The sequence below is a fragment of the Myxocyprinus asiaticus genome, chromosome 20, assembly GCF_019703515.2.
Source record: "Myxocyprinus asiaticus isolate MX2 ecotype Aquarium Trade chromosome 20, UBuf_Myxa_2, whole genome shotgun sequence".
NCBI lineage: Eukaryota > Metazoa > Chordata > Actinopteri > Cypriniformes > Catostomidae > Myxocyprinus > Myxocyprinus asiaticus.
The window spans coordinates 45374351-45445735 of record NC_059363.1 but is presented as its reverse complement, the minus strand read 5'-3'; the positions used below and the strand labels follow the sequence as shown (position 1 = coordinate 45445735).

At 37.8% G+C, this 71385-nt stretch overlaps 2 protein-coding genes and 1 long non-coding RNA gene across 4 annotated transcripts in view; all 3 read left to right on the top strand.

Moving 5' to 3' along the window:
* The window catches only part of zc2hc1c (zinc finger, C2HC-type containing 1C), a 7407-nt gene extending 5276 nt beyond the window's left edge, over window positions 1-2131 (top strand). Inside the window, 1 exon segment of the mRNA XM_051646477.1 lies at window positions 1405-2131. Within this exon segment, the coding sequence (XP_051502437.1) occupies window positions 1405-1644 (240 nt within the window). The 3' untranslated portion in view covers window positions 1645-2131.
* A 10560-nt stretch (window positions 2132-12691) lies between these two features.
* Window positions 12692-14030, top strand: LOC127411006 (uncharacterized). The gene is made up of 2 exons (XR_007892198.1): window positions 12692-12760; window positions 13045-14030. It is a non-coding gene; the product is annotated as an uncharacterized LOC127411006 (long non-coding RNA).
* Window positions 14031-15936: 1906 nt separating this feature from the next.
* On the top strand, window positions 15937-71137 carry LOC127410954 (heterogeneous nuclear ribonucleoprotein Q-like). Of its 2 annotated transcripts, XM_051646243.1 has the most exons (12): window positions 15937-16074; window positions 42631-42789; window positions 50594-50712; window positions 51059-51166; window positions 54151-54264; window positions 55826-56002; window positions 56076-56211; window positions 60545-60750; window positions 66489-66638; window positions 66715-66836; window positions 66937-67297; window positions 69745-71137. In XM_051646243.1, the coding sequence occupies exons 2-12, from the start codon at window positions 42642-42644 to the stop codon at window positions 69781-69783; spliced, it is 1680 nt and encodes a 559-aa protein (XP_051502203.1). In that variant the 5' UTR covers window positions 15937-16074; window positions 42631-42641; the 3' UTR covers window positions 69784-71137. The 2 variants fall into 2 exon arrangements, with proteins under 2 accessions (XP_051502203.1, XP_051502204.1); XM_051646244.1 differs by lacking the exon at window positions 42631-42789 and having other exon boundaries at window positions 15949-16074.
* The last annotated feature ends 248 nt before the right edge of the window (window positions 71138-71385 follow it).

Below are 71385 nucleotides of genomic sequence, written 5' to 3'. Positions count from 1 at the left end.
AATGTAATATACTTTCACGGAAAATGTATAAGTCTCTAAAGCATGAAGAATTCAGAGTACAGTAGGCTAACTTCTAAAAATTAGCTAATACTTCAGTCTATACATTATTAATTCAGGTTTTTCACAACAAGGACAATATGTACATTTATATGTTTGATACATATTTACATTAGAAAATGATTATACATTTTGGTAAAAAAGTTTGGTCTGTTACAGTTTGACACTTTTTTGTCCATTTTGCATGTCATCATCAAGTAAAAGATATTATTTTAGTTGACTACAATTCTATGGCATTTTTGTAAAACTGACTAAAATTAATGAATATAACATGACGAAATATTGACTATTTTTAAAGGACAACTTTGTCAAAAGACAAAAACTGTGACTAAAATGAAAAAAATGAAAAAATGAACACAGCAGGTGATAAAGAAAGTGAAACTGTAGGCCTAATAACACTGTAAACTAAAAACATAAAACGAGCAATAATGGGGATAAAATATACTTTATTAAACATGAAAATAATATGTTCAAGAAGTCAATTTCAGAAGTCATACGTGTTAGTAAACATGGACAGTAACTTCCCCTGACAACGAATCGTGATCTGTAAACACACAAGTAATGTTCCATTCATAAAAGCATGACAACTCTACCAGACAACATACTGTATCCAATTCCAAACATTATAGCAGGTAAACAACTTTGCCAAACGCATAACAGATAAACATCCAACCAGACTGCAACGATGCCGTCCTGAACTGAGTTTTGACTGCAATGAACTGAACAGCGTCCTCAGCCGAAACATGTTACAGCCGTTGCACTTCTTTCCTGTGTTTACGGACATGACTCATGATGCAAAGAGGACCGACATAAGCCAGCGATTTCGTGCCAAATCTGACCCGACAGCTCAAAATGCAAATGATTTTTATAGGCTTAACGAAATGAATCGGGGTAAAGTAAGGACATTGTTTTGAACACTGATTGTTTATGTACTCAATCAATAATGAACAATTTGTTCATTTTTAACCAGAAAAAATCTTACATGGTTCAGCTTTAAGTTTGCAAGACAGAAATCCATGTTTGTACTTTTAAAAATGCATTTGCCACACCGCTTGATAATTTAAGTGAACTGCACTAAATGGTGATAAAACTGGTGATAAACTTGGGGGCCCAGTCACAGCAAATACAACTATACACTTTCTCGTTTACATTCATATAGATTTTAATCTATAATCTTGTGATTATAAAGATTTTCACATCCATGTTGTTTGTCAACTACCTATTTAAGAAAAGTTTTTGAAGGCCAATTTGTGTTTGAGATCAATGATTTTGTTTAGCTGTGGTAATGTTTACTTCATTACGATGCACTTCCACAGTCTGTTCACATCATGCTGTTTATATCCACAGAAGAAGAAGAACTGGCGTCAGAAACATGAGGACTTCATTCAGATCATGCGGCAGGGTCGAGGTGAACAGCCACAGTCTGTTTCAAAGCTGAACTCTGAATATGTGACCTGCCCTCACTGCGGCCGGAGGTTTGCCCAGGGACCGGCAGAGAGGCACATCCCAAAGTGCCAGAACATCAGGAGCAGACCGCCACCACCCAAACAACTGCACAACACCACCAGGAGAAAGATCGCATACTGATATGATGGAATATCATTCTGTAACTGTAATGTGTCTCTTTTGAAAGACAAGTGATATGCTATTAATGCTTTTGTATTGAACTTTAAAGTAGTGTAATATTTTAGTGTGAGATGTAATGCTATTCTGCACTGACTGTAACACCCTAGAATAAAAAATATGCATTTCAAATAAACATTTGCTGCAATAATGTACGTATGTTATGAGATCCTGAAGAAATGTACACCAGTAATAATCTAACATTGAGCATAAAGCCTTCAACATAAAAACATGTTATTGTATTGGCATAGCTTAATAAGGTCATCAACATAATTCTTGACATTATTTACAATGTAATAATTTTGCAATGGCTTATAATCTATAGATGAATGTTTTCTTTTTATATGATATAGTACTAGTTTTTAGAGTTCAGAGGTCTGGATTGATTTTTATTTCAGAGAAGAAAATCACAAATATGCGCACACATATTTTAGAGAAAGAATTCTCTTACCATGTGTCACCTTAATATAGCCTATTTGACAATTATTGTATACCATCAATAAAGCGGAATTCCTCATTGAAACTCCAGTAACCAGTTCATTTTTGTACATTGATTTTAGTGAATTTTTTGAGGCCATACATGTCACTTGTACAAGTGTACAAGTTAATTTAATTTGGTTGAAAATTACACAATTCAATTAAATGGAATTTAGTTTGAAATGGAAATGAGTAAATCATAAAAAACTGGCAAAATATGTTTTGATTGCAGACACAACTAAGAGGCACTTGATGCAAGTTATGAAATCACATAAATATGAATTATCTGTAATTTCAATCATGGTACTCTTATTAAAAGAAAATAAAAATGTTACACAATAACTCTTGCCCACAGTTTGGTGATTATTCAGATTTATGCCACTCAGTGCTTCAGATGCCAATAAATTGTTTTCTTTCACATGAAGAAACATCTTCGGTAAACAGTATAGTGGCAAGGTTATATACAGGTGCATCTCAATAAATTAGAATGTCGTGGAAAAGTTCATTTATTTCAGTAATTCAACTCAAATTGTGAAACTCGTGTATTAAATAAATTCAATGCACACAGACTGAAGTAGTTTAAGTCTTTGGTTCTTTTAATTGTGAAGATTTTGGCTCACATTTAACAAAAACCCACCAATTCACTATCTCAAAAAATTAGAATATGGTGACATGCCAATCAGCTAATCAACTCAAAACAACTGCAAAGGTTTCCTGAGCCTTCAAAATGGTCTCTCAGTTTGGTTCACTAGGCTACACAATCATGGGGAAGACTGCTGATCTGACAGTTGTCCAGAAGACAATCATTGACACCCTTCACAAGGAGGGTAAGCCACAAACATTCATTGCCAAAGAAGCTGGTTGTTCACAGAGTGCTGTATCCAAGCATGTTAACAGAAAGTTGAATGGAAGGAAAAAGTGTGGAAGAAAAAGATGCACAACCAACCGAGAGAACCGCAGCCTTATGATTGTCAAGCAAAATCAATTCAAGAATTTGGGTGAACTTCACAAGGAATGGACTGAGGCTGGGGTCAAGGCATCAAGAGCCACCACACACAGACATGTCAAGGAATTTGGCTACAGTTGTCGTATTCCTCTTGTTAAGCCACTCCTGAACCTTACCTGGGCTAAGGAGAAGAAGAACTGGACTGTTGCCCAGTGTTCCAAAGTCCTCTTTTCAGATGAGAGCAAGTTTTGTATTTCATTTGGAAACCAAGGTCCTAGAGTCTGGAGGAAGGGTGGAGAAGCTCATAGCCCAAGTTGCTTGAAGTCCAGTGTTAAGTTTCCACAGTCTGTGATGATTTGGGGTGCAATGTCATCTGCTGGTGTTGGTCCATTGTGTTTTTTGAAAACCAAAGTCACTGCACCCATTTACCAAGAAATTTTGGAGCACTTCATGCTTCCTTCTGCTGACCAGCTTTTTAAAGATGCTGATTTCATTTTCCAGCAGGATTTGGCACCTGACCACACTGCCAAAAGCACCAAAAGTTGGTTAAATCACCATGGTGTTGGTGTGCTTGACTGGCGAGCAAACTCACCAGACCTGAACTCCATAGAGAATCTATGGGGTATTGTCAAGAGGAAAATGAGAAACAAGAGACCAAAAAATGCAGATGAGCTGAAGGCCACTGTCAAAGAAACCTGGGCTTCCATACCACCTCAGCAGTGCCACAAACTGATCACCTCCATGCCACGCCGAATTGAGGCAGTAATTAAAACAAAAGGAGCCCCTACCAAGTATTGAGTACATATACAGTAAATGAACATACTTTCCAGAAGGCCAACAATTCACTAAAAATGTTTTTTTTATTGGTCTTATGATGTATTCTAATTTGTTGAGATAGTGAATTGGTGGGTTTTTGTTAAATGTGAGCCAAAATCATCACAATTAAAAGAACCAAAGACTTAAACTACTTCAGTCTGTGTGCACTGAATTTATTTAATACACGAGTTTCACAATTTGAGTTGAATTACTGAAATAAATGAACTTTTCCACGACATTCTAATTTATTGAGATGCACCTGTATATCTGAATAGTTAGTTACATCACAAACATGATCCGCTTGGAAATATTCAGCCTACTACTCATTGAGCTATCTCTAATTAAAACAAGTTAGATCATTTTTATACATTCTCATAGGTGATAATTTGAGCTTTACCCTGTTCATTCTTTTAATATTTCCAGAATAACATAGAGGCCAAGTTTGGAGTGGCATATTACTCTGACTATTTCTGACATATATAGATATGAAAAAAAACAAACAAAAAAACAAAAAAAACATACAAAGGTAATGGGCAATTAAAAATACTTTCTTATTCTGGTACTTTAATATTGTTTTAATGTACCTACCTTTTCCATATTTTGTCCCAAATAATAAACAAAAATGTTCACATAATGTCAAGTCTCTTCTCATTAACTTGTATTGAGTATTGGCGTTTACATGTTGTGTTTCATTGCAAAATAAAAATAAATAATAAATAAAATAAAAAATTGAGAAACCCATATTGATTGACCACTATTCTATGAATACCGGGGGGATGTGCCACCTTGAAAATTATTATATCTCTGTTACAGTAAAACAATTAATGTAATATATTGTTTTGTTTTTTAAATCATTATTATTTAATATTACAGTAATGAGAATGAGATTTATTTTCTGTAATGGAAATGACAATTGCAGGAATTAAGAGAAAATGTCTTTAATTGGCAAATAACATCACAATGCAAAAATAAGCTGAATTCTCTTTAAGCTACATACATATTTCTGATTTTCTTTGTATTTTATCTTTAGATTTTGGGGTGAAATGTGACCTGGGCAGGTTTTGATTCACCTGTATACAAACTGAACAATGCATGTCGGTATCATCATTGATTTACATGGTAACAACGATGGATCATTCGAAATGACACTTATCTAGATTTATAAGCAAATAAGAATTTGTTTTAGAGCAGCCTGTTCTGTGAATACTAACATATTTATATGGTGGCTATGTTCAGGACAGCATACTATCGTACTAATCTTACAGTGCAATTTTTACCGTATACTGTGCACATTATTCACATTTTCTGTATGCACTGAATACTGGATGACCTACTGTGGACTATGTTGAGATTGGAATACTAGCTTACTTGCTGAATAATGCTATACACTGTATTCTGACTGAGATTTTTAAAAAAGAGTAAATGCTGCATGTTACATTGTTGCCACATGGCAACAAAAATGGCTATTTTGCATTTTAAGTTCAGTTTCATGTTAAAAATGTCTTAGAGGCAGTCTGATCAAATAGTTAAGCAGGATGCGTTTGACTGCATTTATTCAATGATTCTATTTAACACAAAAACTTTCACTATTTTCAGTCTGATCGAATCCTCCCTTTTTTATATTACTCAAAAAATGAATGTAATCAAGTGAACATAACATGAGTTGTTTTAATGTTTCAAGCTTTACTTAATCTATTTGTGTTGGGACAACATTAATATTTTTGTTTGTTTGAGTGAAACTGGGCAGGGGATTTCTAACTTGATATTGCAAGAAATTGTTCAAATTAAGTATTATACATTGTGTCTTAGTGCAAGATGTATGTAAAGGGGAGACTTGTACTGTTTCATTTTTTGATGTGTTGAGATTTAGAAGTGTTATTGTTATTTAGGAGTTTTGGGGTTTTCCATCATGGTGAAGAGTGGAGCTTAAGCCTATATTGAGGACATGTACATGTTAAAAATGCTCTATATTATTTCCATTAGCATGCATTTAGCATGCTAGCATTCACTGTACTAGCTAATTAATCATGGAAATAGATGAATTTGAGTGAATTTTAAAGGCCTTATTTAGTTAGGTTTACTCAGTTCAATTAGGTTCCCACTACTTGAATTATTTAAACTGAGATTACATGGTAGTTTTAATAATAATAAAAAAAAAACAATAATAATAATAATTTTAAACACGTGGAACCACATGATTGAATTAAGTTCAGCCAAATAGTTATTTATTAATTTGACCTGTACTGTACAGTAATATTAATATAACATCCATCTCAGCAAAAGAGGGATGGTGCAACTGGCAGTGTGGAGGGAAGTAAAGGGAGCTGTTCGGAAAAGGTACCCACTAGGACACAATTCATTTTCAATGAGTCACGTGAAACTGCTGAGAAACTAAAGAGCACAGCCTATGTGAGGATCTACCCCCACGGCATACCAATGCTGGAACTTTCCCCCCTTTAAATCTTTGTAAATTGCCCTGAATCTAAAGATCAGGCAAACCCCTGTGGCCAACATGCCGCAAATTTGCCACTCAATATTTTCACGTGAAAATGAGCTTTGTGGCAAACTCTTCATTCTTGCCACATGTTTGCCATAGAAGTGTGTGCCAGTAGTGACAAATTGTCCATTGTTGCCAAAGGATTATAGCAGGTTCACCACTACCATTGAAGAGCAGCAAACATCTGGCAATAATTTCATTGGCATGTGAAACTAGTAAGTGGCAAATTTGTTTTGCCAGAACTCGAGATTTTTGTAAGGGGTATATAAATTTGGTTTCCACAGTGAGCCCACAAGTCGACCGGCCACCGGGTGCTCCCTAGGTGTGTCCCAAATCACATACACTATATGGCCAAAAGTTTGTGGACACCATATGTGCTTGATGAACATTTGATTTCAAAACCTTAGGCATCAATTTCACCCTTTGCTGTAATAACAGCTTCCACTCTTTTGGGAAGGCTTTCCACTATACTGTATGTAGTAACATGGCTGCAGGGATTTGCTCTCATTCAGACACAAGGCTATCAGTGAGGTCAGGAACTGATGTTGGTCAATGGGGCCTGACTTACAGTTGCTGTTCCAGTTCACCCCAAAAGTGAGCAGTGGGGTTCAGGTCTGGGCTTTGTGCAGGCCAGTCAATTTCTTCCATGCCAGACACAGTAAACCATTTCTTTATGGACCTCACTTTGTTCACAGGGGCATTGTCATGCTGGAACAGAAAAGGGCTATCCCCAAACAGTTGCCACAAATTTGAAAGCACACAAAGCCCAAGTCATTACCTAAAGAAACATTAAGATTTTTCTTTACTGGATTTAATGGAGTAACCAAATTCGTTAATTAGAAGGGGGTGTCCACAAACTTTTGGCCATATAGTGTACTACTTCTGCACTATTCTATGCCATATTGTAGCATAAGTAGTGTGAGTAGTAGAATACAACAAAAAGAAGTGTACTACGAGTACCTGGATGATGCACTTCTTCAATTGAAAAAAACGGAGTGTGGAATGCTGGACTCTTCTTGCACTCAGTGCTCGCGGCTTGCTGTATATAGAGAAAGAGGCGGAGTTTCCTGGCACTAAGTCAGTGCTTAATTTGGTTGCATAACCTGTTCTTAAGGCAAGACTTAACTAGTAGGTCGTAAGCTCTCCGTAAAGTAATGCGCAGTCATATTAGTCGCATAATATGACGTTTACCTGTATTTATCCAATAAACAGCCTTGAAATTTGTACACAGAAGTGTTAAAAAGCTGTGAATTTCAGTTTGATTTTGCTACGGTTGATGTTCAAACCTTGAAACATAAATGTCAGCTGTAATAAATTATATCCCATTAAAATACGATACGTAATAAAACAAGATTTCATTAATGATATAGGCTATTTAGCTTATGTAAATAATCTAAAATGAATAAGGAATAATAAATAAATACTAATACAACAGGCTGGAAAATAGACATTTATTCATTTTAATATTTTACATATGTTGAAACTTGACACTGGGCAGCATACACAGGAAAGTGCACCGTTAGATCGGTTTCATGCTGAAGAAGTAAGTTTTTTACATAATGTTTTCTCCCGTAAATGTAAACGAGTGTAAATGTCAACACCATCATATATGTCGAAAGAACTGAAGCCTGTCAACCAAAACATGAGCTCACTGATGTCATTAAATGAGTCTGCTTTTTTATTCCATCAGTTACTCCTGCTCGGAGTCTGCCGTAAATATTTAGTTTATACGTAAGGTTATGTCCTACATAAATGTAATGGTGCAACTCTCAAATATTTAGTAGTGCATAAATTGAGACTTATGGGGCTTTTCCACTGCACGGAACAGCTCGACTCGACTCAACTCTGCTTGCTTTTTGGGGGTTTTCCATTGTGGATAGTACCTGGTACCTGATACTTTTTTTAGTACCACCTCGGCCGAGGTTCCAAGCAAGCCAAGCCGATACTAAATGTGACGTCAAAACCCTGCAGATCACTTATTGGTCAGAGAGAATCGTCACTACCAGCGTCACTGGATTTGCAACACGGGACATCAACCCGCTAGTTTTAAAGTTAGCAACAGCGATAACAGTATCATTTGTTCACATGACTTTCGAATTGAAAAAAGAAATGATGTGCGCAAAACCACGCCGTGGTCAATAAACAAGGTGCAGACGTTCCTCTCGTTAGCGACGAAAGAAACGAAAAAGTCTTTCAGGAAGTGTCTCAGCTGTTGGCTACACACGGCTACCACCGGACCTACCAACAGTGTAGGGAAAAGTTAAAAAACCGCAAAAGTGACTACAGAACCATCAAGGACCACAACAGCCGGAGTGGTTCAAACAGAAGAAAGTGGAAGTGGTTCGACCAAATGGACGCTATCTATGGCAATAGACCGGCGAGCAATGGTAGGGAGAGTGCCCTGGACTCGGCGTTGTTGGAGTCCACGATGGAGGATGGTAAGTTTTGTTACGTTAACTCTATATTCTGCTTGAAAGCTTAACTTTATTTAGTTGACCAGCTACTGGAAAGCTTGCTTCTAAAACAACCAGGCCAATTTAACTGTTACACTTGTGTAAAATCACCATGCAACAACTGCTTTATGCAGCACAATGAGCTAGTAGCTAACAGCTAGCAGTCGCGTTATTGTTTATGGTCAGTAATGTTTGTGTCGCGTTTAAGATGATGTCACGGCAATAGAGGCAGTGCAACTATGACGATCAGCCTATAATCCCACCCATGTTGAGGCTGCACTAAACTGCAGTGGAAAAGCAAGCTTAGAAAAGTAAAGCGAGCAGAGTCAAGTCGAGTCGAACCATAACGTTCAGTGGAAAAGTGCCATTAGTGCCCATTTACACCACAACTAGGCTAAGTTGTAGTATACGTATAGCTGGTCCAACTGGCCCACAGGAGCTGGCTGATGTCCGTGGTGCGGTTAAGTGGCGCATGGACTCAGAGTTTAACTCAGTGATGCACAAACGTGCCGTTCATGGCATTTATACAGAATATTCGCTTAAAATTCCCTTGTTTGGGCATTAAAATGTGTTTGGAATTAGGAATTAGAATGCCCAATGATTGCGGTTATTTCAAATAACCGTGGTTAGATAACTGCGATTAGATGGCTGTGAGGGATAGACTTACAGTCTCTTCAATGGCACGAACGGTATAAAGCTGTATAAAACTCCAAGATCACATCTGATTTTACAGATGTTTTCTGGAGTTCTTTGTCTACTGAATGTTCTTGGACACATATTTTATCAATGTTTTGTCTGCAGAACGATCCAAAAACCTTTTAAACTGCAGCACAGCCCATTGAAGAGACTGTAAATCTATCCCTCACAGCCTGACGTCACACACCTGCATCTCGGCGATTTCTGCACGTGTTTCCAAGTTGGAAGGCCGAATTTAAGGGCATTCCATTGCACTTTTCCTAGTAGAAAGTTGGAAATTCCAACTTTCCAAGTTGAATGGAATAAACATTAAGCCCTAAGTATACTTCGGGCAGAAGCAAATGCTAGGTGTCTGCGTAGAGGAAGCGTGGCACAAATTTCGTCATCAGCAGAGTGCTCGAGCACTGAATACATGCGGCCCGATTTTTTAAACCGCGCACACTCTTAAGCGCTCAGTATGCGCATGCGCCTGGAATTATTTGCACAAATAACTGGGTCCACAAGGTGGCAACATTCACCGTTAAGCTGTTGCTGTCACGAAGAACCACTAGAAGAAGATTTAATCACCGCTAAACAACAGAACATGAAGGTGGAAACAACAACAGTGGATGTGCACGTCAAGAGTGCATGTGTGAGGAGGTCAGTAGATACCTGCATTTGTATAACTCGAATCTAAAGGAATTTAAAGTCATCTTCATGGGTCTAAACTCCTGAAGAGAAATAGTCCAGTATCTCATAGCAGTTGTAACGCGCATGCGCCAACCGCTTATGAATGCGTGTACAGTCAAATGAAGTATACTTTGAAGCTGAGAATTTGACTGTATGCAGACGCTAATGCTGCATTCCACTGAACTCGGAAAGTTGAAAATTCTAAACTTCCTACTTGGAAAAGTGCAAAGGAACGCCACTTAAATTTGGATTACCAACTTGGAAACTCGAGCGGATTCTCTTCAACTCTGATGTCACACAAGCATGTCGGCAGTCAGGAAGAGGTAAGTTAATGATAAACTTTCACTTTTAATAAATAATATTGATCAGTGAGTCAAAGTTCCTACATTACAGGATATTAAAGCTCGTTTAACAAATTTTTGCTAAGAAAGGTGTACAAAACAGGGTAAATTGCACTCTCTCTTGATTTTTGCACACCTGGGTAGGGTTGCACCAGCTGTGCGTAAGTTCTCATGTAAGTTAGGATGTAAAGTTCACACTAAGGGCTTAGTTATGAAGGTATTTTTAGAGCAAATCAACTGAGCTCCTGTGACAGTGGAGTTTGTAGTTGTAGAGATTAGCCACACATGTGTACCAGTAAATTTGAAGTCACAGAGAAAAATGTTTTAAGAGTTGCAAACTTGTAGATTTTTTTTTTCTCTCCCACAAATACAACAGTTACACCTTCTCAAATTCTTCATTACAGGTGCACAAATCCCATTCTACGAATGACAAATTAAGAAACTCATATACTCACATTTTTGCTACAGTTGCTGCAGTGAATATGGTGCAAAACACATTCACACACCCGCATCAAAAAACGTGAAGTCACGGACAAATTTTGCTCATCCGCAAATCAGTACGTGAATTCATCCAATGAGAGTTGAACACTTGTAGAATGTTTTCTCACAAATAATTGTTTTTGCTTGGATATTTTTCTAGCACAAACATAAGTACATAACTACAACTGCTTGAATCTGCTGCTACGAGTCTCAAACACTGTTTTTCGCTTGCAAATGACAAGTTTCGCGCACTCTCCCTTTTGCACCACATATCTGTGTAAAATATGGAGCAAAAGTGATTTGTGCATCTGTCTAGCGGCCCCAGTAATTATTACTCCCATAGGGAAGCAGTCCCGAAACTGGAAGCTGCAGTGAGTCACAGAGCGGGTTAATTAACATTTTATAAAGCCTATAGGCGATTTAAAGCATGTTTTTCATCCAACGTCACTGCAGATAGGTGTTCCATATAATATAAAATCAATATTTACATAGTCTAAGAAGAGTATGTTATCTCATCCCATGTGCCCTGCAGTGTCCCACTAAATCACTACTGAACTGCAACAGAGGCTTAATCACTTGGAAACAGGTGCTTCCAGCCCCTTAGTTTACTTGGTTAGTTTCGCTCAATTCCTGGATACCTATGGGATCAAGATTATGTTATTTATAGCTTCCAATTTCAGGACTGCTTCCATATGAGAGTAATAATTACTGGGCAAATTGCCTACTGTAGTGCAAACTCTGACATCCCTTTACTTTACTATGGTATTCCTATAAAAATTACTATCCACCAAAAACAAACAAAACAAAACAAATAAAAATTAAAAAAAATTAAAAAAAAAAAAACAGGGTACCCATGGTTTTCTGACCAAGGTCAATTCTCATAAGGGTAATCTTACATTAGGTGCATACTTATGATATGATACTCACCTGCGAAGACCCACCCTGTTCTGTCATTTTTCTAGAAGGTAAAGCAGAAGAGAATATAAGGAATAAATCATTTAATGTGAGGGTATCATTTAATATGAGACCACTGAATAGCAAACTTAACAGTGCAGGTAGTCTAGCGTTAGCTTACCTTTCGTGAAACAAGCCTAACCTAACCTAACTAAGAAACACTGATTACCAACCACATATTTAAACTATAAACAAATGTATAACGGTGAGTGATTTCAGAAAAAACATACCTTTATTGGTATAACTAGTTCTTCTGATTGGCCAAAATTGTCTGATCTCTGAACAGTGCCCGCCTCTGCCTCTACAGATGCACAAATCACTTTTGCTCCATATTTTACACAGATATGTGGTGCAAAAGGGAGAGCGCGTGAAACTTGTCATTTGCAAGCGAAAAACAGTGTTTGAGACTTGTAGCAGCAGATTCAAGCAGTTGTAGTTATGTACTTATGTTTGTGCTAAGAAAATATCCAACAAAAAAACAATTCTTTGTGAGAAAATATTCTACAAGTGTGCAACTCTCATTGGATGAATTCACATACTGATTTGCAGATGAGCAACATTTGGTTAGGGGAGACCGGGGAGTGTTGTAACACTGGGTTAGTTGTAACACTGTCAATTTGACCAATCGGAAAAGAGCTTCGGTGATGTCATCAATATCGTAGACTCCCATTTCCTTTTCGAGCCCACATGAGAAGTGGCATGTCTCTGTTAGCAACACTGTGAATTTTACAACTAAAAAACTGATTTTCAGGTAAGAAATTATTTTTTTTTTTATCAAGATTATTTTTTGCCTAGCATCCATTCTATTGTAGATGCAATGTTGCAACTTATATCACCTAAAGTAGCCGTTTCTCTAGTTTAATTTTATGCTTTGCATTCATGCTAACTTCAAACCCACATTCCTTAAACAGTTAGCTATGTAATGGCTGGTTGTTGTGGAGATTGTTGTAACAGTTCATAAAAAATGTTACAACCATCCCCTTATGATGACTCAGAATGTTTTTTGTACTTTAGTACTTTTCACCTTTTTTCTAGCATGCCTAGGCAGTGGAAGCGTAAGACAGACAGGGGTGTCCCTGCAGACATTCTGTGAAAGGTTGCAATTGAAGTCACAGGGAAAATCTGTGAGATCAGTCGCCAAGGCCCATTCCATCTGTCACGTCACACCACTTCTTAAACGATGGACCACCAGGTAGTGTTGGGTGTGGTAATGGCTCTGGATGGATGCAGGAGGAGGATTTCCTCATATTCCTGGATCACTTTGTTAAGGATACAAAGGTAAGTCCTGAGAGGAAGGTGTTACTGTTGTTGGACAATCACAGTTCTCATCTTTCAGTTAAGGCAGTCACTTACTGCAAAGAAAATGGGATACTGCTCCTTTCTTTCCCACCCCACTGTTGTCATAAACTACAGCCCCTTGATCGTCGCGTCTATGGTCCATTCAAGAAGTTGATCAACACAGCCAGTGATGCATGAGGAGAAGAAGAGGCAATCAGAAATCCTGACAGATACACCTGTGAAACAGGCACTTGAAGAGGAAGCAAAGAAGAGGGCCATTAAAAAAAAGTGTATAAAAAAAAGAATAACTCTGCCATCTGCAAAGGGGCAAAAGAACAAAACAAAGCAAACAAGCAAAAGGCCCAAGCCCAATGATCAAGAGGATTCTGAAACCTCAGATGATGAGAATTTCTGCATTGTGTGCATGGAACACTTTGCAAACTCGAGGCCAAAAGAAATGTGGGTCAAGTGTGTAAACTGTCAGTTCTGGGCCCACAAAGCCTGCACTCCAGGAGCAGCCATCTACATTTGCCACAATTGTGACAGTGATTGAACCTGTGACGCATGCACATTCAGGAATACAGTCCACACACACAAACACACACTCAAACAAACACACACAGAAATAGTTTTTCAGTTAATGTAAAGTTTTGAAAAAATAAAAAGTTTGTCACTTTAAATTGTTCAGCTTATTCAAAACAATATCTTCTTTATTCTTTAATAAAGTTCTTGTATAAATTGTATAGTGTGGATCTTATTTTAGCAAACTACTTCTCATTGCTACATCCATCCCAAGCTAGTGTTACAACTCACCCCAATTGTGGGGTAGGTTTTAACAACGGAACTCTTTGTATTGTACACTAACTCGCATAATCTGTGATTGTGTAGTAGATGTCCAAGTGAGTTATATTTGTAGAAGACAGATATGGGTAGTATGTATCAAAGTTTGAGAGATCTAGCACAAACAACCACTGAGTTACTGACGCTCAAACAAAAGGAGTTACTTTCATCCCCGGTCTCTCCCTGTGGGTGTGTGAATGTGTTCTGCACCATATTCACTGCAGCAACTGTAGCAAAAATGTGAGCGTATGAGTTTCTTAATTTGTCATTCGTAGAATAGGATTTGTGCACCTGTAATGAAGAATTTGAGAAGGTGTAACTTGTGTTTGCGGGAGAGAAAAAAAAAATCTACAAGTTTGCAACTCTTAAAACATTTTTCTCTGTGACTTCAAATTTACTGGTACATATGTGTGGCTAATCTCTACAACTACAAACTCCACTGTCACAGGAGCTCAGTTGATTTGCCCCAAAAATACCTTCATACTTAGTAACTACTAGTTAGTTTGTAACTAAGTCAGTGCTTAATTTGGTTGCACCACCTGTTCTTAAGGCAAGACTTAACTAGTAGGTCGTAAGCTCTCCGTAAAGTAAAGCGTAGTCGCAAAATATGACATTTACATGTATTGATCCAATAAGCAGCCGTGAATTTCAGTTTGATCTCATTATGGTTGATGTTCAAACCTTGTAACCCGTAACTGTCAGCTGTAATAAATTATATCCCCATTAAAATAGGATACGTAATAAAAGTAGCTACATTTGATAAATAGTAGATTTGCCCTGTGTAAATAATAATATATAGGAACTGTATCTAAAATAAATAAGGGGTGATAAATAAATACTAACACAACAGGCTGGAAAAATAGACATTTATTCATTTTAATATCCTATATATATATATATATTATGAATGTGTTGAAACTTGACACCAAGCAACGCATCCTGAAAACTGCACCGTTAGATCGGTTTCATGCTGAACAGCCTCTTAAAAGGTACGTTTTTTTGCTCTCTCTCATAAATATAAACGAATGTAAATGTCAACATCATCATATATGTTGAAAGGATTGAAGCCTGTCATGCAAAACATGAGCTCATTGATGTCAATAAATGAGTTTTTTATTCCATCAGTTACTCCTGATTGGAGTCTGCCGTATATATTTAGTTTATACGTAAGGTTATATTCTACCTAAGTTTAATGGTGCAACGCTCAAATATTTAGTAGTGCATAAATTGTGACTTAGTGCCCATTTACGCTACAACTAGGCTAAGTTGTAATTTACGCACAGCTGGTGCAACCGGCCCCAGTAGCACAAATGCTAGCCTTGCAGCATTGTTCATCAATTGGGTTGCTAGGAGACGTCTCTGGTGACAGTCAAACACCTGCTAAGCTAACGGGAGCGTTGCAGTTTTGTTTCCTTACACGTCATCTTCCAAGAATCTGGCAATGGAATGCCTTTATTATCGGAGATATCAAGTAGGAATATCCCAAATTCAACTTTGAATGGAACGCAACATAAACTTTTGCATCAATAACAGAAGAATTGGGCTATAGTGTTCCGTTTGGGACCTACTATACACTTTGAGAATCCATTCACTAAACGGCTGAGTGCACCAAATTATATTGTGTGTAATTTGGGACACAGCTCCAGTTTTCCACATATTCTTTCAATATAGTAGGCAGTATACACCGTGCAGAATGTTAGTATCCCATTGTGCACACAGCCTAACATATTTCAGACGGTGTAATGTGAGCCCTCCAATGACTGTGTGAGAAACCCCGTACAACCGGAAGCGGAAAAAAACTCCCGCGGCATGAGTTTCGCCGCCATTTTGCATCAGCCCTGTTGAAAAGAGTGTGAGCGCAGACACGGCGGGATCTGGCCACTTTATTCTCTTTCGGCTCTTTTCCTCTGGATTTATCCCAAGATAATCCGAGATATTACCTGACAGGTATGAGAACCCTCTCTTCAGATTTCATTAGCGGAGAGTCCGCTATGTTTGACGGTGAACTGATGCTTCGGTTGTTTTCAAACAAAAGTCGCGCGTGATCGGACGCCTCACACCGGCTTTACGCAAATGGACTCTGTGGCGGCACGCGGCTGCACTCGTCACACACAGACACGAGGGACATTTTCACACATTTATTTAGAATTCACTTATACTAGTATACTTTCTGTGCACCTACCCTGGTAAAGTGGTATAGTGAAGCGTTGATGTGGGGTGCTGTTTGCTGGCTAGTCAAACACGATGTTGCCCCTCCTTCCCTAAACTCAAATACACTGACACGTTATCATGCAAACAAACTTAACACGCCCAACCGTGGTGGAAGTGTGCTATAAAAGTGTAAATGTGTCATTTTACTGTAGATAACGTGTCAGGTTTTCTGAATTGGCACATTTGACGTGATGAAAACAGGCGGAGTGTCCACGTAGCTCATGTGTTGTGGCCTAGTGAATGTGCGCTGACACAGAACAAAGCGGACACGGCCCGTTTGGAGAATAGTCAAAGCCTTAAACGTGTATTTGGATGCACAATTATGTATTCGCAAAGGATTGTGTTAAGTGTGCTACATTCTCTCGTGAAAGCCGGTCTGTAATAGCAAATTCTACTACGGTATGATTCGGAAGGTATGAACGTTTCGGAGATTGTGTAATTACACTGTTTCTGGACACGAATTGCTCTCAGACTGAAGCAGTTTATATGGAGACTTCATCTTCCAGCACACATGCTCGTGAGTCGTGCAGAAGCGGAAATGATGCAGTCATAGTAACACGTGGAAGCCTCAGTAACTACGTTTCCATTCAAGGGTTTTTTTGCGACAGAAGGTGTAGTGCATCAAAAAGTTTACCGATATAGCTGATTGAAACGCAAATTAGCACTAAAATTTAACAAGTGTCGTCATAATATTTTTCCGTTTAACTTTAGCGAATAAACTCTATGTCGATACTTCAAATGTCGTGAAAAACGGGTTTGGAAAATTGGGTGTCACATGACAGAATTTACCCCAATCCTTAGCCTGTGTTAATCGAAGACAAGGTATAGGATCCGTGAAAGCCAATTTATTGTACGTGAAGCATTACACTGTTATGGATTGATCTTAATGGCATATCTGCACAGATCCGATGCTGCAAACACATCTGCATCATGACACTTCCAGGAGTGCCATCACAAATATCTCATATCATGCACCTGTCATCGACAAATGAATGGCCACTGTGTGTGATTAATTTAATCCATCCGTTTATTTATTAAAGTTGCTTTTCCACACCATTCAAAATAATAGAGGGCAGTCACAGAATTAGCCCACAATACAAAAAACAAAGATGTTTAAAAATAAATACATAATACTAGAAGGAAAGCTTCATTGTGCTTTTTTGGAACACTAACAGCCCAATTCTATAAAATTACTGATTAGTTTACTTTTGAACAAACGCCAGCAAAATTCCCTGTATTAAATTACCAAACGAATAAAGCATTAAATTAAAAAAATAAATGACCAAACCAAAAATAATAATAATATTGTTAGGTCTATATAATTGCCTTTACACAAATTTAAATTAGCCTTACCCTGTTCTGTAGACAATAAATGTCGTCTGATTGACATTCTCAGAATGTTCTAGACTTTTCAAGACTATAAACTATTTGTCCAATGATGAGTTGACTTTCAGAAAACGAGCTTTTGAACATTTTAAAACTTTTATATGTTTTAAATCTAACCCTTTTTTACCTCGGATCGCATTTGCTGAGCTTCTGCATAAAATGGAAATTGCATTATGATGCTAAAATGTATTTTAGATGATAATCAAGTTCAGTTGGTTGTTAAAAGTTGCTGGACAAATATGCGGGTAATGCAGTTGTGATGGCGATGCTTTAGATGATTGTTTAAAATAGCCTATTAAATATCAGGAATATATCATATATGTAAACCCTCATATTACACTGCATCAGTTTTTCTTTAATAGCTGTGCACAGAGCATATACACATCAATGGTCCTTAAACTAAAATCGAAAATTTCCCCACTACTTGGTGCAGGTTGCCAGCTTGAACAGGGTCATGACGATTCACTTTCGGGTCGGAACCGGTGGCAACCTGCGATAGGCACAACATCAGGACCAATATTACAGTCCTATCAGAAGGGCAACTGCTCCCTATCCTCGTCTTCTGACTGCATTTATTTGTGAAATTAAAATGACAGTAAGCTGGTTAATTTCAATGAGCTGTCTCAATACTCTCCTCATTTAGCAAAACCTCAGGGGAAAAAAATTGAGGGACATCTGGGAGGCGAAAGGTACACAATTAGCGATAAACACACATTTCTGTATGGAAACGGCTTAAGGGCAGATTTATTTTGCGATAAATCAAAACATATGCGACAGTGTTTTTCTAAGCATGCCGTCATCATGCACACCATTTTTATCGATAAAAGGCCATTTGAATGAAAACAGGCAGAAGACGGTAAATTTTTTTTATACATTTTCTTTTTTTTTTTTAGTTGACACATGGACATTTTTGCCAACATCAGTGTTTTTGGTTATTTTTTATGAATGCATAAGGCTATGTTCAGACTCCCACTGAAAATCTGCGATTTAAATCTGATTTTTTCAGATGCGTCTCGGTCCGGATGTTCTGGCTGCTCAAATCGGATTTCAAATGGTCTTTTGCGTCACTTTTAACACAACGATGACGTCAAAAATCGGTGACTACAGCACAGAACATCACAATATTTATCACAATGTCTCCTCCATCGCTGAGTTTTTCTTGTGCGACGGAGGAGTTCTGCACTGCGACTGGACAAGGCTCTTATTTGCAGAGTGAGATGTTGCACCTCCATTTTTCCCGCATCTTTTTTGAAAGCATCGTCACGTGAATATGCCTACTTCATTAACAAAGCAACCCATGCAGATAGGTTGGTTATGTCTGAACTAGTGCCCGACCGATATATCGGTCGGCCGATATTACCCTTTCACTGATATATCTGTATCGGTGTATATTTTACAGATATGCGCTGATATGAAAACTTTTTTCAGAACATATAATGCAGAAAACAATGCTTTAGAATTAGTGTCATAGCGTAGTTTGTCCAGCAGAGCGCGCTCCGACTCCATTGTTTACAGAGCTGACTCTGAACTGACGTGGTTCTGCAGACAGGGCGGAGTTAAACTGTGTGGATTTGAGCAATCTCATTAAATTGCTAACTAGTTTGTGAAATACATACTGGAAAGTTAATAAAAAATGACCCCATCATTTTATATAACTAATATAATGTTAACCCTGTCCCTGACAACCATGTCACTCATGTTTATCACATCTGTTTGCTGTTAGTCAGCTGTAGTTTGTCAGTGCAGTCAGTAATGTAGCAGATTGAAAGGTAAACATCAGTATCTTTTTGCAGCTCAGCAGACAACGGTGCGGTGGTGGATTGTGTCTGAGTGTTGATTTCATGCTATGTTGTCACCTAGTTGGTGAGACACAATGCTGGAAAGTAAATAAAGTCTGTCTTTTACTCTCCGTGACAATGAGCTTATAACTAACTAGCTAATTGCGTAGCTACTTTCATTGCTTGTCAGCGTGTAAACGTGTATTCACTAGGGATGTGCGCTACAACTAATTTGACTGTTGTTTAAACTGAAGTTTTGTAACCAACTAGTCTAAAGAGAAACCAACCTTCAGAAAACAGTAAAAAAAAAAAAAAAGTTTTTATGCGACCCATTTAAAATACTTTATGCTAAATTCCACTGAAAAGGGGCATTTATCTGCGACGTGCTCGCCTTGAATTATGATCATTGTACATTAAATATAGAACATGACACACATTCACTGAATCAACATTAGCGAATATTTATTGAAAACAATTGAATGAATATTGCAGGATCAATGGAACAACCATTAAAAGCCTGTTCTAAACAGAAATCACCAAGTAAAAGTTACTTAACAATTAAAACAGTCAGGACATTGTTGAAAATAATTAACAGGTAGATTAAGCCAAATCTATGAGAGAGAAAAAAATGCTCTGAAAAGTTGCGTGTATTTCAGGACGTGCAGTCGTGCATTAACCATTGATCTAATATGACAGCTGTTCAGTAAAGAACGTCAAACAGTAACAGTTACGATGTAAAAAAAAAAAAAAAAAAGTAACTATAGCATAGAAAAAATATGCCTGTGATGTAGCCTGTAATAAACCTAAAGTATTCTAAACATGACGTGCACACAGAATAACAGGTAGTTTAACACGTTAAGCAGTCGGCACCTCCTTGAAAATAGCCTTAATCAGTAGATTAAAAAAATGGCATACTTAGCCTAAAACAGTTATTTTCTAGGCTACTTACTCAAACGCATACATTTTTGGATGAGTAAAATTAACACGTTGATATGGTCCTGTGAAAGACGGGACTTGACTCACCTGCGGTGGCTATCCTGCGCTTGAAAAAGCCTGCTCAGTGGAAAAATAACGTACAAGCATGCACAGATTTAAAGAACACTCAAATGTGAAAACATCCATAGGGACTTTCAAACATTTGGAAAGCCGATTCCTGCGCCACCGAAGTGATTTCATAATTACTATGCTGAGTTTGCTTGTCTAGCGAGAGGACATTTTCCTGCGTGCGCTGCAAGAGAGAGGGAAGAAGCATGCGCAGCCTGAGGTGAAATTAAACTCTGTATCTGCTCCAGAAATCCTCTTCTTTTTTTATTTATTTATTTTTTTTTTGGGGGGGGGGATTTTTCCCCTTTTTCTCCCAGTTTGGAATGCCCAATTCCCAATGCACTCTAAGTCCTCGTGGTCGCATAGTGATTCGCCTCAGTCCGGGTGGCGGAGGATGAATCCCAGTTGCCTCTGCGTCTGAGACAGTCAACTCGCGCATCTTATCACGTGGCTTGTTGAGCGTGTTGCCACGGAGACATAGTGCATGTGGAGGCTTCACGCCATCCACCGCGGCAACCACGCTCAATTCACCATGCGCCCCACTGAGAACAAACAACATTATAGTGACCACGAGGAGGTTACCCCATGTGACTCTACCCTCCCTAGCAACTGGGCCAATTTGGTTGCTTAGGAGACCTGGCTGGAGTCACTCAGCACGCCCTGGGATTCGAACTAGCGAACTGCGAACTCCAGGGGTGGTAGCCAGCGTATTTTACCACTGAGCTACCCAGGCCCCAAAGCTTTTTTATATAAAATTTGTATTATTAATTCCATTTAGAATATGTAACATTAATATGACGGTAATTTAAGTGCAGCCTCTGTAAAAATATAAAGCCAAACGTAAATGTGTAAAAATTATCAGTTTAATGGGGGGAAATATTAACCGACTAGTAATTCCAGTGTCGGCTAGCAGCATCAGTACCGTTTAGTCGACTAGTCTCGCACATCCCTAGTATTCACCAAACTGTTTTGTTCACGATTCACAGTTTGGTACCCCCTTCAACCGAACAATTCCAGTCGTTGCATTTATAAAATGTAATATTTAAAAGTCTGGTTTTTCAGACATTAAAATAGGATAGGTAATAAGAGTAGATTTAATAAATAGTATATTTGCCCTGTGTAAATAATAATATATAGGAACTGTATCTAAAATAAATAAGGGGTGATAAATACTAATACAACAGGCTGGAAAAATAGACATTTATTCATTTTAATATCCTATATATATATATATATTATGAATGTGTTGAAACTTGACACCGGGCGACGCACCCTAAAAACTGCACCGTTAGATCGGTTTCATGCTGAAGAGCCTCTTAAAAGTACTTTCTCGTAATGTAAAGGAATGTAAATGTCAACATCATCATATATGTTGAAAGGATTGAAGCCTGTCAACCAAAACATGAGCTCATTGATGTCATTAAATGAGTCTACTTTTTTTATCCATCAGTTACTCCTGGTCAGAGTCTGCCGTATATATTTAGTTTATACGTAAGGTTACGTCCTACATAAATGTAATGGTGCAACGCTCAAATATTTACTGGAGCATAAATTGTGGCTTAGTGCCCATTTATGCCACAACTAGGCTAAGTTGTAACGTACGTATAGCTGGTGCAACTGGCCTCTGATGTTTATTTAGCTATTTATTTTATTTTAATTTATTTTCAGTGTTCATTTCTAGAATTTGTTGACAATGTATAATAATAACGTCAAATGTTCTTTGATAAAAGTATTTAAGAAAGCAGCCTTCTGAGTACCTTTGCATAGTCATATCAGTGCAAAATCGGTGCACAATCCACACAGAAAAGGTCTGTTTTCATTCCAGCTCAAAAATTAGCTATGTCGGTAATCTGTGAATTTTCCCTCTCTAAAATCGGTATCAGTCTCAAAAACCCATATCGGTCGGGCTCTACTCTGAACGTGCAAATCTGATTTGATCACTTGCAATTAATAGTGCGGACAGTCTGCCTGAAAAGATATGATTTGAGAAAAAATCAGATTTGCCTGCAGTCTGAACATAGCCTAAGTGTAGCTATATTGTCTATTCAGGTTAGTATTTGGGTCAATAATGTGACGTGTTTTTTTTTTTTTTTTTGTGGTCAAGATCTATTAAATTATTCAAATACATTACAAATGCAATCCACACAAAACACTTACTTGAAGACATGTCTACTATGATAAACATGTTTTTAATTATTCAATCCAAAGAAATTGTTCTGTTTATGCGTTCAAGTGTGGGCTGTTGCGGAGCATATCATTGGTTTCACCTGCTGAACGAATACACCCCTTCACTGAAGTTAGAGTCTGTCGTTTGAGTCTGAACGAGAGGAGACCTCTCGTTAATGAACCAACTAAATGTAGTGATACACTTGTTCGGTAAAAGAATACACGTGTCAGTTATCCCATTCATGAACAAGAGGATCTGCTGAACAACTAAACAAGAGGAGGCAAGTCGTCGTTCAATTCATCAATCTCGTTTAACAAGAAAAGGGTCTGGATGAATTATGAATACAATGAAGTGATGATAAACTTAGGCTGTTACTATGACATACACACTTTATTGAAACACAATTTTTTTAGGCTAGAATTGTCTTTTTTTTGTATAGCTTGATTAAAAAGTCTTGCTCAGCAGTTCACAGTATGATAGATATGCTTTGTTGTCATTTGTGGGGAAAGGCTTAGATGCTTAAACAATCTTCAGTGCTACTAAGTCTCTTAGTAGAATTGTTGACAGGCAAATTTTAATAAATGATAGTCATACTTGTTCCATTCCTGAATCGTTTACTCGTTCAAAACTTAGAATACGGTCATTTGGCGCCATCTACTGGCACAAGTGTAATTTGCAATAATGGTCGATAAACTAATATGAACAAATCTTTTTGGTGAACTTGTTCAAAAGACTCAAGTCACTGAGATGAATCAAAATCACCACAACTGGATAGAGTACCTATTACAAGTTATGAGCCAATGGATGGATCCACTGATGTAAGGTGAAGTAGGCTAAAATGTAACATTTCACACAGATTTGAAGTTTTTTTTCTCGTTATCCTACAACAGAAAAAACTTAATGAAAGTTCTGTTGAAATGACAGGACCTTTCCCCCCGCCTCTTTGTCTTGACATGCACACACCAGTGAACAGAGAGAACATGGAGGTAATGATAAAGTAGGCCTATCATAAAGCAAGTTGCTAAGAAATGTATACATACTGTACAATAAAGGTACCAATATTAAAGTCTTGTTCTGTGAATGGATTTTAATTGTAAAATTAATCCATGTAATTAAAGGAGAAGAATAATCTCTGTGACAAAAATACTGTAGGCTCACTCCGGTTAGGGCTGGGCGATATGTAAAAAATATTTTAGCGATATCTGATTACAAATTTATCATCTGATTACAATCTTAAAATCTTATTTATCCACCTCCCCAAATCCAAACATTTACCATCTCCCAACTGCTCCATTTGCATTACGTAGGAATCCGCAATGCATGCCAACCGCAAGGAAATAAAGTGCATTAAACTCACAGCACCTCCCGATATGATTTGAGATCATTTGCAGCATTCTCATAGAAGACATTATTTTGGCAGTTTTCAAACAAATGAAACAGAGTGCTTGTTTCACTTCCTGGCCACTGTTTAATATATTTGGCGACTTCCCAGATCCATGGTTTTGCCATTTTCCGATATTGTCAATCATCATCTGTTCCCAATCGGGATCTTTGTAAGACATTGTCGATATCCGATTACATCGTCATATCGCCCAGCCCTAATTCCGGCCCCACTTGAGAACACAACAGATTGCCCTGGCATAAAAAGTTTGGGGACCCCAGCTTTAGACCCTCAAGACTGTTTGTGAAATAAAAAAATGACAATTTTGTCATATCATAAAATGTCAATATTTTGATACTTTTATGAAAAGGCACATTTTGAAGTCAGTTGGAGTAACCATGAGAACTTTATATTCTTCAAAAATTCATGATATTTGAAAAATATTTTTTTTTACCTTAAAATGTGTTTGAATACTTTTTTGAAAGTTCTATTCAAGGTATATATAATGTATTCAAGGTGCAAGGAAAGTATTTTTAAACCTTTGATGGTTACACCACATTATATTTTCAAGTCAAAATTCACGGTTCGGTACATACCTCGGTTTTGGGGTCACAGTTCGGTTTGGTAAAGTTTCAGTACAGCAGGGAAAACAAAGAATATTTATTTTGAAAACTGGCTGATGGGTAATAATTCTTATTGTGAGGCTCATTTATACATGACTGTACTATCAAGGTTCCAGACTGCGACTAAAATGGTTGCAAATGTGACAAATAATTTATTGCGACAATATAAAATCTAGTCGCCACTGGCGACAGTCGGGTTGTGTGCGTTCATATGCGGTTTCATCAGATATTATCTTTAGAACGTGCACCACCAGTGTCTCAAGCCGATTTTCACCCGTTCTGTTGTGATGTTCCGTGCAATGCGGCGAGCTCAAACCCAGCGCGAGAGAATCGTGACCAAATTACTCTTTTGAACCGGGATCATCTGAAAAGAACTGTGGGTGTGAACTCAAACTCAGATTAGCAGTTTGAATCGGTCACTTTCTCAGCGAATCTTATGTCAGTGTGTTCACAACTGGGAGTGCAGACATTTCAAAATAGAGTCCCATGTGTATTTCGGGCTTCTTTATAATTAAAAGTTCTGCACCATATATATTACACAGTTGTGGCCAAAAATATTGGCACCCTTGGTAAGTAAATATGAGCAAAGAAGGCTGTGGAAAAAAAAATCTGCATTGTTTTTCCTTTTGATATTTCATTTTAAAAAAAAAAGCACAATTTAACCTTTAATTGATGTAAAACAGTTAAAACAGGGGAAATATCTCTTTTATTAAATATTTTTCTCAAATGCATTGGCCAGAATTATTGGCACCCTTTTATTCAAGACTTTTTTCAACCTCCCTTTGCCAAGATAACAGTTCTGGAGTCTTCTCTTATAATGCCTAATGAGGTTGGAGAACACCTGGCAAGGGTTCTGAGACCATTCCTCCATACAGAATCTCTCCAGATCCTTCAAATTCAGAGGTCCATGTTGGTGGACTCTCCTCTTCAGTTCACCCCACAGGTTTTCTATGGGGTTCAGGTCAGGGGACTGGGATGGTCATGGCAGAACCTTGATTTTGTGGTCAGTGAATCATTTTTGTGTTGATTTTGATGTTTGTTTTGGATCATTGTCCTGCTGGAAGATCCAACTAGGGCCCATTATAAGCTTTCTGGCAGAGGCAACGAGGTGTTTATTTTTTATCTGTTGGTATATGATAGAGTCCGTGATGCCATGTATCCGAACAAGATGTCCAGGACCTCTAGCAGAAAAACAGCCCCACAACATTAAAGATCCAGCACCACATTTAACCGGGCGGGCATTGGGTACTTCATCTCTGTGTGCGCCAAACCCATCTCTGGTGTTTGCTGGCAAAAAGCTCTTTTCTTGTTTTATCTGACCATAGAACCCGGTCCCATTTGAAGTTCCAGTAGTGTCTGGAAAACTGGAGACACTTGAATTTGTTGTTGGATGAGAGCAGAGGCTTTTATCTTGAGACACTCCCAAACAACTTGTTGTGATGTCTGATTTTTTTTTAAATAGATTTTCTGACCCCAAGACACAACTAATTACTGGTATTCTCCAGCTGTGATCCTTGGAGATTCTTTGGCCACTTGAACCATCCTCCTCACTGTGCTTGGAGACAATATAGACACGCGTCCTCTTCCGGGCTGAATCTTAAGATCTCCAGCTGATTGCCCTGATGGTGGAAATGGGCATTTTCAATGCTTTGGCTATTTTCTTAAAGCCACTTCCCATTTTGTGAAGCTCAACAACCTTTTGCTACATATCAGAACTATATTCTATAGTCTAACCCACTGTGATTGATGATTAGGGGGAATTTGGCCTGTGTGTTACCTCATCTTTATACCCCTGTGAAACAGGAATTCATGAATGAACAATTTCATGTTCCTAGTCACCCAGGTGCACTAAAATTTCTTAAATATGAATGGGAAAATACTTCAGATATATTTTACTCATAAGAATTTCTAGTGGTGCCAATAATTGTGGCCAACGTGTTTTGGAGAAAAATATTTATTTAATGAGATTTCCCCTCTTTCAATTGTTTTACTTCAAGTAAATGTTAGATGTTTGTGATTTATTGAATTTATGAATGCTGTGGCGAGACTAACTTGCACAGGCTGTTTATGCTTTGCTCCCGTAAGCTCAAGTGACACGTGGATAATGTTGCAGCAAATGAGTTATCATGTTAGATGTGCTTCATGATACATACCCGATTTCAGTGTAACAGAGCTCTGACACACAGCCTTCATCCTGTTCACTACATGCTCCCAAACAACAGATTTTAGAGACGGCGGTTAGTCTTAAATCTCTGGCTTATTTAAGCCCGACATATTTATATTTTTAGTTCCATCACAGTTGGGAAATATAGCGAGCTAGCTAGTATAAACTTACATACATTTATCTGATTCGCAGTTTCTAGTGTACTGTTCTGGTAGGTTTTGTTTGCGTGCGGTCCCATGTTGCACCGCAGTCTTTTTTCATTTTAGTTCAATGCAGTTTGTGTTGTTTTAATATTGGTTTAACGCATGCTATGTAGTCATTCATGTGACTGCGTGTACCGTACCGAAGGCCCTGTATCCGTTCGGTTCAGCGCAGACACATACTTTTGCAGCCCTATTAAATACATATGCTTTTCAAAAATTGTGATACCAATGTGGACACAGATTACATTTATGCAAACTTAACCCAAGTAGGGCTGCAACGATTATTTTGATAATCCATTAATCTGCGATTATTTCTTCGATTAATCAGATAAATGCAATTTTATTTTATTTTATTAAAATGTTATCTAAAAAACCTTTAATGATAAAGGGCATAAGGACTTTCATGATTCTATTAGGGATGTGCATGAGTAATCGAGTACTCTTGAGCCCGACTGATATGGGATTTTTGAGACCGATTTTAGAGAGGGAAAATTCACAGATTACCGATATAGCTAATTTTTGAGCTGGAATGAAAACAGACCTTTTCTGTGTGGATTGTGCACCGATTTTGCACTGATATGACTATGCAAAGGTACTCAGAAAGCGGCTTTCTTAAATATTTTTATCAAAGAATATTTGACATTATTATTATACATTGTCAACAAATTCTAGAAATGAACACGAGAAAATAAATAAAAATACAATAAATAGCTTAATAAACATCAGTACTGTATGTTTAGTATCAGTCAAATGCTGACTATTTAAATAAAGAATAAAATAAATAGCTAAATAAACATCAGAGGCCAGTTGCACCAGCTATACGTACGTTACAACTTAGCCTAGTTGTGGCATAAATGGGCACTAAGCCACAATTTATGCTCCAGTAAATATTTGAGCGTTGCACCATTACATTTATGTAGGACGTAACCTTACGTATAAACTAAATATATACGGCAGACTCATTTAATGACATCAATGAGCTCATGTTTTGGTTGACAGGCTTCAATCCTTTCAACATATATGATGTTGTTGACATTTACATTTGTTTACATTTACGAGAAAGTACTTTTAAGAGGCTCTTCAGCATGAAACCGATCTAACGGTGCAGTTTTTAGGGTGCGTCGCCCAGTGTCAAGTTTCAACACATTCATAATATATATATATATATAGGATATTAAAATGAATGTCTATTTTTCCAGCCTGTTGTAGTAGTATGTATCACCCCTCATTTATTTTAGATACAGTTCCTATATATTATTATTTACACAGGGCAAATATACTATTTGTTAAATCTACTTTATGTATCCTATTTTATTGTCTGGAAAACCAGACTTTTAATTACATTTTATAAATGCAATGACTGGAATTGTTCAGTTGAAGGGGGTACCAAACTGTGAATCCTGAACAAAACAGTCTGGTGAATACATGTTTACACACTGACAAGCAATGAAAGTAGCTACGTGATTAGCTATAAGCTCGTTGTCACAGAGAGTAAAAGACAGACTTTATTTTACTTTCCAGCATTGTGTCTCACCAACTAGGTAACAACATAGCATGAAATCAACACTCATCAGACACAATCCACCACCGCACTGTTGTCTGATGAGCTGCAAAAAGATGATCTGATGTTTACCTTTCAATCTGCTACATTACTGACTGCACTGACAAACTATAGCTGGCTAACAGCAAACAGATGTGATAAACATGAGTGACATGGTTGTCAGGGACAGGGTTAACGTTATATTAGTTATATAAAATGATGGGGTCATTTTTTATTAACTTTCCAGTATGTATTTCACAAGCTAGTTAACGAGACACTGCACAGCTCCGCCCTGTCTGCAGAACCACCGTCAGCTCACAGTCAGCTCTGTAAACAATGGAGTCAGAGCGCACTCTGCTGGACAAACTACGCTATGACACCAATTCTAAAGCATTGTTTTCTGCATTATATGTTCTGAAAAAGTTTTCATATAGGTCAAATATACGGCGATACCAATATATCGCTGAAAGGCTAATATCGGCTGACCGATATATCGGTCGGTCACTAGAGTACTCCATCTGCACCAGCTACTCGAGTGTTAACATCACAACTCGAATATGCAAAAATTAATAGGGAACATTCAATATGGAATTGAGTACACGTGTTTGTGCGGGTCTCCATTAAATAACTTCATTTTACAATTGTTCATGAAAAATTTTACTTCCTTTTTGGGCTGGGCCATATGTGTATATTTTTTTTTTTTTAACAAAAATCGACTTTAAAATATCGCAATATCCGATTATATGGACAACACCCCCCACCAAGGGTCGGTGAATATTTTTGCTTTATTGATTTTGCTTTAATAATTACATTTATTGAAACACAAAAAACGTAAGAATTTCTAAATTCAAATTGCACTTTAAACAAAACGAAAAAAGCAATTAAAATAACGAAGTGATTAATAAATCTTATATCCGCCTCCCCAAATCCAAACATTTGCTATCACACAAGCATGCGTCAATGACAACAGGTGAAAAATTACTAATAGCCTATGAATTAAGAACTAAAGACAATTATAAATGTAAATATAATTATAATGTTCATCATAATAAACAAGCCTAATAAATTCCCTTGTGTTCCCAAAAAATGCTGCCAAATGTGTATGTGTTTGTATTGCATTTTGGTAATACAGTTAATGTTGCCTAAAGAAAAGAAAATAGAACTTTAGGTTCAAGGTGAACGTGTCTTGTATTACTTTATGATTTAATCACTTTCATCTTTGTTTCTTTAATTCAAAGATACCTGTATGTATTACTGAACATGTAGAGTTCACAATGTGTAAGAGCGAACTGCTCCTGGTAATAAAGCAGACTAAACTAACAGCATCTCACGAGATGATCGGAGATCATTTGCAGCATTCTCATAGACTACATTATTCTTGCAAACAGTTTTCAGTCGAATGAAACCGAGAAAAAGGATTGATAACTCTTTACATGCGTTTGTTCCACAAGACCGGGTCCCGTTGCACGTCTCTGACAGCGAATCAGACACGAGCATTGACGGCTTTTCTTTTGTCTGTTCTTAAAAATATAAAGTTTCTTCAAGCACGTGTCTTTTTGACTATCAGCATTTCTTGTCGTGTCACTCTGAGACGTCTTACAGGTCGCCCGCCTGTTGAGGGGTAGATGAGCAAAATTACTCATGCATGAAATACATTTGGACGAGGAGCTCGCGAACTGGATTGAGCCTCGTCACATTTGGAGTGTGGCGGGTGCTATTTCAAACCCTGGGCACACACAAAAAATAACGTTCATAAAATTGCTCGTAGAAAATGCTCTTAACCGCTAAGATCAATAGTTATTGGGAAACGAGGCCCAGAACACTATGCATGTGCATGTCTAGGAGAAGTGCTTTGATTGCACTTGTGAACAGCGGAGCTCACTGCGCACACACATCAAATCAGACGTGCATCTGTGGCTTTTCTTTCGTCTGTTCTTCAAAATATAATCACGTTTCGTCAAACGTGAGTCTTTGTGTCTTATTTCTTGTAATATATCACTCCAAGAAGTCTTACAGGTTGCCTTCCACAGTGGCTGGTACATCAGCAAAATACTCCGCATGAAAAAACACATTTGGCTGGTGTTCATTTCAAACCTTGTTCACCAGGAGTAGGCTGTACGACAAATTCGGGAGAAAACAAATCAAAACAGTGTCATCGATTTCAAGCTTTGCAATCGCACCCACACTTTCTGCAGGAAAATTATCTCTAGAAAATTTTAAATGATCATGTGTTGGTGAATGGTGAGACACCTGGCGAGCCACTTGATTTTTAACAAAGACGTGAGCCATAGGTTCCCGACCCCTGTTCTAAACCAAAGCCAATATATATAACAAGGCAATACCTACATTTTGGTTCTTAATGAATTCTACTGTATTTGTATCCGGTTCTTGTTGGAGTCGGAGACTTGCTTATAGTAAAGACAAACAGTTTACTGAAATGGAAAAATGCCCTTTATTTTGAGTTCATAACATGTATACATTGTAAGACATATAAAATGGCAGTAAAATCTAAGTTATGTGCTGGAGAGAAACAACTCTAAGCACATCAAACAGCACACGCCCTCTTTCAACACACCTGCCGCAGCAAACGCTCACATTAAACTGTATGCTTATTCCTTGTGTTTTACCACTTCAACTTTTCTCTGTCATTTTTCAAAGAGTTTCATCATGAAACATATTCTTTACTGACTGTAAATTGATATCTCCGTGCAGAGGCAGTGATTGATAAAGAAATTGGTTGACAATGACTTATCTATTTTATCGATTCGTTGTTGCAGCACTAAAGTTTTAAATTCGATTTTTAAAAGATTTCTAATTTACCACCTCGGACAACCTTATTTTTCAATGACCCATTTAGTTTTTTAAAGTTAAAAATGTTTTTCTGTTCACTGGTTTATTTAAATAGTCCTGTGGTGTAGGGATGGGGACAAGTACTCGGGTACTCATACGTGGCAGTAATGATCTATCATGAAAACGATGATCGATGGTGATCACGCATGATGTGACTTTTCACTTAATTAGAAATTCAGTGACAATTACCTGAAAACTAAACACAAATGTGTCAAAGAGGGAGCTTATTTTTAATTTTGAGATTGATTACGTTGTGGTTTTGAGGGGTACATTGATTGTCAGACAACTCATAGGGGCCAAACTGATATATGACGCTGCAATGCTATCGTTACTGTAATCAAAGCAGAGTGTAACTAACTGTGTTTTGAACAGCTGTCTCTGCAAAATGTTTGTTAAACACATTTTATAATCATATAATTTAAGAACTTTGACTCATTAATGGATATCATTTAATAAAAGTGAATGTTTGTCACTGACTGTAAACCTCCCTGCCCTGGGCACCGACATGCAGGTGTGTGTTACATCACGCAAACATCTCGACGAAATGGGAGTTGAAGATTTCCGCACGATTTTCCAAGTTAGAAGTCTGACATAAAGTGTCATTCTGTTGCACTTTCGCCTGTTGAAATGTGGAAATTCAGAATGGAACACTTCATGAATCGTCACAGCAACAATACGGAGCATCGTGGCTTTCCCCACAGGAGCGAACATTTGGAGACACACACACACCAGGCGTGTGGCAGTGGACTCAAAGCGCCGAAGCAGCACATATACAGCAGGCGAGTGTTTTAAACAGCTAGACAGAGTGCAGATAAATGGAACAGAATGCAGTGTCATCAAAACTGAACTTCAAATTAACACGCATGGTTAAAAACGCGATGGTTATGATGTCTCCTGTTAAGGCAACTGCGATTTGAAAATAGATGCCTCCACCTAGAACATGGGCATGTTCGGGGGGCTATGTAGCACATCCCTTTTGAACTACAGTCACCAAACTTTGTACACATATAGATCTCATAAAGCCGGACAACTTTTGCGCTGACAGTCATAAGCTCTGCCCAAAAGGAAGTTGGCCATTTTGGATTGTTTAAAAAATGCATGCTCAGAAATTTGATGTACCCCTCCCAGGGATTTCATGTTACAGGTACCAAATGTGGGCGACATCATGCCAAGACATTGACGATGCTAAATTGCGAAGGGATTTTTGATATATCGAATGGTGTTGCCATGGCGAAGCGATAAATTAATGTCAGAAAAATGGAATAAGGAAATGTCTCATATCTTCTGCGTGCAGAAAATTAAAAACATCAAAATTGAGCCAAATGTTTGTTCTTGCAGGCTGATCATATTGATGTGACTATTGTGGGTCACAGTCTTAGCACCACCAACTGGCAGAAGGAAGTGTGTCACTTCTAACAGATTTTGAAATATCCCTTTTATGTAAACCTGAATTGCTTCAAAAAAATTTTGAATAATGTCAAGACAGTGCAGATTTAAAATTCTGAAGGGTTTCTTGATATCTTAAATACTGTTGCCATGGCAATGCATTAAATCTCATCATTCCTTTTTGTGTATATTCAAATGTTTTGAGGTATTTTGCATGTTTGAATTTAAGTTTGTTAATAAACATATTTGTAAATCTTTATATAAATAAAATATAATAAAAATATCAACTGAAATTAAAAAATACTAGAAAACCCAGGCTAAGTCTAACCCAGTGTGTTCCACTCAGAGTGGTAATTACAAGAAATGTCCAATAGAGGGCATCCAAGCTCCATTGTTGAATGATTCCCAATAGAAGACTTCTGAGTCCATAATGGGCGGGGACTGAGCTCATGAGTTTGAGCTCTCTTGCAGTCGAATCCCATAACAAAATGCAAACAATGTGTCCCCACTCAATATATACATCATCTGAGGTGCGGATGCAATCTTTAATTAAAACATAGTTTTATATGGACAGATTAGAACCTTTAACATCTTACGCAGTGGGCGGATTTATTACCACTAGACCACTCAGTCGGACTCTTTATCCGTGCTGATTTATTAGGGGTGGGGGAAAAAATCGTTTCAGCGATGCATCGCGATTCATACTCCAACGATTCTGAATCTATTCTCAAAAGAATCCGAATAGATTGAGTTAAGTTTAAATCACGGCAGAGCAGTGGCGTGTGCGCCAAAGACAGACGTAGAAACAAAGACACGAGTTAAGTGCATACACTAAAGTCAAGTGCACAAACACGACTGTTTGCAGACCAGCTGTATCAAACACATGACCATTTGTGCCCGAATGAAACTACGATCCCGAAATTATTTCACAAACCCACGCACACAGCAATGGGAGAGTTTATTCGTAAAAAGACAACAAACAACATGAAAGACGAGCTCGCACCCATTATTGCACTGATTTGCACACAACGGGAGAAAACAGAAGAAAATAATGACGAGGCAGCGGTTCGGGAGATGTTGGTGATGTTTTCATTTCTTTTATTTCCCCCCCGATGCCTTTCTCTACTCTTGCGCGTTCTCCATTTCATTGGCTTTTGCTATATTGCTGGTCATTGCCAGTCACTCGCTTGTCAGGACAGTGCACACACCTAATGATAAAGGTTTGAAATCCATCGTAGCTTTTGCAACAGGGTCGTGCGATCTTTCTGCTCGCAGAGCGAACAGATGGAACAGTGCATACGAGACGCTTGATACATTTCTGAAGCAACAACTGCGCTATTTAAACCACTTTACTATAACCTGAGGAGAGGAGAAGCTGACAACTGCACTCTCATAGAAGCAGATATATCTCTCATCCTGGACCAGCAACTTCCAGTTGTGGTTAAAAATTAAAATGAATAGCATGGCATAGATTAATTTGAAATAATAATTAAATACTATTAAATGATTTACAATGCTTAAAAAAAATAATATAATCAGTTGAAGTAATAGTATTCAGTGTGTTTTGATGGAGAACCCATATTTTTTTCTTGTGCTTTCAAGAGATTTTTTTTTATAAGGTTCTAAAGAAAGAAACTGAAAAACTGAGATACTCTTTTAAACTATAGAACCATTTATTTAATCTTGTGGATGTTCCATGTTTTGTTCACAGCTCATACTGAATGTAAAGGCCAGTTTATGTAATGTGATTTTTTTTTTTTTTTTTTTTTTTTTAAAACAGCTGTTAAATAAAAAGCTGAAAGGGAAAAATAGGCAAACAGGAAGTGTCTCATATCTTCTGCGTTCATTGTGTGATTTAGATCAGATTTGAATTGTTTTTTCTTGGGGGTTAATCACATGTACGTGGCTATTGTGGGTCACGGTCGTAGCGCCACCAACTGGCAGCAGGAAGTGTGGCACTTACAACAGACTTTGAAAAAGTTCTCTTACATTTGCCCAAATTGTTTAGACACTGCTGATGGAAAATTGTGAAGGGATGCTTGATAGCTTTAATAGTGTTGTCATGGCAATGGATTAAATTACATGAAGTTGTAGTCAAACTGGAATGGTGGCACATATCTAATACACATTGTATGTTTAGGGTCCAAGTTTACATTAATGTTGAGTTGTTGCTGTGTCTATCATGCTTTGTTTTCCGAAAGCCACCGTGTGGAAATGGACCCATGGTGCTCGCATCACTGCTTGCAGCTATATTTAGTTATTATTTTCCAGAACTCCATGTTTTAGTTTTATTTAATTTCATCATCAAAATGGTGTCAAATCAGTTTATTCTTAAAACTTTTAACAAGTGAAAATAAAACTTTTCAACATGTAATTGCATTTTTTTGCCAAACTTTTATTCAACAGCAGTCTTGCTTGGAATATATTGCTTTATTATTATTATTATTATTATTATTATAATCATTATGGCGAATATTACATTTTACTATACAGTTGTAATATATTTGTCACAATTTCATCAATTTCAGGGCTCTAGCTTATATTTTGAAAGGTGCTTTTATTATGACGTATGTTTTTTGCCGGAATCTTCACTTTCTGGTTTGCAACACTTAAGTCACGTCTGAAATCTCATCTCTTTACACTGTCCTTTGAGTCTTACAAATGACATGTAGGACACAGTTTTGGAGCGTTTGTATTTTAGATTACTGGTGTTTGTGTATGTGGTAATTTTTAAATGTTATGTTTTAAATTGTATTACTGTGAAGCTCTTTGGTCAACTCTGTTGTTTTAAAAGCTTTATAAAGTTGAGTTGAGATTAAAGTACAAATGCTCTGATTTAATCATAGAAATATATATTTTACATGTGCTGTGTGGTTCACAGTAGAGTGTGTGTGTGTGTGTGTGTGTGTGTGTGTGTATTTTATTTATATATTACACATTACTTCGATCAGCCACGATATATCCCACCCCTTGACAGGTGCCATTGTAACAAGATAATCAATGTTATTGACTTCACCTGTCAGTGGTTTTAATGTTGTGGCTGATCAGTGTATCCACCTTATTGCTGGGGGTCTTACAGGGGAAATGGATGTGGGATGAACTTCCACTGGAAGTCTTTCTGTAGCATTCGCTAATGTAGGCAGTGGTCATTTAGACCCCGTTTACAGCTGGTATTAGGATGTGATTTGGATGATCGATGACAAGTGATCAGCACTATATACAGGTGTATATTGGATGCAAAATCTTTTGTGATTGAATCACAGGAATAAGATGGATATGTATGTAACATATATATGGGTCATTGGCAAATAAGGTTGTCCGAGGTATTAACAAAAAAAAAAAAAAAAATCTTTTAAAAATCTATTTTAAAACACTTGTCAGGTTTATAGAAAAGTAGCCTAATCTTTGAGTCCAATTTGGTGTCATACATTTTTGAAAAACTTTTGTAGTATTTTCTACAAAAAATTATGACTTTAAAAATGGCCTGTTGTGTAACCAAGAGAAAAAAAATTCCTTACACCTTGAATGCATGAGAAAAATAATCTCGGTTTATTTTATCGATATGCGCCGATATGATACTTTTTGTCAGAACATATAATGCAGAAAACATTGCTTTAGAATTGGTGTCATAGCGTAGTTTGTCCAGCAGAGCGCGCTCCGACTCCATTGTTTACAGAGCTGACTCTGAACTGACGTGGTTCTGCAGACAAGGCGGAGTTAAACTGTGTGGATTTGAGCGATCTCTTCTCATTAAATTGCTAACTAGTTTGTGAAATACATAATGGAAAGTTAATAAAAAATGACCCCATCATTTTATATAACTAATATAATGTTAACCCTGTCCCTGACAACCATGTCACTCATGTTTATCACATCTGTTTGCTGTTAGTCAGCTGTAGTTTGTCAGTGCAGTCAGTAATGTAGCAGATTGAAAGGTAAACATCAGAGCATCTTTTTGCAGCTCATCAGACAACGGTGCGGTGGTGGATTGTGTCTGATGAGTGTTGATTTCATGCTATGTTGTTACCTAGTTGGTGAGACACAATGCTGGAAAGTAAAATAAAGTCTGTCTTTTACTCTGTGACAACGAGCTTATAGTTAACTAGCTAACCACGTAGCTACTTTCATTGCTTGTCAGTGTGTAAACATGTATTCACCAGACTGTTTTGTTCAGGATTCACAGTTTGGTACCCCCTTCAACTGAACAATTCCAGTAGTTGCATTTATAAAATTTAATATTTAAAAGTCTGGTTTTTCAGACATTAAAATAGGATACATAAAGTAGATTTAATAAATAGTATATTTGCCCTGTGTAAATAATATATAGGAACTGTATCTAAAATAAATGAGGGGTGATAAATACTAATACAACAGGCTGGAAAAATAGACTTATTCATTTTAATATCCTACATATATATATATATATATATACACTACTATATATATATATATATATATATATATATATACACATACAGGTGCATCTCAATAAATTAGAATGTCGTGGAAAAGTTCATTTATTTCAGTAATTCAGCTCAAATTGTGAAACTCGTGTATTAAATAAATTCAGTGCACACAGACTGAAGTAGTTTAAGTCTTTGGTTCTTTTAATTGTGATGATTTTGGCTCACATTTAACAAAAACCCACCAATTCACTATCTCAAAAAATTAGAATATGGTGACATGCCAATCAGCTAATCAACTCAAAACACCTGCAAAGGTTTCCTGAGCCTTCAAAATGGTCTCTTAGTTTGGTTCACTAGGCTACACAATCATGGGGAAGACTGCTGATCTGACAGTTGTCCAGAAGACAATCATTGACACCCTTCACAAGGAGGGTAAGCCACAAACATTCATTGCCAAAAAAGCTGGCTGTTCACAGAGTGCTGTATCCAAGCATGTTAACAGAAAGTTGAGTGGAAGGAAAAAGTGTGGAAGAAAAAGATGCACAACCAACCAAGAGAACCGCAGCCTTATGAGGATTGTCAAGCAAAATCGATTCAAGAATTTGGGTGAACTTCACAAGGAATGGACTGAGGCTGGGGTCAAGGCATCAAGAGCCACCACACACAGACGTGTCAAGGAATTTGGCTACAGTTGTCGTATTCCTCTTGTTAAGCCACTCCTGAACCACAGACAACGTCAGAGGCGTCTTACCTGGGCTAAGGAGAAGAAGAACTGGACTGTTGCCCAGTGGTCCAAAGTCCTCTTTTCAGATGAGAGCAAGTTTTGTATTTCATTTGGAAACCAAGGTCCTAGAGTCTGGAGGAAGGGTGGAGAAGCTCATAGCCCAAGTTGCTTGAAGTCCAGTGTTAAGTTTCCACAGTCTGTGATGATTTGAGGTGCAATGTCATCTGCTGGTGTTGGTCCATTGTATTTTTTGAAAACCAAAGTCACTGCACCCGTTTACCAAGAAATTTTGGAGCACTCCATGCTTCCTTCTGCTGACCAGCTTTTTAAAGATGCTGATTTCATTTTCCAGCAGGATTTGGCACCTGCCCACACTGCCAAAAGCACCAAAAGTTGGTTAAATGACCATGGTGTTGGTGTGCTTGACTGGCCAGCAAACTCACCAGACCTGAACCCCATAGAGAATCTATGGGGTATTGTCAAGAGGAAAATGAGAAACAAGAGACCAAAAAATGCAGATGAGCTGAAGGCCACTGTCAAAGAAACCTGGGCTTCCATACCACCTCAGCAGTGCCACAAACTGATCACCTCCATGCCACGCCGAATTGAGGCAGTAATTAAAGCAAAAGGAGCCCCTACCAAGTATTGAGTACATATACAGTAAATGAACATACTTTCCAGAAGGCCAACAATTCACTAAAAATGTTTTTTTTATTGGTCTTATGATGTATTCTAATTTTTTGAGATAGTGAATTGGTGGGTTTTTGTTAAATGTGAGCCAAAATCATCACAATTAAAAGAACCAAAGACTTAAACTACTTCAGTCTGTGTGCACTGAATTTATTTAATACACGAAGCCTGTCAACCAAAACATGAGCTCATTGATGTCATTAAATGAGTCTACTTTTTTTATCCATCAGTTACTCCTGGTCAGAGTCTGCCGTATATATTTAGTTTATACGTAAGGTTACGTCCTACATAAATGTAATGGTGCAACGCTCAAATATTTACTGGAGCATAAATTGTGGCTTAGTGCCCATTTATGCCACAACTAGGCTAAGTTGTAACGTACGTATAGCTGGTGCAACTGGCCTCTGATGTTTATTTAGCTATTTATTTTATTCTTTATTTAAATAGTCAGCATTTGACTGATACTGAACAGTACTGATGTTTATTTAGCTGTTTATTTTATTCTTTATTTAAATAGTCAGCATTTGACTGATACTGAACAGTACTGATGTATATTTAACTTTTTTATTTGTATTTATTCTTTATTTTCTCAGTGTTAATTTCTAGAATTTGTTGATAATGTATAATAATAATGTCAAATGTTCTTTGATAAAAGTATTTAAGAAAGTAGCTTTCTGAGTACCTTTTCATAGTCATATCGGTGCACAATCCACATAGAAAAGGTCTGTTTTCATTCCAGCTCAAAAATTAGCTACATCGGCCACCATATCGGTAATCGGTTAATTTTTTTCCTCTCTAAAATCGGTACCAGTCTCAAAAATCCCATATCGGTTGGGCTCTAATTCATAGTATTTTATAACACAATTGTGACACTTGTTTTTTAAAATGAATTTTAATATTAAATTTAGAAATTTAAGATTATTCTGGATTACTCAGGCCAACAATTTTAAAAAATTTCAGATTTAATGATTAATTGTCATTAATAATTTGATTTAAGCTTATTGATCGTTGATAATTTCAGCACAAATGTGTTCAGTAATCATGCCAGCAGGCATTATATCTGACTATACAGTCACTTGCTGCTAGAGGGCGCACTGCTGCATGTCACGTTTTGTCAGCAACACAGAATTAAAAAAAAGAGCCATGCATCCTTCACTTCCTCTATTATAAAGATAAAGCGGGCTCAATGTAATCAGTGTTTGAGCGTTTCTCTATAGATGAACATTCAATTGTAAATGAAAATTATTTCTGAATATACTGTTATAGCATGTTAAAGTACAACATGACAACAAGCACTGTTGATCTATCGGTTTCCTTGTTTCATCCCATCCTACAGTTATGTCAGTTTAAGCCGGGAGAGCATGAAAGCACATTTATCTGACACTCAGCAGAGAAACCGTATGATATGTACTGTGTTTACACCGCATGTAATGATTTTACTTAAAAAAACAAAAAAAAACAAACATTTAAGGTACGAAATCTCTCACGATCAACAACGTGACGTTTCAGTTAACTCAAATATGTATCATCTAAACTACTGGTCGACCGATATTCTGATTTTTTTTCATTACCGGCATCGGCCGATAAATGTTCCTGTTTGGACGATTTTTTTCTTGAGGGCACTGAAAATCTTCTGCTTGCATGTGAAGCATCTGAGACATGTAAACGACCAGTCACGGTTCATTTTGTTACGTGCTATCGTGTTACTACAATAATAGACCGTGTGCAACACATTTAAACGGTCTGCATATGAGAGCCATAACGGATGCATTTGAGCTCATAATGTTAAAGTGCTCGCCTGTTTCATTCTCTCTCTCTCTCCTCAACAGTTCCCTGTAACTTTTAACCATCTTGTCTAATAATAAAAAGGCAAATATCAATAATATATGCACATATTTGCAGAAGGTATATCTCGTTTAAATGGATATAATAAACCAACCTCACCCAACTTCAGCAGATCCAGCATCCTGTGGAGCGCTCATAAATATTCCTCTGTAGCATGTATTCTAACAGTCTCAACAGTTCCATGTCACTTCCTTTTCTAATGATAAAAGGCAAATATTAATAAAACTTCTGTTATATACCATCTGCATCTTTGCTATATCAGCATGTATTAGCTGATATAGCAAGTAAATGTATTATTCACTATCACTGTATGAATATTTGGTTTGATTTGATTTTTTTTTTTTTTTTTTTTTTTGAGTAAATGCAATTGCTAATGTGGACATGCCATCCATGGTTGCTGGACTGCTGTGTGTACTGTTATTTCCTTCCTAATATATTAACAATTTCTTCAGATTTCTGTTTAGTCATCAAATTTTAGTAATTTATTTGCACATGAAGAAACTTATCTACCATTTCAAATGCAATATTTTTAGTTTAGTAGGAAATTGAGTAAATATAGTGCTAAATTTATTTATTGTTTTAAATAAAAAGTTTATTATATTTGTGATATATCGGCCTATCGGCCACCCTTCTCTCTGGATATCGGCCATTAAAAAAAAACAAAAAAAAACATATCGGTCGACCACTAATCTAAACAAGTTATTATTAACAGTCAGGGATGGACCCGATACTGGTATTGGAATCGAATCCGATACTGGGCTCACGTACTAGTCAAAAGTCTCAGATACCAAAAAACAATACCATCTGACTTATGAATGTCATTGCATAAGCTTACAGTGCACAAATTAAATCCACGATATGTCCTTGTGTTATTATTAAACAGCAAAGGCTGCAATTTAATGAAATAAATGTGTAAGCTGCATGTGCACATGCAGTTAGTTGATTAAATCGCTGCCTTTAGCAGTTTAAATTCACTTGGAGTCACCAGCAATCTGCACTTCCTCAGCTGTGAATCATGATATCATGAAGCGGCATTGAGTAAATCGTCAAAATAAGAGTCCATTTTAATAGACAAAAATATGACACGTATCAATATTCTATAGTTAGGTATTTACTGTAATTATAAAATAATTGTATTAAGCAATATCTCACATCTGTGTTGCTCTGTTGTGCTGCTCTTTATTTGACAGTTTAATTTTTGTTGTATTATCTGTTAAAAAAAAAAAAATATATATATATATAATAATAAACTTGATATAATAAAATAATGCAGTGGTATGTTGGAAATTTAATTGTTCTATTTTCATTTATTGAAAGTTTTATTGAATTCATTTGTTTAGACACCCTTTAATGATAACATTGAATTAAACTGTTAAATATGGAATTTGTTAAACTAAATTGTAAAATATAAATAAATAAAATGGATTTCATAGGGCCATACATGTTAACATACAGAGCTTCTTTTCATGAAAAAGATCTTCCCCTTAATTATGCAAAATAATTCTTAGATGGCCTTTACATCTTATTTGAGTTGTAATGGCTGAAAATAAAGTTAGAAGTTCAGTTGATTTGATATTTATTTTTTTGAAAACTGTAACATAAAAAAAAAAACTGGTATTGGTGAGTACTGAATAGGAAGTATCATGCTCATTCTCCAAAAAATGGTATCGGAACATCCCTATTAACAGTAAATCATAAACAGTAATTAAACAATTCACAAATTCATACTGAACAAATCCTAAATGTATTAAAATACACTGAACTAAGAGTATTTCAAGAGGAAAATGCCAATACTCACATTTCTTAGGTGTATTTAAATATTTAACAGCACATATTCTGATGCCTCCACTGGCATTTTACGGTATTAACATTAACGGTTAATTGATTAATTGATCATTAAATTCCACAACAATCGATTATGAAAATGTCAAAACATTTACATCCCTGCTCAGGACGATTAGACCACGTACATTTTTTTTACTTAAAGCCCCAAAAAAATAAAAATAAAAATGACTTTATACTCAAATTGAAATTATGCTCATCATAGAATAGATGTTTTACCCAGTTGTGGTTGTGGATTAACTTGGCTCTTTATATCTGCACAGATCTCAAAGACATGGCCACAGAGCATATAAATGGAAATGGTACCGATGAACCGGTGGATTCTTCGACTACAATTACTCATTCAGAGCACTTCCAGACACTACTAGATGCGGGCTTACCGAGAAAAGTTGCTGTCAAGCTAGATGAAATTTACATAGCAGGTAAGACATGCATCATATACTCACTATATGATTGCATATACAGTGGCATGCGTTAATGGTTATTGATTCGAATAATTGCTTTTTCCACTACTGCCTACGATTATTTTTAAGTGACTTTTAACCAATATTATGCTGGGAATTGATACTGATTTCCTGATTCGATTCGGATTCACAAGCTCTCGATTCAATATCAACTCTATTCGATATCGATTCATAAGGTAATTTTTTCCATTACAATTAGGACTGGGCGATAGGACGATGTTATCGGATATCAACGATGTCTTGCAAAGATCTTGATGCCGATTGCGACGCTCATTGACAGATTATAATCGACAATATTGGGAAATGGCAAAACTATGGATCTGGGAAGTCAGCAAATATATTAAACCGTAGCCCAGGGTGTGAAATTAGCACATGTGACCGCCAAATGCGACGAGACTGAATCCAGATCTCAAGCTCCTCGTCCAAATGTATTTCATGCACGAGTAATTTTGCTCATCTACCCGTAACAGGAACTGTAAGATGTCTCGGAGTGACACATGACAAGAAATGCTGTTTGTCACAAAGACACGCGCTTGAAGAAACTTTATATTTTTAAGAACATACAAAAGAAAAGCAGTCAATGCTTGTGTCTGATTTGCTGTTTGTTCAGAGGCATGCAGCACAAGTCTTTCTTGTGGAACAAGCACATGTAAAGAGTTTTCACTTTTTTCATTTGTCAAACTGTTAGCAAGAATAAAGTCGTCTATGAGAATGCTGCAAATGATCTCTGATCATCTCAGGAGGTGTTGTGAGTTTAGTTTGCTTTATTTCCAAGTGGTTAGCATGCATTGTGAATGCAACTCTGCAGTAGTGCCCAACCGATATATCGGTCGGCCGATATTAGCCTTTCACCGATATAACGGTATCGCCGTATATGTTTACCGATACGAAAACGTTTTTTCAGAACATATAATGCAGAAAACATTGCTTTAGAATTGGTGTCATAGCGTAGTTTGTCCAGCAGAGCGCGCTCCGACTCCATTGTTTACAGAGCTGACTCTGAACTGACGTGGTTCTGCAGACAGGGCGGAGTTAAACTGTGTGGATTTGAGCAATCTCATTAAATTGCTAACTAGTTTGTGAAATACATACTGGAAAGTTAATAAAAAATGACCCCATCATTTTATATAACTAATATAACGTTAACTATGTCCCTGACAACCATGTCACTCATGTTTATCACATCTGTTTGCTGTTAGTCAGCTGTAGTTTGTCAGTGCAGTCAGTAATGTAGCAGATTGAAAGGTAAACATCAGAGCATCTTTTTGCCGCTCATCAGACAACGGTGCGGTGGTGGATTGTGTCTGAGTGTTGATTTCATGCTATGTTGTTACCTAGTTGATGAGAAACAATGCTGGAAAGTAAAATAAACAACGTCCGTCTTTTACTCTCCGTGACAACGAGCTTACAGCTAACTAGCTAATCACATAGCTACTTTCATTGTTGTCAGCTGAGTGGAAGCTAATGAGTAAACATGTATTCACCAAACTGTTTTGTTCAGGATTCACAGTTTGGTACCCCCTTCAATCGAACAATTCCAGTCATTGCATTTATAAAATGTAATATTTAAAAGTTTCCCCTGAACTTGTATAGCAGAATACGGTGTAACACCGCTGCCACTGTTTATATCTTGTCTCAGCAGGTGTAAATGCTTCTTGTTTTACCCGACACTAATTGACTGGCAGTATTAAAATAGTCAGCATTTGACTGATACTAAACATACAGTACTGAAGTTTATTTAGCTATTTATTATATTCATATTTTTATTTATTTTAATAGTCAGCATTTGACTGATACTAAACAGTACTGATGTTTATTTAGCTATTTATTGTATTTTTATTTATTTATTTTCTCAGTGTTCATTTCTAGAATTTGTTGACAAAAATCTGATGCAAAATCAGTGCACAATCCACATAGCTCAAAAATTAGCTATATCGGTCACCATATCGGTAATCTGTGAATTTCCCCAATCTAAAATCGGTATCAGTCTCAAAAAATCCCATATTGGTCAGGCTCTAGTCTGCAGGTTAATGTATATCTTTGTATTAAACAAACAAAGACTAAAGTGATAATCAAAGTAATACAAGACATGCTCACCTTGAACCTAAAATTGAGTTCTATTAATAACTGTATTACCAAAACAGAATACAAACACATTTGATAAGAACACATTTGGCAGCATTATTTATTATGATTATTATTGTCTTAATAATTGTCTTCAGTTCTTAATCTGTAGGCTATTAGTAATTTTCCACCTGTTGTCATTGACGGATGCTTGCGTGCTGGTAAATGTTTGGATTTGGGGAGATGATTAAATTTTATCACTTTGTTATTTTATTGCTTTTTTCATTTAGTTTAAAGTGCAATTTGAATTTAGAAATGTCTTTTTGTTTGTTTTTTGTGTTTCAATAAATAAAAAAAATTCCGACCCTCAGCAGGGGGTTGACGATATAATCGTAGATTGCGATGTTTTGTTGTTTTTTTTAAGTCTATTATCAATAAAATAATTTACATATCGCCCAGCCCTAGTTAATGTCGATTTTGCTTGCATATGAAATAAATCCTCTCTCAGCTAGTGTTGTTAATTGTAAAGGGAACTTCTAGCCCTTTAAGGTGCCATTCTAAAAGATACATTTTACAAACTAGGCCTGTATTTTATCATTAGTTTTTCACCATATTGGTCAATAAAAAATAAAAAAAATCTGTGTATTCCATCAATAAAAATCTTGAAATTGCATATCCTATATTTTTTGTTGCATGTTTGTTTACATGCATTAATTTGTACCTTTTACAAGTACTTGCATTAGTGCTGCAACAATTAAGATAAAACTGATAATTATCATAAATTAAAATCATAGACATGAAATTCGTTCATTATCAATTAGATGGATATGTGCAGCAAGCATGGAGAAGCTCCATCAATGATGTTACATAACAGTCAGTAAAGAATGTGCTTCATGATGAAACTCGTTTGAACAATGACAGAGACGAGTTGAAGCAGAAAAAATACGGCCCAAGTTGTCCAGTGGACGAGAGCACTTTATAAACCCTTGATAGAAGATCATTATAAGCATACAGTGTAGTGTGGAGCGGTTGCTGCAGCGTGCGTTGTTCGATGCACAAGTTGTTTCTCTCCAGTGCGTTAGGGTTACTTACCCTATGTAATGTACTTTCATTTTACTGCTGTTTTCTATGTTTTATAATGTGTACATATTTTGAATTCAAACTTGGGCACGTATTTCCATTTCACAAAACAATTTGTCTTCACCACAAGCAAGTCTCCGTTAAACTTCACTGAGCAAGCGACCGCGCACATCCACGTAAATCAAACCGATTGCAATGGAGAAAAGGAGCGCAATCATTTTGATTAAAGTGAATCTGCACTATGTTTACAGGTGATTGTACTACAGTTGAAGTCAGAAGTTTAAATACACTTAGGTTGAAGTCATTAAAACTAATTTTTTAATCACTCCACAGATTTAATATTAGAAAACTATAGTTTTGGCAAGTCGTTTAGGACATCTACTTTGTGCATGACACGAGTAATTTTTCCAACAATTGTTTACAGACAGATTGTTTCACTTTTAATTGACTATATCACAATTCCAGTGGGTCAGAAGTTTACATACACTAATTTAACTGTTCCTTTAAGCAACTTGGAAAATTCCAGAAAATTATGTCAAGCCTTTAGACAATTACTCAATTAGCTTCTGATAGGAGGTGTACTGAATTAGAGATGTACCTGTGGATGTATTTTAAGGTCTACCTTCAAACTCAGTGCCTCTTTGCCTGACATCATGGGAAAATCGAACGAAATCAGCCAAGACCTCAGGAAAAAAAAAATTGTGGACCTCCACAAGTCTGGTTCATCCTTGGGAGCAATTTCCAAATGCCTGAAGGTACCACGTTCATCTGTACAAACAATAGTAACCAAGTATAAACACCATGCGACCACGCAACCATCATACCGCTCAGGAAGGAGACGCATTCTGTCTCCTAGAGAGGAACATAGTTTAGTGTGAAAAGTGCAAATCAATCCCATAACAACAGCAAAGGACCTTGCTAGAGGAAACAGGTAGACAAGTATCTACAGTTGTGCTCAAAAGTTTGCATACCCTGGCAGAAATTGTGAAATTTTGGCATTGATTTTGAAAATATGACTAATCATGCAAAAAAAAAAAGAAACTGTCTTTTATTTAAGGATAGTGATCATATGTAGCCATTTATTATCACATAGTTGTTTGGTTCCTTTTTAAATCATAATGATAACAGAAATCACCCAAATGGCCCTGATCAAAAGTTTACATACCCTTGAATGTTTGGCCTTGTTACAGACACACAAGGTGACACACACCCACGGGTTTAAATGGCAATTAAAGGTTAATTTCCCACACCTGTGGCTTTTTAAATTGCAATTAGTGTCTGTGTATAAATAGTCAATGAGTTTGTTAGCTCTCACGTGGATGCACTGAGCAGGCTAGATACTGAGCCATGAGGAGCAGAAAAGAACTGTCAAAAGACCTGCGTAACAAGGTAATGGAACTTTATAAAGATGGAGAAGGATGTAAAAAGATATCCAAAGTTTTGAAAATGGCGGTCAGTACTGTTCAATCACTTATTAAGAAGTGGAAAATTCGGGGATCTCTTGATACCAAGCCAAGGTCAGGTAGACCAAGAAAGATTTCAGCCACAACTGCCAGAAGAATTGTTCGGGATACAAAGAAAAACCCACAGGTAACCTCAGGAGAAATACAGGCTGCTCTGGAAAAAGACGGTGTGGTTGTTTCAAGGAGCACAATACGACGATACTTGAACAAAAATGAGCTGCATGGTCGAGTTGCCAGAAAGAAGCCTTTACTGCGCCAATGCCTGGATACAATATGCCCGACAACACCTTGACACGCCTCACAGTTTCCGGCACACTGTAATTTGGAGTGACGAGACCAAAATAGAGCTTTATGGTCACAACCATAAGTGCTATGTTTGGAGAGGGATCAACAAGGCCTATAGTGAAAAGAATACCATCCCCACTGTGACACATGGTGGTGGCTCACTAATGTTTTGGGGGTGTGTGAGCTCTAAAGGCACGGGGAATCTTGTGAAAATTGATGGCAAGAGGAATGCAGCATGTTATCAGAAAATACTGGCAGACAGTTTGCATTCTTCTGCACGAAAGCTGCGCATGGGACACTCTTGGATTTCCAGTACGACAATGACCCTAAGCACAAGGCCAAGTTGACCCTCCAGTGGTTACAGCAGAAAAAGGTGAAGGTTCTGGAGTGGCCATCACAGTCTCCTGACCTAAATATCATCGAGCCACTCTGGGCAGATCTCAAACGTGTGGTTCATGCAATACGACCAAAGATTTGCATGACCTGTAGGCATTTTGCCAAGACGAATGGGCAGCTATACCACCTGCAAGAATTTGGGGCCTCATAGACAACTATTACAAAAGACTGCACGCTGTCATTGATGCTAAAAGGGGCAATACACAGTATTAAGAACTAAGGGTATGCAGACTTTTGGACAGGGGTCATTTCATTTTTTTTCTTTGTTGCCATGTTTTGTTTTATGATTGTGCCATTCTGTTATAACCTACAGTTGAATATGAATCCCATAAGAAATAAAAGAAATGTGTTTTGCCTGCTCACTCATGTTTTCTTTAAAAATGGTACATATATTACCAATTCTCCAAGGGTATGCAAACTTTTGAGCACAACTGTATACCCACAGTAACACGAGTCCTATATCGACATAACCTGAAAGGATGCTCAGCAAGGAAGAAGCCACTGCTCCAAAACCACCATAAAAAAGCCAGACTACAGTTTGCAAGTGCACATGGGGACAAAGATCTTACTTTCTGGAGAAATGTCCTCTGGTCTGATGAAACAAAAATTGAACTGTTTGGCCATAATGCCCATCGTTATGTTTGGAGGAAAAAGGGTGAGGCTTGCGAGCTGAAGAACACCATCCCAACCGTGAAGCATGGGGGTGGCAGCATCATGTTGTGGGGGTGCTTTGCTGCAGGAGGGACTGGTGCACTGCACAAAATAGATGGCATCATGAGGAAGGAAAATTGTCGATGTATTTAAGCAAAATCTCAAGACATCAGCCAGGAAGTTAAAGCTCAGTCGCAAATTGGACTTCCAAATGGATAATGACCCCAAGAATACCCCCAAAGTTGTGGCAAAATGGCTTAGGGACAACAAAGTTATTGGAGTGGCCATCACATCGACCTCAATCCAATAGAAAATTTGTGGGCAGAACTGAAAAAGCATGTGCGAGCAAGGAGGCCTACAAACCTGATTCAGTTACACCAGTTCTGTCTGGAGGAATGTGCCAAAATTCCAGCAACTTATTGTGAGAAGCTTGTGGAAGGCTACCCAAAACATTTGACCCAAGTTAAACAATTTAAAGGCAATGCTACCAAATACTAACAAAGTGTATGTGAACTTCTGACCCACTGGGAATGTGATGAAAGAAATAAAAGCTGAAGTAAATAATTCTCTCTACCATTATTCTGATATTTCACATTCTTAAAATAAAGTAGTGATCCTAACTGACAGGGAATATTTTCTACGATTTAATGTCAGGAATTGTGAAAAACTGAGTTTAAATGTACTTGGCTAAGGTGTATGTAAACTTCTGACTTCAACTGTATATAATGCTGAATAATATGTATAATAATGCGAAGAGTCCTGACATTTGTTAGTCCTGATAATCCCAAATGTAATGTCTGATTTCACCAGTAAATTTATGGTATGGCAAATATTGCTTTACTGGAGTCCAACTTTTCATGATTCAGGCTTTGTTCAAAGTTTTGTGAGTGTAGAATCGTGAATTCGGTACCATAAATCTTCTTACAGCCTTTTTTTTTTTTTTTTAAATCCTTGTTTGTCACATTTAAATAAAATGCAGGAAACAAGATTTCGTTTTAAATCTGATTAATCAAAAAATAACCAAAGATTAATCTATTATCAAAATAGATGTTAGTTGCAGCTCTAATTTACTTTAGTATGTAGAACAAGCACTAAATCAGTCTCTAAGGTTAGTGCAAGTGATTTACTCACTTTGTAGAGGGTTGCAGCATAGAGTAAAAGATCAATCTTGGTATTTAAGAATCAAGATTTAAGTTTAAGGTTTAAATAAAGCATCGTAAAATCTATATTTTTACCCAGTCTGAGGCAATATGCAGAACCGAACATTGCTTTTTGACAATAAATCATCACTGTCAGGATGGGGGCATCAGAAGTTTTGGGGAGGGGGCTTGAGGCAAATCTAGGGGGCCAAGGCCCCCTGTAGACCCCCCCCCCCCCCGGCCATGACCTGTTATTGTAATACTGCTGAATGCGTTGTTGGGTGATTACTCTGTACAGACCCAACAAATTACATCATTGATTGGTTGATCTGATATTAACAAACCGATAGCTCTCCGAATATTGGTTAAAAAAAAATATATATATATTTGCCAAATATAATATAATACACTTCTGATGCCTTCTCTGTGTCTGGTGTTAGAGCAAGTGTGCTGCAAAACGTGCACATGCAGGACAATGACAGCAGCTGGTTGTGATTAGATGATGAGTGCTTGTAAAGTGTTATTTACATGATGCAGTGAATGGCTTTGCTTGACTGTGTCAAATTGCACATGACATCAGCTGAGGAAAGTGCTGCAAAGTAGACCTGAGAATGTCAGGATTTTAAAACTGCATTAATAATTCTCAGTAAAGTGAACTCTAAAGGTGGTTTTTGTATCTTGCAGGTCTCGTTTCACACAGTGATCTTGATGATCGGGCAATTGAAGCACTTAAAGAGTTCAACGAAGAGGGCGCGCTGCAAGTTCTCCTGCAGTTTAAAGACAGCGACCTCTCACACGTTCAGGTATGTATGAGACCGACAAAACCACGATGGAATTGATTGTTACTTAGTTTCTTATGTATCTTCTATCTTTTGTATTTTCATTATTGTTGAACAATGACATGTTAGAATTTTCCTACAACAATGGATACATTTAAATATAATAGCTAAGAATGAATTAAAATGAGTTGTGATTTGCAAGGTTGTTTTTGACCTGCAGACCTGTTAAGTTGATAAAACAATAAAAGCTGTAGTAATCGGTCATCTTTAAGTATATCTAAAGAATTGATTGTTTTAATTTTCATCCTACTGTGCATGTAGAGCACATGATCACACATGCTCACCTGTCATTCATGTATGTTTTGAACAGAATAAAAGTGCCTTTCTGTGTGGAGTGATGAAGACATACAGACAGAGGGAGAAGCAGGGGACCAAAGTGTCAGATTCCACTAAAGGACCAGATGAGGCCAAAATCAAAGTATGTTTGTTAGAGGGAGTTAGGAGTGGTGTTCTACCTTTGTCATTTGAGAAGTCTGAGTGTAGCTCTTAAAAGATTTATATCTGTCCTTTGTCTATCATACTTTAGTTGTTCTTTCTATTGCTTTATCATTCTGCCTGTTGTTCCAACCATCTATAAACACAATAAGAGCAAATGAAACACAATTTGCTGAATTTAAATGTTAACTCAATTTGACCCCATTTACACCTGGTATTAAGATGCATTCTTGGTGATCTGATCACGTGTTCAGCACTACATACAGGTCTAAACGGGGTCTAAAACATTTTGTGATCAGATCACAAAAACCACATACAAAGTTAGTCAGAAACATGTGACCACATCGCATTTGAGGTGTAAAAGCTAATCCGTCCTATATGCATCACGGACAGCAGTGGAGCTTCACCTCTCACCTGTCAATCAACTGCTGCACTAAAACAAAAATTTACATTTTGCCGGTTACGAGCAGCTTAAAATGGAAATAACCGTCCGATCTGAAAAATGAAATAAAGCAGATACATATCCAAGCACGAGACCTTCACAGATATTCAGTGTTTTTGATATCAAAACAAATGAGAAGCACGAACATCTGAAGCTCCTTTAGTACAGGTAATTCACTAAAATAATGGACAGTTCTGCTCAATGTTGTGTTTATGCTTAGATAAAATTTCAGATGCATTGGGGAGAAACATCGAGCTGATTTTATTCATGCTTTGTCTTTTATGACTTTGGGGGTTTATTATCATGCATTATCAACACACTGACAAAGTGATTGATGTATGTCGTCATGATTCATAGACCCTCTCAAAATCCGAACACAAGTGGTCACAGGAGACACATTTAAGTGACCAGGTGTAAACCGTGATGTCCCGCCTGACCACGTGTGATCAGATCACCCGAGACGCATATTAATACCAGGCGTACAATGATTTTTAACTCCAGTTATTTGACTCAAGTACACAGTTAAACCTTTTCACAGGTAATCTTAAACTTATATAACAAATACACTTAATTTCATATTAACAGTAGTTTTCTTTGTTACATAATAACAGTAGTGCTTGTTAGAGGTCACCTGAGAACTGAGGTGGTGAAAAAGGCTGTTAACTGATTAATCGGCCGATAGTTCTTAAAATCGATTTACAGAATCTTTTTTTTGAAAAGCAAATAGTTTACCTAAAAATTGATGTCCACATATGTGGGCAGCGGACTAAGTTGTGAAATTGTAAATAATACCAAATAGTGTCGTCAAAAGTACCGTTACTTCGGTACCAAGTCGATACTAAAATAAAAAAGATGTAACGATACCAGTGTTTCTGCAGTACCGGTAGTACCGAGCACCGACTAGTACCAAGCACTGTTACGCCTACACTGAAATGGACAATTAATAAAATTAAAAATGTGACATGTCCTAGTGTGATTTATTAAACCTCTAAAGGCTGCAATCTTGGTGTGGATGAGCTGCTTACTTTAATGTATAAATCCGACCACTGAAACACTGGAAACTCCAGAGACATTGAGAATCATTCACATTTTATCAGATGACAGAGCAGAGCACTAATCCACTGTAAGGCGCGTATTTACATGTAGACTAATTTATTTAATTAAATCACAGCATTTGCACTTTAATCTCAACTTTTATTTATAGAGCATTTAAAACAAAAGAACTGACCAAAGTGCTTCACAGTGATAAGATTTAAAACATAACATTTAAGAATTACCAAATACCCAAACACTCCAAAACTGCATCCTACATTTCATTTGTCAGACTCAAAGGCCAGTGTAAAGAGATGAGATTTCAGACGAGTCTTCAATGATCACACTGGCCGTGTCTCGAACTGTTTATCCGGAAAAGTGAAGCTTCTGGCGAAAAACGCATGTCATAATAAAAAAGCAATTCATAATAAAATCTAGATGCCTGAAATTGAAGAAATTGTGACAAACATTAAAACTGTATTGTAAAATATAATACTCACTGTAATAATGGTAGTAGTAATAATAATAATAAAGCAATATATCACAAGCAAGTCTGCTGTTGAATAAAAGTTTGGCAAAAAGAATGCAGTGACAGAATTTTTTAATTTTCACTTGTTAAAGAATGAATTGGTTAGACACCATTTTGATAATGAAATTAAACTTTAAAACATGGAGTTCTGGAAAATTATTTTAATTTATTAAAGGGATAGTTCACCCAGAAATGAAAATTCTCTCATTTTCTCACCCTCATGCTATCCCAGATGTGTATGCCTTTCTTCTGTAGAACACAAATGAAGTTTTTTTAGAAGAATATTTCAGCTCTGTAGGTCCATACAATGCAAGTGAATGGGTGCCAAAATTTGGAAGCTGAAATGCACAAACACGGCATAAAAGTAATCCATAAGATTCCAGTGGTTAAATCCATGTCTTCTGAAGCGATATAATAGGTATGTGTGAGAGATCAATATTTAAGTCCTCCTCCATTTGTTTTTAGTGATTTGCATTCTTAGTGCCTATCGCCCCCTATTGGGCAGGGAGGAGAATTTATGGTAAAATCATATCGCATCTTATTACATGGATTAAACCACTGGAGTCTTATAGATTACTTTTATGCTTTAAAATTTTGGCACCCATTCATTGCATTGTATGGACCTACAGAGCTAAAATATTCTTCTTAAAATCTTTTGTATTCTGCAGAAGAAAGTCATCTTGGATGACATGAGGGTGAGTAAATGATGAATTGTCTTTTTTTTGGTGAACAGCTGATAAGTCATTCACTCGGGAGTTAGTATTGAATATTTTGCAGTGAAGATTTCAAAGAACCAGCTCATAAGAGATTTTGTTTGGAAATCAGAATACACTGGTAGTGTTTGTATTACTGTCTTGGGACTGTTGTTTCCAAATTTTTGTCAGTGGTTTTAACTAGAATGCAAGACGCAGCAATTTATAGCTAGTTGATCCCTAACGATGAATAACTTTTGCTGCTTCATTAGGCTTTGCTTGAGAGAACTGGTTACACGCTTGATGTGACGACCGGTCAGAGGAAGTATGGTGGCCCTCCTCCGGGGTCGACCCATGCAGGAGTTCAGCCCACCGTTGGCACAGAGGTCAGTGTATGAAGGTAAAATGGTGCCTAAATGATTTGCATGCACAGATTTGTAAAAGTGTAAATGAAGTTACAAGCGTGATATATTTTTTATGCACAGGGTAAGATTTGTGAAAGCGTAAATGAAATTGCAAGCGTAAAAATAAATTGCATACGCACAGAACGTTTTTAAAGGTGTAAATCAAGATATAAAAAAATATTAGCAATACTTTAATGCTTTGCATAAGTGTAATTGAATCTGTAATTTCGTATTAAACAGTTAATTTAATCTCTATTCTTCTGACTTCCTTTTTCTCACGATTACACTTTTGGCACTGATTTTGCACCTAAACATGGCCAAAAACATTGCAAACCGGCAATCAGTGATATGCAAGCAAAGAAAGGGTGTAATGAACAACAAAACAGATTGACTGCATAGAATCACTCTGTATGTGTAAAATAAACTACAGCAAACTTATTAATATTTCAGTTTAATATTTAAGAGAGGAGAGATACCCAGAGGAACGACACTGTACCAAATGAAGAACAAGCGGTCTGTCACGTTATTAAACCAATCAGGTCAGAGTAAACTGGTCAAGGAAAACCTCATTTGATTGGTTACTAGAAGCAGGTAGAGCCGCCTTCCCCTTACGCTTTCAAAACTCTCTTCAGTAAGAAATTCATGCCAAAATTGTGAGCGCAAAAAAGGGAAGATGGAACAGTGTATATCGGATTATTACAGGAAAACATTTATCCCACAAACACAAATCATTTACACATTTGCAGTAGTTTATTTTACACATAAAGAGTGATTCTACACAGTCTATCTGTTTTGTTGTTCATTACACCCTTTCTTTGCTTGCATATCGCAGATTGCAGGTTTGCAATGTTTTTGGCCATGTTTAAGTGCAAAATCAGTGCCAAAAGTGAAAAAAAAAAAAAGGAATTCAAAAGAACACAGATCAAATTTACTTTGTGTTAATAGACAATATGTCACAACACATGAAGTACACTTATGCAAAGCATTAAAGTATTGCTAATATTTTTTTTCTTACGCTTGCAACTTGATTTACACCTTTACAAAATGTTCTGTATGCATGCAATTTATTTTTACGCTTTCACAAATCTAACTCTGTACGTGCACATTTTTCTATCACACTTGTGTCTTTTACGCTTTTACAAATCTTACTCTGCGTATGCAAATCGTTTAGGCACAATTTTTACTTTCATCTCAGTGTGACAACCACACTGCTGCTTGTTTTTCATATCAGTGATGCATTGCTGTATTACTCTACTAGTGTCAGAAATAATCACTTCTAATAATAGGCAATATTTGCCTCCTGAAAATAATATTTAGAGACTTTTTTTTTCTTACACCTTTTATAAGGGCGTATTTTGTTTAGCCTAGTAAAAATCACCCATTTGTCAATGCTTAAATGTAATCTATTGGTTGAAGAAAATTTGTTAGCAATTGTCTGTTAACTATAAAATTAAATCAACATCAATTACAAGTTACAGAAAGTACAAAAATTGTTTACGGTCAACTATTAGTTTTATTTGTTATTTTGTCCTAACTTGTACAGATTTTTGTGGGGAAGATCCCAAGAGATCTGTTTGAGGATGAGCTGGTGCCTCTGTTTGAGAAAGCTGGGCCCATATGGGATCTCCGTCTGATGATGGACCCTCTTAGTGGACTCAACAGAGGATATGCCTTTGTCACCTTCTGCACTAAAGAGGCTGCTCAGGAGGCAGTCAAACTCGTAAGTGATCAAGTTTTTACCGCACTTTAAAACAGTACAGTCGTTTGATATCTATATGTGATGTTTCCTGCAGTGTAACAACAATGAAATTCGACCGGGTAAACACATTGGAGTGTGCATCTCTGTTGCCAATAATCGTCTTTTTGTGGGGTCTATCCCCAAGAGCAAAACTAAGGACCAGATAGTGGAGGAGTTTGCCAAAGTTACTGGTAAGTGTTGGTATTAAAAACTGTTTAGAGATGCATGTGTTTCATATCCATTTCCAGTCAACATGAAATGAAAATTGACCCCAATTGGTTTGTGAATGCATTTTCCTGGACGACATAGGTACGCATAGGGCTGTCACGATTATGAAATTTGGCTGACGATTAATTGTCAAACAAATACTAGCGATTATGATGATTTTTTGTCTCTTTTAGGGCTTTCATGATTAAAAAGTGCTGTAAGCAATTTTTTCATGGAAAAGTATGCAAAAAATGTTCCCACTCCCTCAAAGATATTAATGAATTAAGTGTCCTAAGATATCTCACCGGTCTCTGTGACAGCTGTAGACTTTGTAAACAGCAAACAAAAATGTGTCTGTGGACTGCGGACATTGACGCTTTTCACCTGTCAGTCATTTTGCTCGTTCTCATAGTGTTGTATTTGAAGCAGATCATTGAGGCCATGATTCATGTTTGTCAGTTGAGGGCGCTATTGTGCCACTGTTGAATTTCACAGCCACAGGAACAAACAATGCTGCTCTTTTGTTCCGTTTTGTTCTCAATAATTTTTTGGAGGGTGGGGTTTTGGAATGAGGGGGTGTGGCTAATTCAACAGCTCAGTCATGTGAAATCTTCAGAACGCTAAAATTGCTTTTAGCACCTTTTAATTGTCATATAAATTGTCAAATTTTTAAGGCTGATTTATACTTCTGCGTCGAACCTATGGCTTAGGCTCCGTGTAGTGGCCAACGCGTTGGTTTTGCATTTATAGTTCTGCGATGGTGTGTCTTCGTCGTTCTGCGAGTACACAGCCAAAATGCTAACTGTGTTTCATAAATAAAAGTAATGCAAGAAATGTAATATCTGGATTAAAAAGTATTTATTAAATTATTGTATTGTAGCATAAAAAATTTGTTCAAAGTATGTGAACATGTCAAAATTTAGGTACACATTATTTATTATACATGTTGCCTGCATTGCAGTCAGAAAATAAATGAAGAAATTACTGTATGCTTGCTCTTGAGTCGGTTAAATAATAATACAAATATTTTGGCATACTTGTGATGTTCCGTGCTTAAAAAGAAATCAAATTAATAACTACTCATCTGAATAACACAAAATGGGTGTCGTTTTAAAAACGATGCATATAACCAACTCTTACCAGGTGCTTTTTAATTTGCTGACAAATTAGAAGTGTTCTGTTTCCATAACTTATGAAATATGATTATTTACTGTACACATTGTCAAACATGGTCATCATCATGCCGATCACAAATTTTGCGAGTAGAATTGAAAATTATTTCTCTCACATATCAAATTATCAAGGAAAATTGAGTTCATGAGCTGTAATATATCTGCTTGTAATAGCAGATATCTTTTGTCCTGTTTTTACTTGTAACTTCATGAAACACAAACATAATAAAATACAGCAGATGCTCCCGATTAAGACAATTGCTTTAATGGCCCCGAGTCCAAATACAATATAATATAATGCATAGACATTAAAATAAACTTGGATATAATGTGACGCAACCTCAGATATCCTTGTTATCATCTTGGGAGGTGGTCTCTGGTTAAAGTGGACCAATCACAGCTGATGTGGTTTGTGTCGACGCAACATGCATATGGCATTTTTGAAAAGGTTAACGTCAGGCTACGGCGTTGGTTCGACGCAGAAGTATAAATCGGCCTTTAAGGTGCATGTGTTCTTCATAAACCTTAAAGGAATAGTTCACCCAAAAATTAAAATTTGCTGATAATTTACTCAACCTCAAGCCATCCAAGATGTATATAAGTTTCTTGCTTCATCAAAACAGAATTTAAGATTTTTAGGATTTCATTTCAGGCCGCCTCCTTTAAACAATGCAAGTGAATGTTCTCCATTTTTTGACGGTCCAAAATGCATATTTAGGGTGCATCAAAATAATCCACATGACTCCAGTCGACAAATAAAGTTCTTCTGAAACCAAATAATTATTTTTAGAAACAAAACAATACTTATATACTTTAACTACAAATGTTCACTTCCGTACACCTGTGACGTGAGCACATGAGAGGGATGACATAAGCTCGTTGGTAAGGTCACGCGTCACGTGGAGGAGGAGTCAGGAAGCGTGTCGTTGTTTACAAGAGAAACTTGCACAGACCAAGCGCAGTTCACAAACCAAAACAGTCCAAAACAATTTCAAAACAATATAAAATCAAAAAAATTCCAAATAATAATAAAAAAAAAAAACATTACTGCAGTAAATAACCATCCTTTATTTTGGAGCAATGCCATTGCATTATCTACTTGTGCTTATTCTTTGGCAGAAATATATAGGCTATATGACTGTCAGGAATTCAAGCAACACAAGTTGTAGTTAGTGAAACCAAGTGCGAGAGCATTTACTGAGATTCACAGGATTTACACAGTGAGATCAATGGTACAGGTGATATCACACAGAAGAGAAGCTTCACAAACTGAAGAAGAGGTAACAGGCAAAACAGCAGGGTAAGCACTAAACAGATATCAATGAAGATCAAGAGCAAATACAGACAGGTTAATAAACACTGTGAGTCCTTTGTGTGAGACTTGACAGTGAAGTGGCGTGAAGGTGAGTTATTTATGCAGGCAGTGATGAGCGAGTGAACTGATTGCAGGTGCGGTGAATTAGAATTCGGGTGATGAGGAGCGCTGAGGGAGGTGTAGAGCCCGAGGGAGGCGTGACAATGACAAAGTTTTCACACATAATCGAGTTTGCTGGAAAAACAGCGCAGGCATAGCCAATGAATTCAGATATCGACCCTTTGTTTCTTTTGATGGTCTGAAATCCTCGGGTAAAATGTTCACTGCACACCCTCCAATATTTGAGAGAATGTAGGGGTGTACTGATATCCAGGTTCAGCGTGATAAGCCAGAGCTTCAGTCGCTCATGATCATGTATAGGCAATCGATGAAAAGTTAATATTTTTCCCGGCATGCATTTTCTTTGGGGTTTCTGAAGGTCAAAGCATCCAGGATACACACGCCAAACGACCATTTTTAACAATACACTTATACAAATACAAATCTACAGCAAAGACAATTAAACCTTTGTACAGCGCTCCTCTTGTAAACAATGAAGCACTTCCTGCCTCCTCCTCCACGTGACGCGTGACCTTGCCAACGAGCTTACGTCATCCCTCTCATGAGCGCACGTCACAGGTGTACGGAACTGAACATTTGTAGTTAAAAAGTATATAAGTATTGTTTTGTTTCTAAAAATCAATCATTTGGGTTCAGAAGAACTTTATTTGTCGACTGGAGTCATGTGGATTATTTTGATGCACCCTAAATATGCAATAGTAAAATATTTCTGTCCTAATTCACTTTCACATGTTTTTTTTAATGCTCTTTGATTAAACGCATTAGCCCTTATTTCTCATGAAGCAATTAAGTTGAGATTTCGTTTCATTATTTTATCACACTATGCATCTCTGTTTCACTGCATGTCATTACACTGCACGTATGAACTCGCTATAATCAGGAGTATTTGCCATTAAATGATCGTTAAAGTGAAGCCGGTGTGCTTTGCGTTCACTATCAAAGTTTGTGTTCGTTTATATGTTCGCGGGAGTTTGGCACGAGCCTATGCTGACGGCGCGTGCATCAAGCCAGACAGGAACTGCTGTGGTCGACATTTGCGGTGCAGCTCAGTGATGCACAAATATGCCATTCATTGCACTTATTTATTTGCTTAAAATTCCCTTATTTGGGCATTAAAACGTGATTGGAATTTAGAGTGCACAATAATGGGAGTTATCTCAAATAACCAATGGTTTGATCAAATAACTGCGATCAGACCAATAATAATCGCGACAGGCCTAGGTACACAGGCTTTTGGTTAATGTAACCATTAGATAAATAGCTATTTATGCATTATTTAAGACTACTGCTGTAGGTAATGCAGCCTTTCTAAAGTTTCACTGTTATTTAGTCCTGGTTAATGTAGTAAATGTTACGGCAATAATGGCACATAATGAAAGTTTAGAAAAAAGTTTTGCTATCAGGATACGTGTTGATTCTCTCTCTGGAGGGTGAACTTGATCTTCAGACTTCACGTCCTCAGCTCCGACTTCATTCTTGTATGACACGGCCACTTTTCACCATCCAATAAATTCATGATGGATAAAATGTAGTCCTGCCCTACATCCCCCCCCCCTAACATTGAACATCCCTATTAAAATTAACCACTTCATGTTGACTTAGAAGAATAAGGCAGTTTTGTTTTCTTGTAGTGAAGTGAAGAATTAAATGTATACTATAATGTTGTAAAATAGATTTGATTGAGTAAATCTTCATCCTCTCTCCCAACAGAGGGCTTGAATGATGTCATCTTATACCATCAGCCCGATGACAAAAAGAAGAATCGAGGCTTCTGCTTTTTAGAGTACGAGGATCATAAAACAGCAGCTCAGGCGCGACGCCGGTTAATGAGCGGTAAAGTGAAGGTTTGGGGGAATGTGGTGACGGTAGAATGGGCTGATCCCATAGAGGAACCTGACCCTGAGGTCATGGCAAAGGTAAGTTGTAGGCCCTTAAACAAAATGCAAGAGCAGCGTGTTGTGTCAGAGTGAATCTCACAAAAACTGACTAGAACAAGTCTTGGTCTTATTTCACCCCCAAATTTATGTTTTTACATTTTGTGAAAATAGTCTTTGCATAAATTTATATTTGCATTTTTAGTTTTTTAACTGTGACAGCCTTCTCGATCAAATTTGTATTCCGTTTTTGAATTGTGACATTTTCATAACAGTTAAGCACATATCTCCCTTGTTATAACTTACACAAAGATTAGTGTAATGGTTCAATGAAATGAGGAAGCAGGAAACGGTGATTCAAACTCGGGTATGTCACTTATAAATTAAACACGTCCACCTCAAGTGTGACGGTAAAGCTTTCAAAACATAAGGCAGCGGCCAGCACACACACAGCTTGTCAGGTGGGTTCTCTCCCTCTCTGGGGTTTTGGGCAGTCTCTTATCTCCACGCCTCTCACTGTGAATGTAGAAATCACAATTAGCAGCAATTCATCTCAGGTCTTTGGACCACCTCAAACTTAAATGGCTGGAGTGCCAGATACAAACAAGTTATCCGGGCGTTGGCATCCTTCGTGCGGTGGAGCGGGGCATGGTCTGAACAGAGGGTGAATGCTTGTCCCAGCAAATAGTAGCGGAGAGTGAGGACCACCCACTTGATGGCCAAGTGCTCCTCCTCTATGGTGCTATACTTAGTCTCTCTCAGAGAGAGCTTCCGACTAATGTACAGCACCGGGCTCTCCTCCCCCTCCACCACCTGGGACAATACAGCATCCAGCCCCCTGTCTGATGCATCCATCTGCAAATCAAAAGGGAGAGATAAGTTAGGGGAATGCAGAAGCAGCCCGCCTCAAAGCGCAGCTTTTACCTGTGTGAAAGCCTGTTGGCACGGCTCTGTCCACTGGACCAGGTCTGGAACTCCCTTTTTAGTGAGATCAGTCAGAGGGCTGGTGACGTCTGAATAATTAGACACAAACCTTCGATAATAGTCAGCCAGCCCCAGGAACTGTCTCGCCTCCTTTTTGGTCTTGGGCATATCACAGTTGCTGCGGTTTTATTAATCTGGGGCCGCACTTGCCCATGACCCAAGTGGACCCCAGATACCGTACCTCCACCCGCCCAATTGCACACTTCTTCGGGATTCCTGTAAGCCCTGCTCGCTGCAGCGACCTCAGATCTGCCCTCGGATGCTGCATGTGCTGCTGCCAATCATTACTGTAAATAATGATATCATCCAAATTAGCGGCATACGCAGCGTGCAATCTGAGGACTCTGTCCATAAGACGCTGAAAGGTAGCTGGGGCCCCAAATGAACAGAAGGGTCACAAATTGGTGTAACCCAAACGGTGTGGAAAAGGCAGTTTTCTCACGGGACATTGGCGTTAAGGGGTTCTGTCAATATCCTTTTGTTAAATCCAGTGTCGAATTAAAGCGAGCCGTGCCCAACCGATCGAGCAGTTCATCAATAGGAGGCATTGGATACACGTCAAATTTCGACACCGTGTTGACTTTCCTATAATCCACACAGAACCGGACCGAGCCATTGCTCTTAGGTACCAGAACTACCGGGCTGGCCCAATCACTGTGGGATTCTTCTATTATGCCCATATCGAGCATGGCCTTTAATCTTACCGTACTACCTGTTTTTTGTGTTCGGATAACCGGTAGGGCCAACTACGTACCACTACCCCGGGGGTTGCCTCAGTGTGGTGTTTTATGAGATTAGTGCGGCAGGGAAGAGGCGAGAACACGTCAGAAATTATTTTGCAATCTGGCAACCTCCGTACGTTGTGACTGCGAGAGGTGGTCTTCACAAGGGATCGGGGTGAACTGATTGGATTTCAGACTCCCTTCCGGACCGAGCTCCTCCCTCTCTGGAACTACCGTCGGCAAGGATACTGGGACCACCTCTCTTCATGGTTTTGGTAGGTTGAGGTGATAAATGTGATGTGCCCCGCCCCATCCGTACACACTACCTCATAATTGACTTCCCCCAACTCGCCGTGTGACCTCAAAGGGCCCTTGCCATTTTGCGAGTAATTTAGAGCTCTGTGGGAAGCAGTACAAGTACTTTATCTCCCGGTGTAAACTCCTGTAGCCGAGCTCCCGTTATACAGTCAGGACTGATGTTCTTGCGCCTGTAGCAAATTCTCCTTTGATAGTCGCCCCAGTGTGTGAAGTTTTGCTCTCAGGTTAAGAATTTATTGAATTTAATTTTTGCTCTGTGAAGGTCCCTCCTCTCAATTTTCCTTCATGACGTCTAACACGCCACGGGGCTTACGCCCATATAACAATTCAAACAGGGAAAACCCCGTGGAGGCTTGCGGGACTTCTCGCACTGCAGATAACAGAGGTTCGAGCCACTTATCCCAATTCCGAGCGTCTTCATGCACGAACTTGCGAATCATGTTTTTTAGGGTCTTATTAAAGCATTCCACCAAGCTGTCCGTTTGTGGATGGTACACTCTTGTCCGAATCAATTTAATACCCAATAAATCATACAGCTTGTGTAGTGTACATGATATGAAAGTAGTGCCCTGATCAGTGAGGATTATTTTTGGAATCCCCACTCGGGATATTATTCTGAAGAGTGCCTCCGCAACACTACGTGCACTGTTTCCGGATATCGAATTGTGTAATCCACCAGTCCTGACGAGGTCCATGCCAATTACTTCTAAAGGAACCTTGATCAATGGAAGGGGGCGCTTTTGGAGCGGCTGGCGGATTCACCAGCTGACATTCACGGCATGCCGTACACCACTGGTGAACATCCCTTTGAATGCCTGGCCAGTAGAAACGGGCCATGAGACGGCTTAGTGTTTTCCCCTATCCCAGTGACCTTCCATCGGGCTATAAGCCGCCTGGAATAACATTTCCCGACAGCTCATTTGTACTAACAAATGAGTTGTAATCTCCTGTGCAAGTGTCCTATGCGAGTGCGATGTCTGGCTGAAGACATTGACCATCAATCACTATCACTTGGTCAAACACTTGTTTCAGGGTTTTGTCTTGCGATTGCTCTAGAGGAAAATCCTCTATCCGGAAATTCCCTAAGGGCAGGGTAGTATGACACCTCCCCTTCCCCAGCATCAGCCTGACGCGGAGCAGACGTAGACTGCCCAGGCCACGCCTCCCCAGCCAGAGCTTCGCACATCCCACACGATTCACTTCCTCACAGGACCCATCCGCACAAAGCCCCTTCAATAATAAACAAAAAGCCGGCCAATTAGTTCCAAAAATTAGCTGATGGGTGAGCCATGGAGTAACCACCGCTTCAACATTATGCTTTTGTCCCTGGAACATTATCGTGACAGTCACTACAGGATAATCATTAGTATTCCCATGCACACACCTCACCTTTACCCGATTATTTGTTTCCAATGCCCCGTTTTGAACTAAGCATTGATGAATGGAGGTTTGTTTACAACCTGAATCCACCAAGGCTTGGTATGTACCCCTCTTAATACGTACCTGCTCAACCAGGGGTGGTCCGTGGGGTGTCAGGGATCAGGATCAAGGCCCCCACCTCCAATACAGGGCACTGCTTTCAGACATGACCTGACTCACTGCAACCCCAGCAGACCGGCCCAGGCCTCCCGCCCACACTCGTGGCAGAGGACTCCTTTTACCTGAGAGGAAGAGAGGGGAAAGACAGGGTTTATTAGAGCAGGGAACGGAACAGGGCGGAAGGAGGAGGGGACAGAGAGAAAAGGGGAGGAGACAACCCGGTGGGGGATGTTGGGTCCGCCGGCCCCGGATATGCCGTTAGATGGTCTTCCGCAGCTGGACCGCTTCGTCCCCTTCGGCAGCCGGGAGAAGAACTGCTCCAGCACCACTAAGCTGATGATATCGTCGGCATCGCTGTCTTCCTTGGCCAGCACCCACAACCGGCAGGCATCATGGAGCTGCTGAACAAAGGCAAACGTGCAGCTGGCCTCACTCAGCATTCAGAAGCGAAAACGCTGGTGGTGTTTTTCTGGGCTGCGGCTGATTCGTTGCAGGATGGACTTCAACTTCGCGTAGTCCAGTAAGTCGGCGACCGGAAGTAGTTGTGCTGAGATTTGGGCTTCCCCAGTCAGCAGCGGCAGAAGTACTGCCCATTGTTCCTGCGGCCATCTCAGGGCTTTGGCCATGTGATCAAAGAGCTTGAGGTAGGCCTCCGGTTCATCTTGATGCCCCACCTTCATGAGCAGCACGTGAGGGTTCGCTGCTGCCGGGGAACGAGCGGCGGCCACCGCCTCCTGGGTTGCTAAGCTCCGCAGCACCCACCGGTCCTTTTTCTGGGCCCAAAGGAGTGCCTGAAACACTGCTGCTGCTCCACACGTAGGTCCACGATGGCCTGGTGGTGGGTCTGGTAGATGCTGATAAGGGACCTGATGACTTCCTCCAGCGGCGATGACACCATGGCAGCGTATCCTTACTCTTTTTCCTGGGTTTCGGCACCAGGGTAATGGTTCAATGAAATGAGGAGGCGGGAAATGGCGCTTCAAACTTGGGTATGTCACTTATTTTATAAATTAAACATGTCTGCCTCTAGCGTGATGGTAAAGCTTTCAAAAAAGCTGACAGTGGCCAACACACACACAGCTTGTCAGCTGGGTTCTCTGCCATACCCTCGCCCCCACAATTATTCATCAGGATTGTCAATTTAACTTGTTAACTTAGTGCGATTTATTATTTTTTTTAATTATGCAATCATGTGTCCAGACTAGTACATAAATTCTGTAAAGTTGGCATTTTCCTACCATTTGAAAAATATTGAAAATTTAGAAAATATCCTTTTACACAGCTTTAAGGTTTGAGTTAATTTCATGTAAAAAGAGTCTTAAGGCCTGAAATATCCTACAATCCACATTACATTTTAAAACTCATGTATCTTCTATACAAGTTATTATTAAAAGTAGTTCATTTTCAGTAATTAAACAATTCACATTCGCACTGAACAAATCCTAAATGTATTAAAATACATTGAATTGAGAATATTTAAGACAAAACTGACAATACTTGCATTTCTTAAGTGTATTAAATTATATTTAAACAGTAGGATACATGCACATTATTTGGAGTCCTCCACGTGCGTTTTACGGTATTAACGTCAGTCAATTGATCGGTAATTTCCAGGACAATCAAAATCCCTATTAGGAATATGTTCAATGAAATGGCAATAAAATCAATATATTGTGTAATCAATGCTTTGCTTGTCTGTCACAATAATGCAATATAATTCAAAAGAAATTTTATTCATCATCATTTGAATGTATTTTATCAAAAAAATTTTCATGCGTTTCTCAGTAAATATTGATTTGCGATTTAATTTTGATTTATTCATCGTGTCATGAAATTCGATAAAAAAAAATAATTAATCGACTGACAGTCTTTGTATTTGTACTGTATGTCGTGATAGCATTTGGTGTTCTGCATTTAATGTATGCTGATTTAAATACAAAATTAGTAATGAGAATCTATCAAGAATCATCATTGACAATAATGAGAAGTTAAACTTTGGGATGCATTACGGTAAAGAGAATTTGGAGGTATCACAATGCAAAATACCTGCAAAATTAGACTTCATGCAAAATATTACGTTTTTCTTTTGATTTTTGGGGTGAAATATGACCCGGACATGCTTTCATGAGATTCACATGTCCAGAGCCTTGAATTTTATGGTGTCGATCATTACGCTGCAGTGATTTTCACATGTTGTTTTTTTGTGATATTTCTCAGGTCAAAGTCCTTTTTGTCCGAAATCTGGCGAGCACAGTAACAGAAGAACACCTGGAGAGGACCTTCTGTCAGTTTGGCAAACTGGAAAGAGTTAAAAAGTTAAAAGACTACGCTTTCATCCATTTTGAGGAGAGAGACGGGGCTGTAAAGGTCATTATCTTGTCTTACTGTATCTTTTAGAGGTTGTCATTTACGCACAATTTTTAATCCAAGTGTGTTTCAACAGGCTTTAGCTGAAATGCATGGGAAGGATTTAGAAGGAGATCAAATTGAAATTGTCTTTGCAAAGCCGCCTGATCAGAAGAGGAAAGAGCGAAAGGCCCAGAGACAAGCTGCTAAAACCCAAATGTAAGATTATTTAGCCTGTTAAAAATTCAGTGTTCCTTAATTAGTCAGGCTGACTTAAATGGCTGTGTATTTAATATAAAGCATGTCAAACGTCTTTCAGGTATGATGAATATTATTACTACGGGCCACCGCATATGCATCCTCCAACAAGAGCACGAGGCAGAGGTGCTCGAGGTTATTCATACCCACACGACTATTACAGCTATGAAGATTATTATGATTACTATGGCTATGACTATCACAACTACAGAGGAGGTTATGATGATCCATACTACGGCTACGAAGACTTTCAAGCTCACGTGAGAGGAAGAGGCAACAGAGGGGTCCGGTGTCCCACACTGACCAGAGGCCGTGGCTCTACTGTTACCCGAGGACGAGCCGGTTTCTCTCAACGCGGGGGTCCGGGATTCAGCCGAGGTGGCCGTGGCTCTAGAGGAGGCTTCCAGCAAAGATGTCGACTGGTACGTGATGTGTGGGCGGAGCAGTCTTGGAGCGTTGGCAGGAGGTTTTAAAACACTGTAGGCTAGATGATGGTTTATTTAGGGTCTATTTCTTTTGCCCTTTTATCTTTGTTTTCATGACAGGACCTATGATCAAAATACATGTCTTGGCTTTTGTTTTCCCTCCCCTTTTCATATTGCTTACAAATGCAAGGCACCTTGTGGACGAAACGGACCAAAGGTTTGCACTTTTCCTTCATTATTCGAAGATTGACTGTACACTGAGTCTTCAGAACAAGCTGATTATGTATAGTGGTCAACCGGTAGGAAGTTGCAGATGCTGATACTGATAACAGCGGGGTGGACAATGGTTAAGATACATGTAATACATATTTTATCTTTATAGCAACTCACATTATTTAAAAAACAATGTTTATTATCTGTCGACAGGTCTGTTTGAAACACAATAGAGAGCTAACACTTCTGCAGATAATCTTAATATAGATTGTTTTCTAGGCTAATAATTCGGCCAATAATTTATCACTAGTTAATTGAAGTCTCTCTCAAATGTTATGATTAATTGGGTGATTCTAACAAAATCTGTCGAAAATATCCTGGTCCAATTTGACTTTAAAATCAAAAGAAACAAAATCAAAAGTTGTTTCTCCCCCACCCCCCCACAGAGGAACAATCATTTCATCAAAAAAGCCATTTTAGCCATGTATTATTAATATTTCAAAGGCATTAAATAAAAATCTATTTGAAAATTATGAAGGAATGTTTCCCACAGTTTTTCACTAACACAAGGGAGAGTAAAATTTTATCATTTTCCATTGATTTGCACATTTGTACTTATATTTAACATACAATCATATATGGAAGCTTAATACAAATATTATTTACCTTCATATTTTTACTAAAACATTTTTCTTTGTGAATAAACAAGGTGTGCAAAAACGACACTTATTTACTGGAAACCAGATGAATATTGCATCTTACTAAATTATTACTGTGGAACCCAGTCAAGTTTATTATTATAATATAATACTGAATTATTTTCAGGATAAGATTTGTTAAACATAAATTAGTATACTTCTGTCTTATTTACTTTATTTTGACACTGCATGCAGTCGTGTTTTTCACCTTCACCAGGAGCTTTTATTATGAAACGGGAAGTGCAATGTTTGATTGACAGTTACGAGTTTCGCTTCTTGTGAACTGCTGTCAATCTCTACTGTTCCACGTTTGTAGATTTGTACAATAACTTTATAGCGGTTACTAATGTTTGGAATTGCGTGAATGCTTGAACCTGCAGTATTTCACAATGCAGGTGAACTGCGCTAAAAACACGAGCCCATGAGCCCTGCCGCCTCAGCGCGTGCACAGATCAGCGTGTCACTGGTTCTGAAATGCGCACAGACCATGTTTATTTCTTTAATCGCAGCCTTTGGTAGTTAAATAATCACATATGATCATATCTCCATTTTGATGTTAGTTTGATTAATTATACAGCCCCAAAGGATCGTGAAATTAGACTACTGATGCACCCTATTAAACTTAATGGCCAAATAAAATGCTCATTAAAATCATTGCAATATTCACTATTGTTGAATTTTACAATTCAGGTGTGACTATTTCCGGTTAATACGGTAAATAATCGACGATCAATAAATTTAATCTATTAAATTAAGTCAGTTGATTATCGATTAATCATTAACATCCCTTTTAGTAAATCATTGTTCAACAGTATCTTTTTTTATTGTAATACAGTAACTGTTCCCATTGTTTTCAATTTTATATATATTCAGTGCACTTACATGCAGACAATTAGGCTGTTCATGGAAAGACAGATTATTTCTGCTTTTTAGGATATCAGTTGAAAAGCAATTGTGGCATTAATGTGACTGATCTTCAATTTTTAATTAGCTGAAATTTGCCTCTGTTTTCTTTCCAAAATTTAACGGCATTAAACATTTAATTAATCTCACGTTATAACTAGTTTTCTTTGGCAGCTCTACTACTTTTTACATATTGCTATTGGCAACTGTGGCACATTGTTAAAGCACATAACCGGAAACTAGCCAGCCGCGTTATTTTTTCTTAGGAAGAAAGTCATGAAGCTCCGTGCAAGTAGTCAATTGTAAAAATAAGGGTCTTACTCTAGCAGCATGACAGTACAGAAACTGCAAAAATCACTCCATTAACTTGCTTTTGCAATATAAAGGCATTTTTGAACGGAATGGCCTCATCCTAATGATTTAATATGAATGTGAAGTTATTTTGCACTGAATAAGTGGCACAGTGTCTTCAGATGGTAACCCTTTAAACCAATTGTTTTACAATGGACATTTTTCAAGACTATATAAACTGTGTCCTTTGGTTCTGTTTCGTTGGTGCTGCATGAACTTACATGATGATTTACCATTGTTTACATCATAAATAATATTGACATTTGTCTGTTCCTCCAGGTAAAGGGGGTCGAGGCTGGTCCTGACCAGGTAGTATGAAGACTGACTTGTATGGGGGTTACACCGGATGCTACCAGTTTTCATAAGGTTATGGTAGACTCTGATGATATTCCAGCCTTGTTTGAAGCATATCTCCTGTACTGCCACTCCTGACAAACCATAAGAGTTCTATAGTCGTAATCTTGGACTTGCAGTTTTCATACGGAGCCCAACCATATATATAAATAAAAAAAAATATAAAAAAAAAAACTTACAACCCCCTAGTTATAATCTCCAAACCTAAATATGCCACAATGTTTTTAATCGAAGTTCAGACTCTCAAGGATACTGCTATGTTAAATGTGTTTGCACTTTTTTCTTTTTTTTTTTTTTTTTTTTTTTTTTTTACTCCTGGGTTTGAAGTGGCTCAAAGGAGCTTGATGCTGATGTATATTTTTGTGCTAACTACAAATTTGTTGTCGGAATGTCCATGTTAACCCAAACTGTTTAGATCTGGATGGAGAACATCTGCAGGTTTTCGGTGTAACCGCCTGGCATTGATAAATCAGGCATTCCAGGAACGTGGTTCTTTTCAGAACTAGTCTTTTAAGGGTCGGTTAACTACCTCAGTAGAGAGGATTCAACTACCCTGCCTGTACTGTACATAGAGACACTTAAACACATAGGAGCAGGGCTTGTTTCTAATGAAATATGCACGAGGGCACCAGATAATGTAATATTGTCAAACGGTTGCTGCGCTCACATTGCAAACAGTGAAACTGGGCATGCAAACGAGTCTCATATGATGAGCTGGAACAAGCCCTGCTTTTATCCCATTTTCAACTGAATTAGCTGCTTTGCTTCTTCAGATTATGTAGTTTTTGGGTGTATGATTGTATGATAGTTTGGAATAAAATGTTACTTTTGTATTGGCTTAAACAACACAAATGCATCAGCTGCATTTGCTAAGCCCTGCAGTATCCTTTTTTCTATACTCTAAATACCAGTTCAGCTCTCTAAAGAACAGTGAATTATGTTCCATTCCACCCAATAGAGGTTTTTAATCAATCATGAACTTTGAGTGATCATTCTCCTATTGGCTGTAATGCTCGCCATTTTCCCCTGGTCACATTTACTGGCAAGATATGAAATGAGTTGTGTATAAAAATGGATACTGCAGTTTTGGTTTATATTCCATAAATAGCAAGCAGGTGACCGAACCATTGAACCGGTTTTGTACACAGTTAACTCCCTCTCGATAAAGCTGTAACATTGCAACATTTTGAAAAGATGTAAGCAGTTTTAATCTATTGTTGGTGGCCAACAACGTTTTTGCATTCCAGCAAATAAATTGTTTTATACTGTAAAATGAGGTGAGTGTAACTTATTTTTGTAATAAAGGTTTTGAATTCTATCTTAAAACTTGTTCGCTGTCATAATCTGGTTCGTCTGCAAAGCTGAAGTAATTTCTGGGGCTTAAAGTTTTGTTTCTTTGTTTAATATTACATGATTAGGTTGTATAGGACATACTTAAAGCGCAAAGCACCTGCCTTTGTTTCACAAGATGTGGTGTTGCCTACTGGATTAATCCACCTTTGGAATTAATGAACAACATAAGCCATAGGGACAAAAACAACAGTGTTGATTCATTTACCAACATTC

Bases quoted from the DNA above. Each gene is read 5' to 3' on its own strand.
- LOC127410954 (XM_051646243.1), top strand. From the start codon at position 42,642: ATGGCCACAGAGCATATAAATGGAAATGGTACCGATGAACCGGTGGAT. The intron at 42,790-50,593 runs GTAAGACATGCA...TGTATCTTGCAG, and splicing joins AGATGAAATTTACATAGCAG to GTCTCGTTTCACACAGTGAT. The intron at 54,265-55,825 runs GTCAGTGTATGA...TAACTTGTACAG, and splicing joins AGCCCACCGTTGGCACAGAG to ATTTTTGTGGGGAAGATCCC.